This window comes from Suncus etruscus, chromosome 4 (assembly GCF_024139225.1).
Source record: "Suncus etruscus isolate mSunEtr1 chromosome 4, mSunEtr1.pri.cur, whole genome shotgun sequence".
NCBI lineage: Eukaryota > Metazoa > Chordata > Mammalia > Eulipotyphla > Soricidae > Suncus > Suncus etruscus.
In genome coordinates this window covers 102,405,515-102,475,019 of record NC_064851.1, presented here as the reverse complement: position 1 = coordinate 102,475,019, position 69,505 = coordinate 102,405,515, and the positions used below count along the sequence as shown (strand labels likewise).

Genomic DNA, 69,505 nt, shown 5'->3' with positions numbered 1-69,505 from the left:
AAGCAACCCCTGAGCACCACCGGGTGTGACCCCAAATCCAAAAAAATAAATAAATAAAAACCCTCCTGTGACTGTGGACCCTTTTCTGCTCTCTTGCATTCCCTGCCTGTCCTTCATTGTGCAGACTGTCGCTTCTCTGAACATTTACTGTGCAAGCATCTTCCATCCTGTGCAGCACCCCCAAAATCCAGGAGTACCGAGCTAAGGAACAGCAGCGGCGGACCTGAATTCTGTTCATACATCCGAGATTTTTCCAAAGAACACTGGGCAGAGGGTTGGGTCACTGGGCTCCACTCCGGTGACCTCCTGGGCCAGCAGGTGCCACAGAGCATCAAACGCAGGAAGCACATGGGCGGAAGTGTTCCAATCAGCTAAGACATGCAGTCACATAGGCCAGAACTGGATCATGTCTCGAGATCTGATCCATCGCCAGAATGTGATCATTTTGTGAGACCTGGTTGGAACAAGTGGTGAGGGCTTCAGCAGCCATGGAGTCATGCAGTGACTTAAGTTTCTGGGATGCCATGCTGCCTCTCAAAGCTAGGCTGCTCCCTGTACCACAGCTGCCGGGTGTTCCTGCATGGTACTCGGGCCATACTCTCCCTGCCCTGTGTCCCCAGGCTGCCCAGCCCTGCACCTCGTAAGTGCAGTGTCAAGGCCCAAGGAACAGTTTCTGCTTCTGCTGTGTCCCCCAGCCCTGTCCCCTGTAGTTACCAGAAGTCCTTTGGGTTGTGGTTTGGGACATTGAAGAAGTTGCTGGTGGTGGACTTCAGGGCCATGTTCTTTGCCCAGCTCTGGACTTGAAGTCTAGAGAGATCCAGAGCCAGTATTTTGCTTCAGGCCTCTGTTCCCCCCACCTATAAGGCCACTCCTTTGTCCCTGGCTTTTAGCGCTGCTCCTTACCTGGAGCCAAGGGCTGAAGCATGTGCTTTGCAGGCAGGGCTTGGGGTTCATTGTCCAGCACAGCACCTCTGGGTGTGGCCCAATAGTTACAACAAGAAGTTTTCTTTCTCATTTATAGCCTCTGCATGCCTTCCCACCTTTGTCCCTAGCTATCTAGTTGTATCGCTTTGGGCAAGGAGTGAGTTGGTTTGGGGACAACACCCGATGGTGCTCTGGGGCTGGGAGCTGCATGTGCTGGATTGCCAGGGATTTGAACCAGGTCTACAGTATGCAAGGTAAATAAATGCCTTAACTCTTGCACCATCTCTCTGGCAGCCATGCTTTTAAATGGGTTGGAACAGATGCTGATTTTGGGTGATGCACAGTTATCACCAACTACATAATCCCCTACTAACTCATAAGAATGAGTTTGCGTGTCCTGGTTCAAGGCCCATCAATGGTGAGGGCCGCTCCCTTCCCTGTCTGAGCTGGACTGTCCCTGTCCCTAGGTGCCTTCTGGGCAGAAATCAACAAATGGCCAACTAGAAAAGCAGCAGTGGGGTTCCCTGTTTCATCCCCATCATTGCAGTGCAGACTATGGAAAGAATTCAATATATCAGCAGATAGGAGACCAAAAGGAAGTGGCATGAAATTTTCTTACACACTAAAGAAAAGAACCAGCAGAATGTATGAAGTTCTGTCAACTTGGAGCTCTATATATTTTCAGAAAAATATTCATCAGGGATTAGGGTAAATTAAGTCATTCTCAGATGAAAGAAAATAAAAATTATTTAGGGCTGAAGACTTACATTAAATTATGGCTTAAGAAAGTGCTTTACAGCAGTAGGGCATTTTCCTTATGCAAGCAGCTCATTCAAACAAACTGTGGTTCAAAGCCTGGCATCCCATATGATCCGTTGTTCCTGCCAGGAGCAACTTCTGAGAGTAGAGCCAGGAGTAACCCCTGAGCACAGCTGGGTGTGAGCCCCCCCCCCCCATAAAAAGTGCTTTAGGGGCCTGACAATAGGGTAGGGCATTTGCCTTGCACACAATGACTCAGGATGGATGGTGGTTCAAATCCCTGCATCCCATATGGTCCCCCGAGCCTGCCAGGAGCAATTTCTGAGCACAGAGCCAGGAGTAACCTGAGCTCTGCTGGGTGTGACCCCCCCCAAAAAAAAACCCAAAAAACAAAATAACAACAAAGACAACAACAAGAAAGTGCTTTAAACAGAAAGAAGGGGCCAGTGAGGTGGCGCTAGAGGTAAGGCGTCTGCCTTGCAAGTGCTAGCCAAGGAAGGACCACGGTTTGATCCCCCGGTGTCCCATATGGTCCCCCCAAGCCAGGGGCAATTTCTGAGCACTTAGCCAGGAGTAACCCCTGAGCATCAAAAGGGTGTGGCCCCCAAAACCAAAAAAAAAAAAAAACAAAAACTAAAACAAAAACAAAGAAACAGAAAGAAAAAAATAAAATAAGGAATCAGCTGGTCCCCTAAGCACAACCAGTAGAGACCCCTGAGTATTGCTAGATGTGGCTGTGTCTCAAAAAAAAAACTGAAGAAACAACCAAAAAAAGCAATGAGGGGCCGGAGAGATAGCATGGAGGTAAGGCGTTTGCCTTTCATGCAGGAGGTCATCCATTCGAATCCCGGAGCCCCATATGGTCCCCTGTGGAGCAATTTCTGAGCCTGGAGCCAGGAATAACCCCTGAGCACTGCCGGGTGTGACCCAAAAACCACACACACACACACACACACACACACACACACACACACACACACACACACAAAAGCAATGAATCAAGGAACATCAGGAAGAAAGACAGCATGAGTAGGAAAAAGGATAATAAATTAGATTTCCTTCTCCTTTGAGTTTTTTAAGTTATACTTGACAGTTGAAAGAACAGTCAACATTGGGATAGTTTTGAGTGCAAGTAGAGGAAATATTTAGGTTAGTCATACTTAAGGAAGAGAGAGTAGAGTGTAACATAAAGGGAAGTCAGATTTCTACACTTCACTCAAATTGATAAAATACTGATACCATAGACAGTGATAAGTTATGTATATATATGGTAATACTTTTGTATCACTAAAAAAAAAAAGTACAGGTATACAATCAAAAGTATTAGAAACACTTCCACTAATGGGGTTATAATCAACACTCCACCCAACAGTAGAACACATTTCTTGGGACCAGAGCGATAGATAGCACAGTGAGTAGGGCGTCAGTCAGCACAGCGGGTAGGGTATTTGCCTTGCATGTAGCCAAACTGGGTTCAATACCCAGCATCCCATATGGTTCCCTGAGTCTTCAGGAGTGATTTCTGAGCACCGAGCCAGGAGTAACCCATGAGCATTGCCCGGTGTGACTTCAAAACAGCAAAAAATGAATACATTTTTTTTCTCTTCAAGTGTTTGTGAAATCAATATAGAGACTATATTCTGGGTCACAAAACAAGCTTCAACAAATACAAAAGAAAAATCTTTTCTATCTCTGACCATAATGAAACCAAACAAGAAATCAATGGCAAGAAAAAAATAACTAGAATATCTCTATATACTTAGAAACTAAACAACACACTTGTAAATAACCCCTGGCTTAACGAGAACATGTTCCTTAAGGAACATTTTCAAATATATTGAATTGAACTAAAATGAAAATACGATATAAAAATTTAGAGCGACATGGCCTTGCGAGATAATGCAGTAGTTAAGGTACTCACCAACCACCCTAAATTCAATCCCTAGAGCCACCACATGATCTCCTGAGCTCACCAGGAGTGATCCCTAAGCACAGAAGAAAGAGTAAGCTGGGCCCGGAGAGATAGCACAGCGGCGTTTGCCTTGCAAGCAGCCGATCCAGGACCAAAGGTGGTTGGTTCGAATCCCGGTGTCCCATATGGTCCCCCGTGCCTGCCAGGAGCTATTTCTGAGCAGACAGCCAGGAGTAACCCCTGAGCACCGCCAGGTGTGGCCCAAAAACAAAAAAAAAAAAAAAAAGAAAGAGTAAGCTCTGAGCATCTTCAGATGTTGCCCCAAAACAACAAAGAATATCAGAGGGGCATAGTTAAAGTAGTGTTAGAAAGAAACTTTTGGGGAGGGATGAGGGTTGGTTTGGGAGCCACACCTATTCCCTGGCATCCCATATGGTCCCCTGAGTCTGCCAGGAGTGATTTCTGAGCACCAAGCCAGGAGAAACTCCTGAGCACTGCTGGATGTGACCCCAAAAACAACAAAAATAAATATCTTTCCCTCTTAAAGTGTTTGTGAAATCAATATAGAGACTGTATCCTAGGTCATAAGGGGCCGAAGAGATAGCATGGAGGTAAGGCATTGGCCTTGCATGCCGAAGGTCGGTGGTTCGAATCCCTGCATCCCATATGGTCCTCTGAGCCTATCAGGAGCAATTTCTGAGCATAGATCCAGGAGTAATCCCCGAGCACTGCCCGATGTGACCAAAAACAAAAACATAAGACAAGCCATAAGACAATAATTTCATTAAGAGCAGAGTTCAAAGACTGAGCACCTCAAAGAACGAAAACAATAAAAGCAAAATACATCCAAAGAAAGAAGGATAATAGATAATATGGAAGGAAATAGTTCTCCCAATTTATTTGTTTTTGGTTTTTTTGGGGGGGGTCACACCCAGCAGCTCTCAGGGGTTACTCCTGGCTCTATGCTCAGAAATCGCTCCTGGCAGGCTCGGGGGACCATAAGGGATGCTGGGATTTGAACCACTATCCTTCTGAATGCAAGGCAAATGCCTTACCTCCATGTTATCTCTCCAGCCCCGAAAATAGTTAATATAGGCAACTACCAGTTAAATTGAAAAACAATTGTATATAAAATCATAGGGGCTGGAGAGGTGGCGCTCGAGGTAAGGTGTCTGCCTTGCAAGCGCTAGCCAAAGAAGGACCGTGGTCCGATCCCCCAGCGTCCCATATGGTTCCCCCCAAGCCAGGAGCAATTTCTGAGTGCTTAGCCAGGAATAACCCCTGAGCATCTAATGGGTGTGCCCCCCCAAAAAAGAAAACAATTGTATGTAAAATCATTAAATGAAAGTTGATTTTTGTCAAGATCAGTAAAATTCACAAAACTAAAATTTAAAGAGATAAAATCATATTCTCTAAAATAATATAAAACAGGAGCGATTATTCCAGACCTCACAACCATAAAAGGTAATGAGACTGCTATGTTCAAATGTCCATAGCTTGGATGATATAAATCTACCATACTTATTTGATATAAAGCAAAGCATTTAGATAATCCTGTAACTTTTAGGAACATTCCTAGCAGGTATGGTGTTTGCCTTGCATGTGGCCAACGTGGGTTTAATCTTACAAGTCCTGTATAGTTGCCCTGAGCCTGCTAAAATTCCTGAGTGCAGAGCCTGAAGTATCCCTGAGCACTGCCGTGTGTGTGGCCTTCCAAAAAATTTTTTTTTCTAAAAACAAACCAAAAAAAAAAAACAAAAGAAAAGAAAAATCCAGGACCAGATGAGTCTCTGAAGAATTCTAGCAAATGTTATAAATATAGGCTGGGGTGGAAAACACCAATTCTTTTTTTTTTTTTTTTTTTTTTTTTTTTTGGTTTTTGGGCCACACCCGGTGATGTTCAGGGGTTACTCCTGACTGTCTGCTCAGAAATAGCTCCTGGCAGGCACAGGGGACCATATGGGACACCGGGATTCGAAGCAACCACCTTTGGTCCTGGATCAGCTGCTTGCAAGGCAAACGCCTCTGTGCTATCTCTTCGGGCCAGAAAACACCAATTCTATATAATCTCATCAAGACCAAAGTAATACAGGGAACATTCCCCACAGTATTTTTGACACTATTATTTCCCTAGTTCCAAAACTTGACTAGAAAATACATCAAATAAAGAATCTAGGGAAATATCTCAAAGGACTGGAGTGCATGTTTTTTCATTTGGGAATCCTGGATTCAAGCCCCAGTAGAACATGGTCCCCCAAACTACACCAATGTGAACCCCTAAAACAAATACACAAAAAGAACTCTGTGACCAGTAACCTTTATTTATACAGATACAATGTCCTGAACAGAATATCAGCTAATAAAATACAGCATTATGTGAAAAGAACTTAACACCCTGACTGGTGGGATTTATTCCAGAATACAAAGCTGGTTTAGTATCTAAGCTTCCATCTAACCCACCACATTGTAGGCTAAAGAGAAATGATATGAATTGAGATGATATTAGTAGGATAAAGAGAAGTGATATGAACTACCTCAAAGCGGAACACAGTTTAACCAGGAATGTGGTTTAAGTGGTAGAGCACAAGGTTAGCATGTGCAAAGGCCCTGAGTATGATCCCTGACATGGCAAAGACCCATAAATACTGATGGGTGTGGCCCTGGGGGCTCCCAGGTACTGCCAGACCCCTACATCTTCAGGAGTGGCCATTCACAATGGACAAAAGAAAAGCCAATACATTTCACTTCATCAAAATTGAGAACTTTGCCTTAGTGAAAATGTTTGTAAATCACATATCTGACAAAGGACACAGTGCCAAGTATCACACAGTGTGACCTAAAAACAAGCAAACAAAAAATTAAATGTGAAAAAGATATGAATAAACATTTAACTTGAGAAAGACAAATTAAATATTATGATACAAAATGATTGTTATCATGAAATCAGAGAGATAGTCCAGAGGGCAGAGTACTTGCCTTGCATGTGCCCAACCTGGGTTCCATTTCCAGAATCCCATATGGTTCTCCAAGTATCACCAGGAGTGATTCCTGAGATCAGAGCCAGAAGTCAGCCTGAGCATCACTGGGTGTGGCCCCCCAGTTCCAATATACTTTGGACAGTGCCTCCCAAACTCAGAGGCAAAACTGCCCGTGTGACTCAACAGCCCCTTTCAAGGCCTGGAGAATTGTGGGAGAGGCAATGCAGGTGGGGACCATCCACATATGGGATACGACTCAGCCTTCAGAGAGACAGTCCCCTAAACACTGCTGCAGTGGCCCTGGAATCTTGTACCATAGGGTCCGAGAAGCATCCCATCCTCAAGACCTTGCATTTATTGGACCACCAGCTGGACTACTGAGAATCATTGAAAGGAGACTCCAGCACCTCACACACAGCCTCTCTTGAGAGGTCAGTTTTTGGAGGGTCATTTATTTATTTGTTTGTTTGTTTATTTGTTTGTTTGTTTGTTGGTGTTTGGCCACACCTGGTGGCACCCAGGGGTTATTCCTGGCTCTGTGCTCAGAAATCACTTCTGGCAAGCTCAGGAGACCTAATGAGCTACCGGGGATCGAACCCGGGCCTGTCTCAGGTTGGCCGCATGCAAGGCAAATGCGCTATTGTTGTGCCATTGCTCCAGCCCCTGGGGGTTCAATTTTGATTCTGTTTGTTTTGGAGTCACACTCAGTGGTGGTCAGGGCTTCCTCCTGGCAACCTTGGGGCAGGGTCTATGGGATGCCGGGGATCAAACCCTGGTTGGCTGCATGCAAGGCAAGTACACTCCCTGCTGTGCTATGGCTCTGACCTTTTAAAAGGTCAGTCAAGAGAAGGAAATACTGGGGCTGGAGAGATAGCATGGAGGTAAGACGTTTGCCTTTCATGCAGGAGGTCATCGGTTCAAATCCCAGCATCCCATATGGTCCCCCGTGCCTGCCAGGAGCAATTTCTGAGCCTGGAGCCAGGAATAACCCCTGAGCACTGCCGGGTGTGACCCAAAAACCACAAAAAAAAAAAAAAAAAAAAAAAAAAAAAAAAAAGAGAAGGAAATACTGACATTCTGGGCTTTAACAAGAATGAGGCTTGAGGATGTGACACAAAGCAGAAGCTGTCAGGGAAAAAAGATGCTGTGTGTGAACCTGTACCTCTCCCTATCTGTAGGGGAGTCATGGGGGTTCCCTATATGCTGTGTATGAACCAGGACCTTTGCTGGTCTGTAGTGGGGTTCTTGGGGGTTCCTGGGAGCCAGGAATCAGTGGTATATCTCCTTTGGTTTGGACAAATCACCAGTCTTAGGGACAGGCTGCTGACCCTGGTCACAACCCTATGAGTATGCACCTCCTATATGACTGTCAGAAAGTGAAGATGATGAGAAGGGGAGACACTGGCCTGTGTGAACCCCAATCCTGCTGGCACCACAGAACATCCCCTGATCACAGAATCAGGTGTGGTCCCTACCCCCACCCAATATAACATAATAAAAATAGAGTCAGAGAATCAGCTCAGGGACTAAGGCGCTGGCCATTCTTGCATTCACCCTGCTTCAGTTCCCTGAGCACAGAGCCAGGAGCAACCCTAGCACATCCTGAGTATGGGCCCAAACAGCCAGGATTAAAGACTGGTGGGTCTGCTGTAAATTTTTCACCCCAATCTTTCTAGCTGGTGAGAGGAAGCCGAAAGAGGAGCAGAGTAGTCAGAAGGTGGCTCTGAGCTGGCCTAGCCCTCACTCTTCAGGAATTTTAATGATCTAACACCACAGGGAGTTTTACACGAAAACCTTCCTGGGGCATACTTCTACAAGTCATTTGGCAGCAAGAGAATCTCAAGGCAGATAACAAGAATAGACACTTGATCCATCACACCACAAATATTCTTAAGTAAAAGTACCCGAGATGAATCTCTTCATTGTCCCGTAGGTTGGCCTGGTTTCCTGGCGCTTGTCTCTGTTTCGGTCCTTCTCTGCCACATGTTTGCAGTCTGGCTGTTGCAGCTCCAGACCTATGTTTGGAAATCAATATATTGTTCTGGGGCTGGAGTGATAGTTCCAACTGTAGGGAGTTTGCCTTGTGTGCAGCCAACCCCTGATCAACCTGGTTTCAATTCCCTGTGCCCATATGGTCCCCTGAGCCTGCCAGGAGCTATTTCTGAGCGCAGAGCCAGGAGTAACTCCTGAACGCCACTGGGTATGGCCCAAAAACAAACAAACAAACAAACAAACAAAAGTATTGTTCTCTCCTGCAGAGAAATATCGCCACCGCCTAGGCTGCGGTATCCTGCTCAACTCCCTTTCCAGGAAGGCTGTTCAGAGCAGCCTCTCCAAGGTCCTGGGCCCTCCTCATGCCTGCTGTTGCTCTGGAACTGGATATAGTGGGGGGCAGTGGCCAGTGGAGCCGTGGGTCCAAGTTACTCCCACTATCAAGAGCTCTCAAGGACAGGGCAAATGAGTCTGTCCTTTGGCTTTTTTATTACCCACTTAGGAACCAGTTGATCTGGAATCCAAGATGGCCTCCAGCCCTTCCTGGCCCTGATAGCTCTAAGCAGCTTCCTGGCCTCTGAGCTCACCAGGAGCCCAGCACCCCTGCTCTGAAAGTCCACTTCCCCTCTCCCAGGGAGCCTCAGCACCCTAGGAAACAGACAAGCTGGGGTGCCTCCTAGGATACTTCCTGTCCCACTCAGGGCCTTGCAGAAGCTTTTCTAGAACCTCACAAACATGAGTTTCCCAAAAACATCCAACCAGGGCTTTATTCCCTAGCTGAGTTTCCTTCCACTAGTGCACATACCAAAAAAAAAAAAAAAAAAAAAAAAAAAAGCGCCGGCTGAATTAATGAACCACTTCTCTTATCTGGTTTTCCTGTTATCTAATTCCGAGGGGAAAGCTGGGAGCTCAGAGGGAGCCGGAGACACAGCCGGCCCTCCCACCCGCCCTGAGCAGCCCCAAGTCCTGGGGAGTCTGCAGGAGCCTGGGAACTCAGGACACTGCACCCCCAAAGTAGGTAAGTTTCTGAGGTCCCTGTGACTCTCAGGGCAGGGTGACTCTCAGGGAAGGGGTGTTCAGGGAGGGCTGCAGAGAGCAGCAGGGGGAGGGCTGGTGCAGCTGGTGCTGTTGGTTGTGTCTGACTCCAGAGATGCAGAACCTCCCTGGCCTTGGGGACTGGCTGGGAAGGGTGGCCAGCCAGATGCAAGTCCTCTGTCCTTCCAAGTCTCAGCCCCCTTCTCTCTCTCTCTCTCTCTCTCTCTCTCTCTCTCTCTCTCTCTCTCTCTCTCTCCTCTTTGTTTCTCCTCCTTTCTCTGTCTGTCTGTGTCTCTGTCTCTCTCTCGCTCTCTCTCATGTTTCCCTTTCTCTGTTTCTGTGTCTGTCTCTGTCTCTCGCTCTCTTGTCTGTTTCTCTCCCTTTCTCTGTCTCTCTCACTCTCTCTCTCTCTCTCTCTCTCTCTCTCTCTCTCTCTCTCTCTCTCTCTCTCCTTCTGCCTCCCTCTTTCTTCTTAGATTGGTGGCATTTCCATTTCTCTATTTCCTGGGCCAGCTTCCTAACAGGTTAAATGGAAGGCGGTGGTGAATCTGGAAAATATGGCCTCTATAAAAGTCAAACCCATCTCACCAGGTGCTCGAGCTCCCCTGCCTGTTTCTCTCAGCCCAGCTGAGGCTTTCCCGGGGGGGGGGGGGAATGGAGGGTATCCCCGCCACTCATACCCCTTCCTGAGAGCCCCTTGGAAAGTACTGGGCCCTTCCTGAACCATGAGGGACTTCAGCTTTCCTAGGAGAGTCTCGGACACTTCCAATGACTAGGCCTCTGAGCCTTTGGGAGAGGGTATATCTTTGCCACTTCAGAGGCCGAGGGTCAGCTTGGCCTTCCAGGTACTGGGCACCATCTTCTGTTTCTTTGGGAACCTACCCTATGATAGGAAAGAAGGGTGGGAGCCATCAAGGATGGCCCCAGTGACCCTATGCATGGCCCCCCACTTGTGTGGAGACTGTGATGCCCACATGTCAGAGGCCCCTTTGCTTATGCCGCCTCACTGGTGAGCCAAACACAATCTTAGAGAACAGATAGGTGGGAGGGCCCAGAGGAGAGAGAGCCCCAGACTCAGGGGGAGCATAGCTTCAGAGACTGAACCCCCAAGTGGGCCACTTTAGAGGCTTCTAGAATCCACAGCTTTGTGCTTAGTGAACAGGCCTCTGCACTGCTCAGATACTGGCTGTGCAGAGTGGGGGGGGGGGGGCAGAAAATCTGCCTCTTTCCCTGCCCCTCTCCACCAAACAAAGTGACCTTCAGGCCTGCTCACCTTCCCTCGCCTTCCCTCAGGCAAACTTGCTGCTTGTTTTGGGTGTTTTGTGTATGTGTGTGTACCAATGTGCCCTTCAGTAGTTGCCTTGTGTGTGTGTGTGTGTGTGTGTGTGTGTGTGTGTGTGTGTATATACCCATGTGCTCCCAGCAGTTGTTTTTGGGTCAGGTGTACCGGGGACATGTGGTCAGTTCAAGAGACACATACATTGCTGTGCAAGACTCCTAGACCCCCAGTACAGGACCCAAACCTTGTTGGGCTTTCTCATTAGTAACTGGCAGAAGAGACCTGACTTCTCTCTTCTTTGGAGGAATAGCTGCAGAGGAAAAGTGAAAAGTCCCACTCTGAACTTAAAAAATAAAGAACATGTATTGACTTCTTTTTCCCCTTGGCTTTTGGATCACACCTGGTGTGCACAGGGATTACTCTTGACTTTATGCTGAGGGGATTATTCCTGGTCAGGCCGGGGGTGGGGTGGGTGGGTGGGATCAAATGGGGCGCTAGGGATAGGACCCAGCTTGGCTGCATTCAAGTCAAGCAACTTTCATTGCCTTAATGTGGTCGTGTGGTACTCACTGACCTTCCTTGCTGTTTGTGTCTGAGTGAGTTTGCTGTCCTGAGCTGGTCTGTGGTGGGTGTGTTGGTGCACTAGTCCTTTTTTTTTTTTTTTTTTTTGGTTTTTGGGCCACATCCGGCGGTGCTCAGGGGTTACTCCTGGCTGTGTGCTCAGAAATAGCTCCTGGCAGGCACGGGGGACCATTTGGGACTCCGGGATTCGAACCAACCACCTTAGGTCCTGGATCGGCTGCTTGCAAGGCAAACGCCTCTGTGCTATCTCTCCAGCCCCGGTGCGCTGGTCCTTATCCCTATCCTGTTTCTCCTGACCAATAAAACACCAGTTTAAAATTATTTTCTAGGGGTCGAAGAGATAGCATGGAGGCAGGGCGTTTGCCTTGCAGGCAGAAGGACAGTGGTTGGAATCCCGGCACCCTATATGGTCCCCCGAGCCTGCCAGGAGTGATTTCTGAGCATAGAGCCAGGAGTAACCCCTGAGTGCTGCCGAGTGTGACCCAAAAACAAAACAAAACAAAACAAAACAAAAGATTTCTAATGCCTCTAATGCCTTACTCAGATTTACCAGCTTGATATTTACCAATCAGAATATAACCATCTGCATGTGCGTGGAGCAGAGATGCTTTGGGGATGGGGAGGATGAGGCAGAACTGTGGACTGGAGAGATTAGAGTGACTGATTTCCAGTTGTCTAAATACAGTGGAATTATCCAACAAGTAACTAGGTGTCCTTAGACACCCAAAAATGGTCAAGGGCCTTCTTTACCTCAGGAGTCAGAGAGTGAGCTTGGCCCTGTGCTCTGGGCCTTCAGGGAGGGGACAGAACGTTCCGGAAAAGCTTAAAGAGAACCTCTGCTGCGCCTGGGAGTGGGGGTGGGGCACCAGGACTCCTGAAGATCTAGGGTCCTTCAACCTAGGCTTGCTTGGTGGTGCTTGAGGTTGAGGACAACTTGCAGGAAGGCAGAGCTGGGGGGAAGATGCGGGGGAGGCAGATGTCGGTCCAAACCAGGTATTCCATCTTTCTCCTCAGGGAGGTACAAAGGGAATGTCTCCTTGTCCCCCCAAAGCCAGGTCAATATTACTGGGGAAGATTGAGCCCTCTGTATGTGGCCAGTCAGGACCACAGCAGGACCTGGGGACCAGGGGAGGGGGCAATCAGCCTGCTCATCGCCGCTCTGAGGCCCCTTTGTCTGGGAGAGGAACAACCAACCTCATTTCGTTTCCTCAGAGCTTTCTCTCTTACTTGTCGCATAGGGAGGACGGAGGATCCAGGGACACTGCGAAGGGAGACAGGGGTTCCCGGCCACCGTCCTCAGAAACACTCCCCTTCCCGGGCTCCAGGGAGAAGGAGCCCAGGCCAGGCTGGTACCAGGCTGGACTAGGTGGAAGCGCGTCTTTGCTGAGAGCTTTTAGACAGACACTCACCCCAGCCCTTCCCTGCGAGGCCCAGGCTCTCGGGGTCTGCGCACGACGCTGCCATTAGGCCCGTGTGGGCCCTATGGGACTACGGCGCGCGCGCGTGGGCTATGCCGGGACTGTGTGTCGCATCACGCGGGCATCGCGCCGCAGGCGTCCCTCTCCTTTCAGACCAGTGTCACCCATCGGCTAGGCTGCTCTGGGGCTTGGCACCCCGCTACGAAGAAGGGTCGTGGCGAACCCCTCATCCAGGACTCGGGCCGCAGCACCCATCAACGGCGTCGGCCTTCTCTGCATTGTGTCCCCTGCGCCCCTAAACAACACCCATTCCTGGCGCGCGTCCTTTCCCGTGTTAGGAAAACTGCACCATCGGCTGGGCGCGGTGGTGATAGGTACTCCCCAGGGGATTGGCGTCCGACTGGGGCATTGAACGGTCCCCTTGCGGCCCTCCTCTGCCTGCTGCCCACTGAACTCTCTTGGGGTTTCCTTTATTCGTTATTTTCTTTCTTTGACATCTTGGAGTCCCTGTTTCTGCCTTCCCCTGCCTCCCCTTTCCTCAGCTCGCGTCCCTGTCCTGCTCTCTCTAACCCAGGGCCAGGGTATTTAGTTCTTCCCTTCCCTTTCCCGAAGCCCTCACAGTTCTACCTGCAGCCTTTCTAACCCAGAAAGACATAGCAGAGTATCCTCCCAGCCCGGGCTCCTGAGTCTTCATAAGAAATTCGTTTTCTAGTATTTGCAATGCCTTTTACAGGCAAAACTCACTTTATAAAGCCTGTCTGTGGGGTGGCCCCGAAGTCTGGATTGTGGTTTTAATCTCTGCACATCAGCCGCCTGGTGATTGTTTTGGTTGTCCTTAAGGGATTGTTTCAGTTTACATTTCTAAATAAATATCGCACGGTGGGGGTAGGGGCATTTTCCGGCAACTAGAGGAAGTAAGAGATTTATTCCCTTGCTCTAAACGTGATGTGGATCCCCCGTCCGATTTTTTAAAACCTTTAGCTAACTGAGTCCTATAATTTGACTTTCTAGTAAACAAAGGTTTAAGAGGAAAATGGTTGGTGCCGATCAATAAATGTCATTATTCACAAGTTAAGATTGTATTTGCTTTTCAGTAGATCACTGACTTCTCATATGATCGTGGTAGATAATTTGTCTTTTTTTCTATTTTCTTACGGATATGGAACTGAGCTTTTTTTATGTAGAATTTGTAGACTTCTATATGAATTGAGTTTTATAAATTGTAGATTTTAGGTAGAAATATGTAGAATTTTCACAACATATTTGGGAAAATTGGGGGGTAGGGACTGGGTTCCAGGGCTTCACTCGTGTGAACCTGAGCCTGTGCTTTGCCATTCGATCTTTTTAATTTTCTAAAGAGTACTTACTGCTGGGTGCTTTCTTGTGGGTGCTTTCTGCTTTCACAAAATGACTAGAGACCAAATAATAGCTCAGAAAAAAGAAACAAATCTGGGGCCGTTGAGGTGTCGCTAGAGGTGAGGTGTCTGCCTTGCAAGCACTAGCCAAGGAAGGACTTCGGTTCGATCCCCCGGTGTCCCATATGGTCCCCCCCAAGCCAGGGGCAATTTCTGAGCGCTTTGCCAGGAGTAGCCCTTGAACATCAAACGGGTGTGGCCCAAAAAAACAAAAAACAACAACAACAAAAAAAAAAACATAAATCTTGGCGCTGGAATGATGGCACAATAGTAGGGTATTTGCCTTGCATGTGGCTGACCTGGAACCAACCAGGGTTTGATCCCCAACATGCCATAGGTTCCCGGAACCTGCCAGGAATGATTTCTGAGCACAGAGCCAGGAGTAACCCCTGAGCGCCACAAGGTTGGCCCAAAAAGGAAGGAAGGAAGGAAGGAAGGAAGGAAGGAAGGAAGGAAGGAAGGAAGGAAGGAAGGAAGGAAGGAAGGAAGGAAGGAAGGAAGGAAGGAAGGAAGGAAGGAAGGAAGGAAGGAAGGAAAGAAAGGAAAGAAAGAAAGAAAGAAAGAGAGAGAGAGAGAGAGAGAAAGAAAGAAAGAAAAGAAAGAAAGAAAGAAAGAAAGAAAGAAAGAAAGAAAGAAAGAAAGAAAGAAAGAAGAAAGAAAGAAAGAAAGAAAGAAAGAAAGAAAGAAAGAAAGAAAGAAAGAAAGAAAGAAAGAAAGAAAGAAAGAAAGAAAGAAAGAAAGAAAGAAAGAAAGAAAGAAAGAAAGAAAGAAAGAAAGAAAGAAAGAAAGAAAGAAAGAGGGGCCGGGCGGTGGCGCTAAAGGTAAGGTGCCTGCCTTGCCTGCGCTAGCCTAGGACGGACCATGGTTCGATCCCCCGGTGTCCCATATGGTCCCCCAAGCCAGGAGCGACTTCTGAGCGCATAGCCAGGAGTAACCCCTGAGCGTCACCGGGTGTGGCCCAAAAACCAAAAAAAAAAAAAAAAAAGAAAGAAAGAAAGAAAGAAAGAAAGAACATATAAATATAGCAGGTAGGGTGTCTGTCTGGGTTCAATCCCCAGAACCCCTCATATGGTCCTTCAAACCTACCAGAAGTGATCCCTGAGTGTAAACCCAGGAGTCACCCCTGAGCACTACTGGGTCTGCCCTCAAAACAAGGAAAGAACCATAGATCTTAAAAGAGGCTAAAAGGGCCCTTCTTTTAACAACATCCATCATTAATAGCTGGAAACTTGATCATGAGCAAGTTGAGGGTAGTCAGAGCCAAGGGTGCTTCCACTTTGAAGATTCTAGAACGAGATTTCCTCTGAGGGTGAGAGGGGAGGGGAGAGAGAGGAGGTCTTCAAGTGTTCCCCCTTCCCCTGCTTCTCTAAGGGTCCAGAGAGAGCAAAGGGAAAGTCCCTTGCCAGGCACTCAGCCTACCCAGACCCTTCCCTGAGTCTGGCACCTCATAGGGTCCCCTGAACACTGCCAGGAGTGCTCCCATACTTCCTTTTCAAAAAAAAAAAAGGGAGGGGGGAATCAGAATAAAAGGAACTGTCTTGGAACTCAAGCACTGTCTCCTGAGATTCTGCTGAGAACTCCCTCCCACACCTGATTAACTTGGTGCTTTGGAGTTGGGGGTGAGCTTTGGGTGTGGGACCAGTTCTGGAAGAGGTTCCAGGCGGGTGCACTAGGGAGTCCTAAAATTTCTGGGTGCAGCCTGGCCTCTGGGCTCCCCAGGCTGCCTTAGAAGGCTCGTGCTGCAGCTCGAACTTGCTTCAACCGCGATAACCAAGGGCTGCCTATCTAATCTGGACAGCAGCTTGGACAATCCATTAGATCCAGGCATTTAAGGGGGACAGGACTGGGCTGCCCCATCCACCCTCTAGGCTGGGAGTAGGGAGGGGTGCAGAGCTGCCCTTGTGGGGGTACTGAGGAGCATTTTCTGCACACCAGAAGCTGGGAGCTTCCCTTCTGGGCTGGACTGCAGTGAGGGAAGTGGCTTCCCCGCAGATCCAGTCCTGGCACTTTAGGTTAGGGAATCAATTTCTATTGAAAAGTTTAGTTCACTTTCCCTTGTCTCCTTTAGCCACTGCATCAGCCCGAGGGCCTGGAAGACCCTCCTTTGCCCAGTATTCCTAGGGACCCAGAACTTAAGTCCCCGATCCACCCATTCCTTCATTCATTCAGCAAACATTTACAAAGCTTTACTTCTGCCTGGGCCAGGCATTGTGCCTTGTACTGACAGGTTAAATTATTTGCCCAAGATGAGAACTCCACTGGCCTGGCGACCAGGGCGGACCCAAAACTAACGATTCCAGTCCCGTGATTGCTGCTCCCTTTCCCCCAAGACACACACTCCGGAGACGCAGGGAGTTGGAAGGGCCACAGAGGTTATCTGGTCCAGCTTTCCATTCAATGCAGGAATCCCTGCCCAGCAGGTGGGGACCAGACCCTTTCTCTTCTCTCCTTTCTCCCTGCAAGGACCTGAAATCAGCCCCAGCCCCCCCCCACCCCCACCCCCCAAGGACTGCAGAGATAGCTCAAAGGGCCCAGGCCAGCTTTGCTGCAAGGGCCAGATTGGATGTGTTGCACCTGATTCCAGGTTGCCAGGGGCTCTTGCCAAGCCCAGTAGCTCCCCAATTCCCACCAAGTTGGCTCAAAAACACACAAACAAGGACTGAAGCGATAGCACAGAGGGAGAGTATTTGCCTTGCATGTGATTGACCAGGGTTTGATCTCCGGCATCCCATAAGGTCCCAGAGCTTGCCAGGAGTGATTTCTGCACACAGAGCCAAAAGTAACTACTAAGCATTGCCAGGTGTGACTCTCCCAAAACACAACACACACACACACACACACACACACACACACACACAGACACACACACAAATCAAAAACAAAAAAATAAATAAACCCAATGGCCCCTCCAATGAGAAGACTTTTCTTGGAGTACAGCTATCTGCCCACACCCAGATACAGTGGCCCAGGGGTCCTGTAGGTCTTGGTGCTGCCTCCTTTTAGCCTGGAAGGGGGAGCATCCCAGTGCCAGGCACAGGCCAAAAGCTGGGAGGCAAATGAAAGTCCTGCTGCTTCCTCTACTGCACTGGGTAAGGTCTTGGAATCCAGGTAAAGAAGACTCACAACAGCAGGACCCCCCAAGCTGCCCCAACACCCACACATGATGAATTCGTTCACATGCATTTCTAGAATGTTCTAGATTCAGACATTGGCATGTTTTGGCAAAGAATTGAAGATGTGTCTGTTTCAAGGATAAAATTCCCCCCCTCCCAGGCCCAGGTATGGTATGGTTTAATTACTCTCATTGGCCATTCAGAGGCTGGGAAGTTCCAAAAGGCAGATTCTGCACAATCCCTTCATCACAAAGAACATTCTGGAAACTTTTGATCTGATAAGATACAAGTGCACATTGTCCCAAGTTGCTCTAGACAAGAGTTTAGGCTCCAGCTTTCAGTCCTGTCTTCACTACTAGCCAGCTCTTTTATCTGAGGCAAATTACTCAGCATTTCTGGGTTTCTTACTTTCCTGAGATCTGAATAAAAAACTTCAAGGACAGGCAACAAACACCTCATGAGGGGGTCCCTCATGAGGCCTGGGTGGGGGCCTTAATTTGCTGGTTTGGTTTCTTAGCTGCTGGTTTGAAACACATTAGAAATCTGAGTTGTGGGGCCGGAGAGATAGCATGGAGGTAAGGCATTTAACTTTCATGCAGAAGGACAGTGTTCAAATCCCGGCATCCCATATGGTCCCCTGTGCCTGCCAGCGGAGATTTCTGAGCATAGGGCCAGGAGTAACCCCTGAGCGCTGCTGGGTGTGACCCAAAAACCAAAAAAACAAAACAAAACAAAACAAAACAAAAAAAAAAACTGAGTTGTGTAATGAGGTGGAGGTCTACCCAAAAGAGCTGCAAAATGCTTTATTAAAATCATCTGGCCCCAGTTGAACACTGATGGAGGGAGCAGGGATTTTTAGGAGCAGTCTCACTAGAGAGCAGGTGATTAGTGTGAATACATGTATCTAAAATCTGATGTAGGCTCACAATTTTGTGTTTTATTTAGTCATAGAAATCTGCCCCAGATTTGAAATCATCAGAGGATGACAAGATGCTTCACTTACTAAAAAGGCATATAGTTTTTTGTTCCGTTTTGTTTGTTTTGGGTGCCACACCTGGAGATGCTCAGGGTTTACTTCTGGCTCTTCACTCAGGAATCTCTCGTGGTAATGCTCAGGGGATACCAAGGATTTAACCCAGGCGAGCTGAGTGCTGGGCAAGCAACCTACCCACTGTACTACCTCTCTGAACCATAAAACGTATGCATTTTTTGACAAGGCTATGACAAACGCTTATTTCTAGTAAAAATAGAAAATAACCTAAGTTCAGGGCCAGAGAGAGGTAATAGTACAGAGGGCAAGGAATTTGCTTTCTGGTGACCTACCACATAAAGTCCCCCCCCCCCCTGAGCACTGCCAAAAGTGATCTTTGAGCACAGATCCAGAAGTAATCCCAAGTCCCCAACATTTTTTTCCCAAAAAATTAAGAAAATAAACTTTGAACAATAATAGTTTGCTTAGATAAACTGTGTTGAATCCACAATATACATTTCAACTGCTTTCTTAAAACATTTAATAATACAGAAATTTCTGTTTGTATCTTTTTAATCTAAAAAGTAGATTGTAAATGTTAGAGTAATAGCACAGCAGTTAGGACGCGTCTCTTGCATGCAGATGACTAGGGCTCAATCCTCAGCATTCCATAGTATCACCAGGAATGGATCCCTGAGTGCAGAGTCAGGAGTTTGCAGTGACTGAGCATTGCTGGGTATAGCCAAAAAAAAAAAAAAGGCCAAAAAGTTGACTGCAAGTCCCTATAAAATGTGGACTTGAGGGGAAAGTGAGAAACTGTATATGCTCAATGGCTTTTCTATTTTTTTTTATTTTAATTTTTTTTTTTTTTTTTTTTTTTTTTTTTTTTTTGTTTTTGGGTCACACCTGGCGGTGCTCAAGGGTTACTCCTGGCTGTCTGCTCAGAAATAGCTCCTGGCAGGCACGGGGGACCATATGTGACACCGGGATTCAAACCAACCACCTTTGGTCCTGGATCGGCTGCTTGCAAGGCAAACGCCGCTGTGCTATCTCTCCGGCCAGCTCAATGGCTTTTCAATGGTTCCTTCCAGCTGCTGTGGTTAAGGATGGATTTTGTTGTTCAACTTTCACTTTCCACTCTCCCTTCCCAGCTATGAACTACAATGAGCTCCTGTTTCTGTTAAGTTAGAGGGGGGAAAAAATTGGAAGGGGTGGGAGGAGAGATGAAATCCAGGGAATGTCTTGAATCCTCCTTTTTTGACTGGATGTGCCACAACAGCAGAGCTCTCTTTAACGGTGGCTTCCGGTCCAAGAACTCAGGACTCCATGATTCAGGCCCTTGGTGGGAGTGAAGTTTCCACAAACAAGCTGCCCCATCTCACCAAATGTTCCCACATCCCACAGCACTCAGAAGTTCCCCGTAATCTTGAGTGTTTCAGAAACACAAAACAATAGTGGAGGTTCTTGTAACTTTTCCTCTTCTCCAAACTCCCTTTTCTGGTAGAGGGATATGATGGAATGTAAGGCCAGGTGCTGGTGCAGCTGCACACAGGAGCTGGAAGAGGAGGAGGATAAGGGAGGCAGGAGTTGGGGGAGAAGGGGGTTCTTTACAGGGACCAGAGAATTGGCAAGTGTGTTGGGAAGGAAGAACCTTGGGAAAGCAAGAAGGCTCCCAGCTGAGTACTCCAGCCACTAGGCCAGCTGAATCCAAGTTCTGGTTTTAGAACTGGAATTATAATAGAGAAGCAACTAGCAGTTTGCTAAGATGACAGTTACAGAGCCCCTCTGCCAGGTCTCCTGACCGCGAGTGAGGTGGAGTGGGCTGGCCAGTGGCAACACAAAGCAACAGAAAACGTTTTAAAACCCCAACAGAAAATCAGGAAAACTTCAAAAGGTCCCTCCCAAGACTTGGGTTGAATGCAACATTTAAAGTAACATGAGTTAGAGACCAATTAGTTATATTGTTATTAGCTGGGCAGGCATTTAGCAAACCCTTTGTGGTCTCTGGGTGTGAAGGGCATGTGGATTTGAACACCTCAACTCTCTGGAATTCTTCTTTATTTTATTTCAGTTTATTTTGGTGTGGGGGCCATACCCAACAGTGCTCAAGAGTGACTTCCATGCTCTGTGCTCAGGGACCCTCCTGCTGTTACCTGGGGGAACCATGTGGTGCCAGTGATAGAACCTGAATCCCCTGAGTGCAAACCCTGTGCTGCATTCCTGGGCCCTGTCCTGGCCCAAAGCTCCCTTCCTAACCTTGAGAGGCCACCTCGATTTCGGTTGGTTGGCTGGTTCATGTAAGAAATGTGAGTGGAGGGCCCGGAGAGATAGCACAGCGGCGTTTGCCTTGCAAGCAGCCGATCCAGGACCAAAGGTGGTTGGTTCAAATCCCGGTGTCCCATAAGGTCCCCCGTGCCTGCCAGGAGCTATTTCTGAGCAGACAGCCAGGAGTAACCCCTGAGCATCGCCGGGTGTGGCCCAAAAAAAAAAAAAAAAAAAAAAAAAGAATGTGAGTGGAATTTGGGTCCCTTCATCTCTACCCTCCTTCACCTGTGAGGCAAGCGGGATTTGGGCCATGGGCACATTTCCGCCATGAGTTTCTGCTGCAGGTATTGCTGCATAGTACACTAGGGGTTCTCCTATGAAGAGCGGCTCACCAGGCATGTCCCACATACTTCGGCTGCCTCAGTCATCTACAGACAAGCTCAGCAGCAAACTCAAAGCCTTGTCCAGACCCAAGTACCCCAGGCACTGCTGGGACACCCCAAAGCAGAGTGTGGGAGAAAGAACAGGGCCCGGGAAAGGAGAAAGACTGTATCTGATGCCTACCCACAAAATGCTGGGCTGCCTTCTCCAAAAAAACGCTTCTAGGCATCTGGGCAACTCACTCATTTGTGCAGTCGCAGGTCCTATTTTGGCTCATTCCCAGGGTGGTCAGCAAGAATGTCGCATCCCTTTAGAGAGGAGAAAACAGATTCAGAGCGGTGGATGTTAGCAAAAATGTTGTGTCCAATTGTGGACGAGGAATAGACTGGGAGATAGACCCTAACAAAGAACAGCAGAAATCAAAATGCCCTTCACTGAACCTGCCCAAGCTCTGTGCCCTTCCGGGAGAGATCTGCCCACAAGTTGGCACCTATGGGGTTACCAGCTTGAACCAGGCCCTCTTCATCAGATCCCTTGAGAAACATCAAGGGCAAAGTGTAGGGTTCTAGAAGCTGTCTAGCTCCCCCCACAGTCCCTCTGCATGGTTCATTCTGTCAGTGGGGCCCGGGAGAGGGGGTGGCCAAGGGATTTGCCAAAGGTCACCTCATGAGTTAGTGGAAAATGACCAATGTCATTTTTAAAAATTAGCGAAAGAACTGCCTACCAAGCCCATTTTTATGGCGTATTTTCAGCAGGTTAATAAGTATACCAGGCACAGCTTTCGACCCAACGGAGCAAATGCTGACACTAGTTTATAGATTGGGCAGATAAGTAGCAATAAGGAATTATTCATCTCTCATTTATCATCCAGCCTCTCCAAGGGGCACGTTATAAAGGGAAGCAAATAGCCGTTTAAGAGCCCACACATGTGAGATGGAGACAGCGAAAATAAAGTGGTTTACAGAGCCAGATGTTTATAGTGCCAAGGACAAGCTCTGCTCTAGAGGTGTAGGAGGAAGGAAGTGGTTAGGAAGTCCTTGCAGCTGCCCAAGAGCCCTCTCTGCTTCCAGGTTTTTACTCACCCCTGCACACTCCTGAGCATGCATGGAGCACCTATCATGTGCAGTGAAGGGAGCACCTGATGTGCACAATGACGATCAGGCTGGGAGAAGGTCTATGAACAAATCATGGGAGCAGAGCAGAGAAACACATGCAGGATGTGCTACACAGGGTCTGACCTGCACAGCCACAGGGCTAGAGAGAAGGTGGAAGAAAAGGGTACCTGGGTACCTGATAGATCAACAAGGAGTGCTCTTAGTCCCCCACAACCTGAAAGGAGTTGGGAGCTCTCAGGTAGGGAAAAGAGAGTGAATCAAAGACCCCAGTATGAATGGACTCCATTTGTCTGTTTCTTAAATGCAAACCCAGTGAGGCAGAGCTGGGACCCTAGGAACTCAGTGGTGATTCTCAGCCCCAGGAAGTGAGCTTTCTTTTTTTTTTTTTTTTTTTTTTTTTTTTGTGGTTTTTGGGTCACACCCGGCAGTGCTCAGGGGTTACTCCTGGCTCCATGCTCAGAAATTGCTCCTGGCAGGCACGGGGGACCATATGGGACGCTGGGATTTGAACCGATGACCTCTTGCATGAAAGGCAAATGCCTTACCTCCATGCTATCTCTCCAGCCCCAGGAAGTGAGCTTTCATGTGTGATTCAGAAGAGTCCTTGGGTTCTTTCTTTGTGCTGTGTTTGGTCTCTCCCAGTGTGCCATGGTGGACTGGAGGCTCAGGTCAAGTACAGTGTCGATAACAAAGCTGCTCTATCTGCAGGAGGTTGCTGTTTTCTGGCTCCCCCAAACTAAGAACTTTTTTTTTTTTTTTGGTTTTGGAGCCACATTCATGACGCTCAGGGGTTACTCCTGGCTATGCACTCAGAAATCGCTCTTGGCCCCGGAGGATCATATGGGACACTTGGAGATCAAACCGAAGTCCGTCCTGGGTCAGCCACCCTACCACTGTGTCACCGCTCTGGCCCCATGAACTAAGAACTCTTGAGGCTCCTCCTGAGCCTTTTCTATAGGAAGGAGAAGGTAGAAGGTACATAGGTTTAGGGCCACACCCAGCAGTGCTCAGAGATCACTCCTAGCAGGGCAGGGGGGGTTACCACATGGAGTGCTGGGGACTGAACCCAGGTCAGCAGCATAAAAGGCAAGTGTTCTTACCTGGTGGACTAATCTCTCATGGAAGATGTTTATACAAAGCCCTTGTCTTCATAGATGAGGAAACAATCCAAGAAATCCAATTCAGAAAGCGAATTGTGGGATTTCTGTGGCATGATGGTGAGTGTGTGTGTGTGTATGTGTGAGTGTATGTGTATTCACACGTGCATGCGCATAAGGCAGAAGCATGCCCTGGTATCCCTATGAAACAGAAGGATTAGCACAAGTATCCCATCTAGAACCTTGCATAGTGTGAGGCTGGAACAGTGATGCGTCTCCCCTTTCCTCAGATGGTGGAAAATCCTTCCTGAAATATTCAGTGAGACCAAGTGCCCGCTCCATTTGGGCCTGGTTCAGCTTCAACTGCAGGGCACCGAGGCCCCTCATTTGGAATAGAGTCTAAGAACCAGTCTTAGACTCCTTGGACCATGACACGTCTGCCAGCAAACCTCCCCCCTTCCCCAAATTGGGGCTGAGCCAGGCTCAGTCTCCACCTTCCTGCCAGCTCAGCCAGCTCCCAGACTCCCTGGCTGCCTTATCACCAGTCCTCCCCCGTGATTGCATCAGCTGAGGAGAGCTCAGCCTTGGGGTCCAGATTTATGGAGGGAGCAATCACTGCCTTCGAGGGGTGTTGAGATGCCAGAGCAGGAGTCTTGCTTCCGGTTTTGCCGCTCAGTAAATAGCCACACTGCACAGGGCAAGGTGGATCCAATCACGTCTATATTTCATAGCAATGCAGGGTTCCTGGGGAGCCCAGCATGTGTGCCAGGTCACATCAGTGTCAGTGTTCTCAAAGGCTGGCCCGTGGCCTGTCAGTGGCTTGGAGAAATATGAAGTCCTTGGCCACAACCATGGCCATACCCTGGCAAGGACACTCAGGCCTCTGCACAAAGCCGTGGTCACTGTAGCCTGTGTGTAAACCTGCCAAGTCCCTGCCCCTGAAGTACCTGTCAGCGACTTCACAGTGGGTCAGGACAAATGAGAGGCATCAGGGTTCTAAACGCTGGCTAACCACCTGCAGAGACAAACAAATGTGCGCCCATGTTTGATCTACAGGAAAAACTTGGCATTTCTGCCTCAGAAGATGGGAGTTGGGGTGGGGGGTTCCACCAAGACTGACACAGGGAAGGAAGGATTGAGTGGATAAGCAGAAATGGAAAACCAGTTAATAGTTGTTCAGGAGCATTGGGAAAGAACCTGCCCCTGGGATAAGACCAGACCTCTTCCCCATCCTCACAGTGGCAGGCAGGCCAAAGAACAGCAGGACACAGTGGGGTGTTTAGGTTTTTGAGCACTTTCCTGGGAGGCCACCTTACCCTCATCTTAAACTGGCAGGTCAGTTGACAGCTCTGTGCTTTAGAGGTCAGGGGGAGAATTCGGGGGGATGGAGCAGGTGCCTGGCACCGCAGGAGGAGTGTTGAGTCTGATCTTGAGTATAGCCTGCAGGGTTGTTACCTCCACCTCTGAGGAGGGTCGTCCACAAGGCAGTGCCCTGCTGGGAGTGGGGAACCTGGGTGAGGAGTTAAGGCAGGCCCTGATGATGGGAGCCATTCCCTGTCCACTGATTAGGAAATAAAAGGAGTTGCCTCACTGAGAGGACATCCAAGTGCTGTTGGGTCCCACAGAGCCCCTGAACACCTCCCCCACCCCACCCCGCATTGTCTGAGGCCACAGAATGGCTGGGCGACCAGAGTCACAGGCACAGCTCCAGCAGGAGGGGTCTGGTGGGAGGGGTGCTGGCACTTGGGGGTGGGAGGGATGTTGAGTCCTAGGATGCCAGGGTCCTAGGGCAGAAGCATGGGAAGAGCCCATGGCGGGTTCCCCCAGCTTAGCTTCCTCCTGCCTGGACCCTGGACTTCTCAACCAATGTCGGGATCCCTCCTGCGCTCTCTGGACTGTACACCAGTGAAGATACCCTGAGCTCTTGAGTCCAGTGGGACACCCACCTGTGCAAAACTCAAACAGATGCCATCTTGGAACACATTGCGGTGACTTTCTAATTTCTGGGTCAGGGAGGACTCCTGTCCTTGTCCTCCTGTCGCTGCCCTTCTAGGTGGCCTTGCATCCTCAGAACCACAGAGGCCCAGGACAACCTGCCCTTGCACGGGAACCATGGGAACCGGGCTGCAGGAGGTCACAGCGGTGTGAGCCCCAAGGTCGGCCTGGTCTTGGGGGTCCAGCGTCCCTTCTTGGCCCAGGGGTGGGATGGGGCGGGGAGCAGGGCAGTCGGGGAGGAAGCGGGGCGCCAAGCAGGGGAGGCGCTTCACCCGGCGGAGCCGGAGCCGGTCGGGGCGCGGCGCGGGGTGGGGGTGGCCGGCCGGGGGCTGACCCCGAGCGCCGCGGAGTCTGCGCCGCCCGCCTGCCGCCCTGCGCCCGCCTCCCGCCGCCCGGGTTACGCGGCGGCTGTCAGTGCGCACCCCATCAATAAGGCCTGACAGGTCGCCGGCTCCGCAGCCATCCATCACCCTCCGGGCACCCCGCGGGCCGGCCGGGCGCACGTCCCGGGCCCCGGGCAGGCCCGCGTTTCCCGCCTGCGCCCGCCGAGCTACACGCGAGGCCAGGAGGCAGCTTCTCTGCCCATTACACGCGGGCCTGGGATCCACTTGGTCCCGGAGCTCCTGCTGGCTCCACTACGCAGTGCTCAGGGGACTCTGCGGGACTCAGAGAACTGTTTCTCTGGGACAGTGATCAAGTGACACTTGGGGGCTCCCACGTGCCTGGTGGTGCTAGAGCCCTGAGCTTGTCCAAACTGGGTCTTCTTGGTTAGTGTTTAAAGAGCCCCTGAGAGTGGGGACAACTGAGGTGAGGGCCTGGACTAACCTGAGCTTCCTACCCCAACCCCAAAACAATCTGCAATCTAGAGGGCAGATATAACCCATCGCGGAGGGCCTGTGCCCATGACCCCCATTCCTGTGGGCCCAGCTCATCCACAAGAAAAGGCTTCAAAAGGGAGGTCCCCTCCACATGAGGGCCTGGAGGTGCCTGTTTGCAGAGCTACTGGACTCTGTGTGTGTGTGTGTGTGTGTGTGTGTGTGTGTGTGTGTGGATTCTGCTTGGATTTCCTCTGAGCTCCTGACATTCTGCTGTCCCCCCATCCACACCTGAATAGCTCAGGGGTTTCATCCTTTGCAACACTGCCTGGATAGTGCTACTCAGGTACAAGCACTGAAACTCAGAAACCTTCTTCCCAGACCAGGCACACTGGGGCCATTGGTCTGTGGCTGTCACAGGCATCTGGGGCCTTCAGTCCTCCAGTATCACCACACTCCCCCATTCCTGGCCTTCCTTCTCTCTTTCCGTGAATACCTCTTCGTCTTTCCAAGAGTTAGGATTCTTCACAACTTAAGTAAAGGATGAAGGAGCTTTGTGCCAGCAGAAAACACAATAGCTGAGCTTTATCCTTGCTGGCTGAGTAGATGCAACTGTCTTGTTAGCGGCTTTTTTTTTTTTTTCAATCCAAGTGACAAGGGTGAGATTAAATCCAACGACTTCAGGTTGCATCTCCCTCCGCTCTCACTGTGGTTTGGCTGGAGTTTGAAACAAGGACACTGTCAACAATTCTGGGAAGGGGCAGAAACCACACACACATAGAGGCACATGTGTGACATATGTACACACATTAATTCCACTCGTTGGGCAAAGGCAGCCTGGGGGTCTGAGCTTCTTTGTAACACCCACCAGACTGACTGTTTTGACACAAAAAGGGGGTTCATCTTCAGTCATTGGGGAGGTCCCCCAACACCCAGGCAGCCCTTGACCCTCTTGAAGGGATGACCCATCCCTGAAGAGCCAGGTAGGTTAAGCCGGCTCTAGCCATGCCCCATCCTGTGCATCCATTGGTGAGCCTTCCTTCCGTGGTGCTGAGAAGCTCAGCTCCTGCCCAGTGTTGGAAGGACGAGCTTGGCTGTGCTTACTTTCCCATCTGGAAATGCAGGTCTGGCTCTCAGGGGCAAACTCCCTCTTTAGCCAACCCTTGGCATTGTCCTCTAGCCTCAGAAATGCAGCTGAAGGAAGCAGGATTGGCCGATCTGCGGGACTCTACCTCGATGGCCCTGGTCTCTCAGGACTGAGAACAAGATCTTGCCCTTCCCAGAGCCACGTGAGACCCTACCTGACCATTTGTCGTGTAGGTGTCATCTGGCCCATGGAGCTGTGTCCAGGAGGCCTCTGGGGCTGTTCCAGTAGCCACACTAGGGGAGTCTAGGACTCTCCCCCACACCCTCAGTTACTGGTCCTCTTGGTTTATAAATCAAGAGTCTGAAGTCTTTGAGGTGGGAGTCAAACATGTACCAGGGTGTAGAATCCCTCTAAACAGAGTGTGTAGGAAAGGAGCTTGTGAAAGGGGGAGGGAGGGAGGGGGAGAGAGAGAGAGAGAGAGAGAGAGAGAGAGAGAGAGAGAGAGAGAGAGAGAGAGAGAGAGAGAGAGAGAGAGAGAGGAAGAAGAGGGAGAGAAAAAGGGAGAGAGAAGGAAGAGAGGGAGGGAGAGGAGGAATGAAATCTGGGAATTGGGAAGTGGCAGATCCGGATTCATGGACGGGTCTCTGGGCCTTCTCCCCTTCTCCTTCTCTGACCCCATCCACCCTGCCTAGAGAGTGGGGTACCAGTCTCCACTGGGCATCTTCTGAGACCTCCTGGAGGGGCAGCTTCTGGGTAAATGGGGTGGTGTGAGGGGAGGATGAGCCAGCTGCACCCCATCAGTGAATCGTGCCAGCTCCTTCCACCCCTCTGCGTCTCACCCCCCTTCTCCTTGGTTCTTTGCCCTTGGCACCGTTTTAGCCCCTCTGCTAGAGATGGCCGGGAGAAGGGGCACTTGGTTATTAATGTGGTTATCTGGGAGTATTTGGGGCCACATCCGGCAGTCCTCTTGGCTTACTCCTGGCATTGCACTCAGGAATCACTCCTGGCGATGCTTGGGGACCCCTAGGGGATACAGGGAATCAAGTCAGGTGCCAGGGGAAGTGGGGAGACTCAAAGGGAAAGCATCCTCGTTTCCTGTTAGACGCTGGTGTGGGTGTGGGGGACTGGAATACCCGGGCTCAGGTGCTCTCCAGGCCAATGGCGGAATCTCCGGGTTCAGAGTCCTGGAGGGCTGGGCTTGGGGCTCCCCTTCCCCGCCCCAGCTCCTGCTTTGTGTTTACAAGTAGCGCTTCTTTCAAAGCGATGGGCACCTAGCCCGGGGTCCCGGTGGGTGGGAGGAAGATGCCCGCTCACAGCCCCCGCCAGCCCGCGCCCCCTCGGCCCTACAGACACTGTTTTCGCACTTTGCTTGGCGCTTCCTCGACACTTTCCTGTCTCTCGCCGCCGCGCCAGGTCCCGGCGCCGGCCTGGGCGTCTTCCCTGCTCCGGGTCACCTCGGGCCGGCCGACGGCCGGGGAAGAGGAGCGGGGGAGGGGCGGCCTGGGCGGAAACGCGATGTCAATCCAGCCATTCTAGGCTGAGCTTGCGAATTGGGTTGCGGCTCACTCACCTGGGACCCCCCAAACCTACACAGTCCTCTGCCCCCCTTAGAGGTTAACCCCATCTCTGCCAAGGGAGGACCAGGCCTGTTCGCCCTCCCCTTCCATCTCTCCAGCGACGGTTTCTTCCCACCCTTATCTTCCCAGGCTGGAACCCAGGTTGGGGACTGTGCAGAGGGTGCACAATACACGGAAAACCAACGAAGGGGCAGACTTGTGGACAAGTGGACTTGTCACCTTTCCTTTTACCTGAGGCCCTCCCCTAACCTCGCCCCTAGCCGTTCTTGACATCCCCTCATCAGTCCATCTAACCTCCACTCTCCCTGTGCTTTCTATCTGGTTTCCTTTTATGAGGTCCCTGTGAGACTCCTAGTTTGCTTGATGCGGAGTGTCGTGGTCCTTGGCTCATCTGAGCTCTCCAATCGTGACGGTGCTTCAGAAACACCTGGGGTCAGGGACTCTGCTCTTTCTCTGGCCAAGATTTTTCTCTTTATAATATCTTTATTAAAGCACCATAATTACAAACATGTTATGTTTTTATGTATATAATTATGTAATTAGGTTTCAGTTATAAAAAAGAACACCCCCTTTCACCAGTGCAACCTTCCCACCACCAAAGCCCCCCACCTCTCTCTTCCCCAACCCCCTGCCAAGATTTGGACAGCATTCGTTGGTGGTCCTGGTGGAGCTGAATTGCCTGACATGGTCGCCTTGGAGGGGACTCTTCCCACCTGGGACTCCTGGCAGCCCTTCCAATCTGTGATCTGTGATCACCCGAGAAACAAGCCCGAGTACATCGACCTGCAGCTTCCTGGGAAGGAGAGGGAGCCACTCACAGCCCTTGGGCACGGTCGCCCTGTGGGGTTCTTGCCCACAGCTAAGTTTCTGACCTCCAAAGCCCTTGAAGGTGGAGGGAGGCCCCCATGTGACAGGTCACACCCAGGTCACCAAGCTGGAACCAGCTCTGACTGTCAGAATTCAGGGCTGCTTGTGGCCCAGTGGTGCAGAGCCCAGTGTAGGGGCTGTCAAATCCTTTGGGGGATCCCCCACCCGGAGGGTGCAGCTCTCAGCCAGACTGAGTAGTGCCCCCCCACCTCAGATAATCTCTGATGCCATCCGGAGCGTGCCCCAAACGCCTGGCTCCATTTCGTTTTTCTTCCCTTCCTACCAGCTCTGCCCCAGGCTAGACGACGAGCAGTTAGATGAGTCCTGGAGTCTAATTTTCTGAAGGACGCAGGGAAACACTTGGAAAGGGAACTGAAGATCTGTGTTTGTTCTAATCTAGAAAGTCCAGAAACTGAACCGGGCTGGGAAAAGAACTCCTGGACAAGGGACTCCCAGTGGGGAGGCTGATTACATTGCTAACGGTGCCATCTGGCAAAGCGGCCGCCCTCGAGGTTCTCTTCCCAGGGCGAGGGCCGGAACCGCTGGCCACTTCTGCCCAGAGGCCCAGAGGGTCTGGGAGTGCGTGGCAAACTGAAAGGAGCGCTCCAGAGATGCCCAGAGGCCGTGGTGGACAGGCGGAGCTCAGAGCCTTTCTCCGCAGCGCGGAAGAAGCGGCTCCCGATGCTCCGCCGAGGGCCCAGGGTCGGGGACGCTTCCCGGGCAGGGCTCCGCTCCTGTGGGGACGGATCTGGGTGCCGCCCGCGCCTACCAATCCTTGGCGGGGCAGCGAAGGGCCCGACGGCCGGAGCTGAATTCCTTTGCTCCTCGTTTTCCTGGGGCGGGACGCCTCGGCTGCGCGCTCCCTCGTTCCAGGGCGCTACGATTCCCCGGGGCCTGAGCGCGGGAACTGGGCTGGGGAGGTGCGGGCTGGAGTCGCCAGGTGGATGGCGCGGGGAAGGCGTAGGCGGCGGGGCCGGTCGGTTTTCGTTCAGGGCGGGTTCCTGCACCGTCGGATCTGGGGCCCTGGCGTTCGTCAGAGACACAGAGTGAGTGGGAGAGGGGAGAGAGTGAGTGAGAGAAGAGAGTGTGAGAGAGAAGAGAAAAGAGAGACGAAAGAGGGGGGGAGAGAGAGGGAAAAGAGAGAGAGGCGTCTACGCGGACGTGAATTCGTGTCGGGTCTGACCAGTCTCTTCCCGCTCCGGCGCGCTGCAGGGCTCTCTGGTTTCCGACGGGACTGTGCGGCCAGCCTAAGTCTTTTAGGTCTTCTTGTGTTTCGGGACGCCCTGTCGCACCCAGCGTCTCTCTCACTAGCCTCAATTAAAGCGAATGTGAAGGGGGTGACTTTAAAGTAAGACCTTTGTCGGGGACCCATCAGAAGAAGTACCAGCCTGGGGGGAGAGAAGGAACCCGAAAGTATCACTGAGAATTCGTTGGTCCCGATTGTGAGAGTTCCTTGGGAACTAGGGTGCACTCGAATCCGGGTCACACACACACGGACTATATCATCTACCTTGGCTCCAAGCTCCACCTTACTTCTGCAGGCACCGGTCTGTTCTGGGATCGCGCAGAGAGATTTCTCTTCGTATCTCTTCTAATTATTTTGGGGTGAGGTGGGACAGCCACACTTGGCAGTGTTCAGGGGGCCTCTCCTGGCTCTGGTGCTCAGGGTTCGAGCCTGGTGGTGCACAGGAGACAGAAGTCATTGTCCTTGCATAGCAAGTGTAGAGAGATTTATTTATTTGTTTGTTTGTTTATTGGTTTTTGGGTCACACCCAGCGGTGCCCAGGGATTACTCTTGGCAGGCTCAGGGGACCATATGGGATACCAGGAATCGAGCCTGAGTTCGTCCAGGATTGGCCGCGTGCAAGGCAAATGCCTTACCACTGTGCTATTGCCCCGCTTATTTTTTTAAGCAAAGAATAGTTCCAAGTAATTGCCTTTTTTTAATTGTCAGAAATCTTCCAACACGAATCCTTTTTAGATATTAGGCTGCTAGGGAGAAATAAAAGGGGGAAAGACTTTCACAGTGTTAAAAACAATCTCCCCATGGGCATAGAAGAAAAAAGAAAAGAAAGAAAAAAAGAAAGGATTTAAGGGTTTGGGCAGAGTGGTGCTGGGCCAGCCTCTCAGGAGGGCCAAGGGACTTCTCCGAAAAGCATCCAAGTGTTTGAATCACTAGACGCTCCCCAGCTCCTGCTGTGGACTCCTGAGCGGGAGAGATGCCTGAAAACCTCGATAAACCTTTTCCCAAGCCTGAGCCTAGAGGCCTTGAAATGTTCTGGGCTCCTGGCAACGCTCGGCAGCCCGGCTCCAACCTCCCTCTGCAGGGAGGGCCAGGGCTAGGAGGAGGCTGGGGTAGGAAGGAGAATGGAAGCCAGGGAAAGCAGAACCCCCCCAAGAAGAGACAGCCACTCCGGACCTTCCTGAAACTGTATGGAAGTTGGGGTTCTGGAGCTTTTTCTGGAAAAAGTTGCGGGGAAACCCACAAAAGTCTGTATCCCTAGGGCTTTTTCTTGGAGAAACGATAGATTCTTCCTCAAGAGCAGCGCTGTGGGGCTGAGGGAACAGAGCCTAGTGCAGAACTAGCCTTGGGTGGGTAGACGACCAAGAACCCTAGGTTCCAGCAAGGACTTAGAAAAAATAGGTGGGGACATGGTCTCACTATGGGTGCAGGATTAGGGTCTGCCACTGCCCACACATACACTTCCCATGGGAAGGGGACGCCCACCCGCACTTTTGGAGAAAGTCCCCAAGTGACCTTGGCCTTGGGGAAGGACGCTCAGCTGGCCGGTTTGCCAGAAGCAAAATTTCAAGGCTTGTTGTTAAAAAAAAAAAAATCCACTGCCGCCCACCCAAAGTCAGCCTTTTTGGGCCGTGGAGAGTCACCTCGGAGAGGAAGCGTGTCCAAGACCACCCCTTCGCAGGAACCCCAAATGCTCACGGAGGAGAGAGAGGCCGAGAGGCTTCCTGCCCGCCTTGTCCGGGTTTTCCAGACTCCGGAAGAGCATAAAGCCGGGCTATGGGCCTTGCTAGCGTTTCCTGGGTCTTTTTCCCCAAAGCGCTGGGAAGGGGTGAGGGTGGGGTCGCTTCTAAGAACACCGGGGTCGGCCCTTTCCCCTCTGCGAGGTACCGGAGACTCCCCGTCCTAGAACTCTAGCAGAACCGTCCTCCTCCCCCACGCAGCCTCCAGGTTTGGCGTATTCTGCGAGGATCAGACCCGCACACGCGCTGGGAAAACCGGCGAGGGGAAATCCGCGCTCGCCATCCTCAGCTTGGGGGTCTTAAAAGGGGCGTCGGGTCACTAGGCGGGAGCGTGTCCAGGCCTGGGACCCAGCTCTCAGTGGGCGCCAGGGCGCTCCGGATCTCCACCGCAGCGGCCCCCACCCTTCCCGGGGGCTTGTCCCGAGTTTCCCCACGCCCCAGCTGGCCTGGTCCCTTGGCTGGTGTATGGGTGTGGGGGGTGATGTCCTTCCCCAGCGCTCTGCGTGTTGGTCTCCTCCGTATAGTTCCAAGCGGCCCTCAAATTGAGCGGAACCCAAGGCCATTTCCCAGTCGGGGAAGCCCCTCCAGGAGAGCCGCCGGGTGGGTGATCTGCGCGCCCCGCCGCCCTCTGCGCCCAGCGCGGAGAACCGGGAGGGAAGGATGCGCGGCGGGGCCAGGTGCGGTGGGACGGGGGGCGTGGACCCCAGAGCGTGAGAGCCGCGGCCGCCAGTTATCTAGGGGCTGAAGGCTGAGGTAATCGATGGGTTATTTTTCCGCAGCAATAGGGCCCTGTGATTGCTCTATTAACCTTTAGACCAGTCGGAGGGACTCGAGCCCGCGGGCCCGTCACTCTGGGGCCTCCAGCACTGACGCCGACTACAAACTGGGCCCAGACTCCAAACTCCCTGCCCCTACTCTCGGGACCGAGAGAAGGCCCCGGCCTGGCCTGGGCGCACTCCTAGCCCCTTGGATCGTAGCGCTTTCGGAAAAACGAGTGCAAGTTCTGCCTAAGTTCCTAAGCCAAGGGGCTGCAGCCCCCCGATCGGGGCTGTCCCAGAGCCCCTCGCGAAGCTGTTCTTTCCATGCGCCTTGGTGAGGGTGGCCAGTTCAGGGTTGGTGGAGTGGGTTGGCACCTGCACGCCCCCCCAGTCCCTCAGTCACTATCACCAACCCTGGAGACGTGCAGCCAGCCGGGCACCCCAGGCCTCTCCCTGGCCACACGCGCCCCAAGGGTCGTGCCCTCGGGGGGGGTCACCTTTACTCTCAGCCCCGCCCCTGCCCCCCAACTCCCCCATCCCCGAGCCCGGGGCCGCGACTGTTCGGGAGCGCGCGCGGAGAAGGGAGCCGCAGACCCTGCCCAGCCCAGCCCAGCCTGGGCGAACGCGCGAGCACGCGAGCAGTTTCAGCGCTGCGCTCTGCGCTGGACTTTGCCTGCGGCCGAGGCTCGGCAGCGCCCCGCGGCTCCGCGCCCCGCAGAGGTGCAGGCCCCGAGGCGCGCCCCCGCCCCGCCGCGGCACGTGACCCCCACCAGCCACTCAGCGGCCTCGAGTCGGGGCGCCGGGGCGCGGGGACCGGCGCGGCGAGCCGGGGACTTGGACGCGCCCGGCACTGGGGCCGATTGCGCCCGCCGCTGCCGAAGCTCGGGTCGGCCCGGGGAGCGCGCGCCGGCGCGCAGGACGTCCGAGGCCCGCAGGTACCGCCGGGAACGGGCTGCCGGGAGAGAATGGGTGGTGGGTAGTGGGTGGGTGAGTGGACACTGGCCTCCCGGGGTTTGTCCGCGCTCTCAGGACGGGACGAGAACTGAGGGAGTCTCCAAGCCCGATCTGGTCTTTTGGTGCCGACTCGACCGCTTGTGGCCCAGTTCTCCGCACCGGCAAAGCCGGAGGTGTCCGCGTGGCTGAGTGTCCTCGGTAGAGTTTGTGTTTCGCTCACTTCGGGGCCGCCGGAAGGCCCCGCGACAGGGCCGGGGCCAGGGAAGGTGCTCGGGACTTGCCGTGTGTCCTCGCGAGTCCGCCTCACGTCCCCCCGGAATCGCTCTCCGGACATCGAGAGCCCGGTCCCGGAGAGTGGCCACTTGGCTAGGTGTTTTGGGGGGTGGTCAGCTGGATGCAGACGGAGGAGTTCGGGTGCTGACTCGCCCCCCCTTTCCCGGCTAGGGTTGGAGGTGGACACTGAGGCACACTAGGGGAGTAGCCAAGGTCCTTGGACGGGAAGGATTGGGGGCCTCTGGACAGCAGGTCCTCGGCCTCTGAGGAACTCGGTATGACCTGGGGTAAAGTGGTCATGCCACTTCACACACACACACACACACACACACACACACACACACACACACACACACACACACACACGTCTTCGGGGTCCCCCGACGGTCCGCGCGTGGATAGCAGGCCCAAAGCAGAGACCCGCGCGGACATCGATCCGTGGACACGGACTTTCGTGTGCTGTGGGCCCCGCGCTCGGGAAAACTTTACGAAAAGGGGTTGCTGACTAAATTCAGCACAGGGCGGCCTTGCTGCTTTCTCCGGGAATCTAGGGCGGATTGTAGGAGGGAGAAGGAAGTGGGGTGCAGGCCTGTGTTCCCCGCTAAGAGCCCAGGCCAGGCCTTTTCGGGGGGGGGGCCCTTATGGGGAGTTGGCAGGGCAGACAGCGAATAGCTGTTTTGCACCCCCCCCCACCTTCATTCTTCCTTGGAAGAGGTTTTGGTTCCCCGTTTAAAAAGGCAGAGAAAATAGAAAGGACGAATGTTTGATTTGTAGTATTTGCTTTTTTCATTGTTGAGTTTAAGGCTTGTTTTTTGCTTTGTGTCTTGGGCCTGTCTGGGAGGTGTGCTGATGGGTGGAGGGGGTCGCTCCTGGCTGTCTTTCCTGGGGCTCCAGTCCTTGGTACTCTCCCACTACTGCATTTTGAAGCCTGTGTCTCTTTCTGCGCGTGTATTGAGAGATACTGGGAATGGCATTGCAGGGCCACAAATCTTCCTTCCTTCCTGACGTAATGAAACAAGTTAACTATATTTTTGCTCTCAAAATTAAATATGGAGCAACGTGGGCCTCTGTATTTAATATTTTGAAACCCCAACTTCCCTATCAGTTATCAATTCAGTGGGCCTTCACTTTCAGTGGGGGGAAACCCAATCACAGATCCCAGATCAAGATTTTGTTGTTTCTATTTTAAATTCATTTTCTAACCAAACTTTTTTTTTTTTTTTGTCTTTTGGGTAACTCCCCGGTGGCGCTCAGGGGTTATTCCTGGTTCTGCCTCAGAAATTGCTCCTGGCAGGCTCAGGGTGGGGGTGGGGGAGACCATATGGGAAGCCAGTAGTAATTGAAACGGGGTCTGACCTGAGTTGGCGCGTTCTAGGCAAATGCCCTACCACTGTGCTATCGCTCGGGGCCCCCTAACCAAACATCTTACTGGAAAGAAATGCCCACCAAGCCAATACTTTACTGAACATTTTAAAAAGCAAATAATAAACCGTTTAGGACTTTATAATATAACCCATATGTCATCATAATATAGTGCTATTAGTTTCACAATTTAATTGGTATTATTGCAAAATTAATTTAAAAACATTATAGTATGGATTTGAATCCCACTTCTAGAATTTACTAAAATAGATATTGCCATTTGTTTCAGTGCAACTGAGGCACTTTCTTGTGGTACATTACAAATATATAATAGTAGTTGTGTCGATTTTTTATTTGCACTTGTTAGAACAGTTTTATAAGATCCAGCAGCAAATACCACATAGAGATTAACTCCTTCCTCATAATGACAACCGAGTAGAGTCCTTGAACATTTGTTTTTGCAAATAAGACAGACTTAGGGCTGAAAAAATGCCTCTGAAGTCACTTGGTAAGTGGCAGTGGCTGGATTTAGTGGAATCCAGATAACATTTTTGACGTGACTTTGGCAGTGAAATGGGACCGGCCCTTTAGCACTCTGCTGCCTCTGCTAACGGGGAAAGTGGGGGCCTGCCTCAAACCCTGGAAGCCTCCAGAGTCCATCCTGGTGTCCTCCAAGTCCTCCCATTATACTTGACGTTAGGTAGTTTTCTAGCTTTTTTTTTTTTAAGAGGAGGGGCTGTGGGCTTGGGGACATGCAGGTGTGTGAGGTCCCAGGCTCTGGTTTAACCGGAGGAAATGTCAGGAGCAGCAGAACGGTCCTGGGGGACTGAGCAATGCTGGGAGTTCTCTCCCTTTAGGCCTGGGGCCTTCGGTAGATGCGAGAGCTGGGATAACCCAGGCACTTTTCTGCAGTGGCCTCCCCCATATAGCTCACTGGGCTGGTATCCACCTGCAAAAATTTAATAACACAAACTACTTGTAAGAAACATTAATTTGGGGCCGGAGCAATGATAGGTATTGGGGGACGCTTGTCCAGCGAGCTGGATCCCTGGCGCCCCATAAGAATCTGCCAGGAGTGATTCCTGAGCACAGAGTCAAGAGTGAGAGCTCTGAGCACCACCGAGTATGGCCCAAAAACAAAAAGAAGAAACATTTCGTACCACATTCTATCAGCTCTGACACAATCTCTCAGGTCTGTTGGGTCCTTTTTTAGGAGTCTTGACAGACAGCCTGATCATGTCTAAACCGCCACAATGTTATCGCTTATTTATTGGTCGTTTAGTTCGTGTTTTTTTCTTTTTCTTTTTTTTTAAAAGAAGGGTCTTGACTGCTGCTATTTCAAACACTTGTCTTTGTCTTCTACTAGTAAACTGAAAATCTTCCCAAGCTTGGAACGTGGCTACGGGTGAGAACTGGCAAGGTGAGATTTGGAGGTGTGCAGACAGGGACTCCCTTAAAACCTCAGGTTCTTGGACTTAGAAAATATGACGACAGCCCTGTGTGCTCTTAAAATTACCTCAAAATTAAAGTCCGTTCTGACAAACAAAACAAAACTCCTGACTGACAATTGTCTGCTCACTAAGGCCATTTCCACCCTAGAGCCGGAAACTTCATTTTTCCCTGGAGGAACGAAGACGCCTGAGCTGGTGATACGCGCGCCCGCGGGCATCGAGCCCTGAGAGCTTCGCTGGCTTTTTTTTTTTTTTTCTTTCTTTTTGTTTCTGGGCCGCACAGGAAGGATCCCGGCGAGTGCTATCCCTGCCGTATGATCTTTACGTCCCAAAAGGGCCTTAGTTGTCTTCGGCAGCTTGGAAGCCACGTCCCAGGCCGAGTCGAGCCATGACCTCCCTTCTGTGTTTCCACCTCTAGGACCGCGCTGCCCCGAGGAGCCGCGGCCCGAACCCTCCGTTTGGTTTGTGGGGTCTGCGCCAGACCATCTCCGAACGCAGCAGCACTCCAGGTCGCGGGGGCCCCGAAGAGTGTGCGCCCATCCGACCAAGACGGTGTTAAGCCCCGAGTCCCGCCACCGACGCAGACTCTTCCTTCCACCTCCGGGAGCGTTCCAACCCAGATTCCGAGCACCGCGCAGAGTCCAGCGCCCCTCGCTGGCAGGAGCCTAGTGTCCGGCCCCGTGTGCTGCCGCTCCAGGCGCCCCCACCCGCACCTGGGCAGCGGGCAGCCCGGACCCCGAGGGGCGCGCCCGGGGCGATGTACCAGAGCCTGGCCATGGCCGCTAACCACGGCCCCCCTCCGGGCGCCTACGAGGCGGGCGGCGCGAGCGCCTTCATGCACGGCGCGGGCAGCGCGTCCTCGCCCGTCTACGTGCCCACGCCGCGGGTTCCTTCGTCCGTGCTCGGCCTCCCCTACCTCCCCGGCGGCGGCGCGGCGGCCGGACCCACGGCAGGCGGCGGAGCGGGGGCGGCTTCGTCGGGGGCCGGGCCCGGGACCCAGCAGGGCAGCCCCGGCTGGAGCCAGGCGGGGGCCGAGGGCACCGCCTATACCCCTCCGCCCGTGTCACCGCGCTTCTCCTTCCCGGGCACCACGGGGTCTTTGGCTGCGGCCGCTGCCGCCGCCGCTGCCCGGGAAGCCGCGGCCTACAGCGGCGGGGGCGCGGCGGCCGGCGCGGGGCTGGCGGGCCGCGAGCAGTATGGGCGTGCGGGCTTCGGCGGCTCCTACTCCAGCCCGTACCCCGCGTACATGGCCGATGTGGGAGCGTCCTGGGCGGCCGCCGCCGCCGCCTCCGCTGGCCCCTTCGACAGTCCGGTGCTTCACAGCCTGCCCGGCCGGGCCAACCCCGCCGGCCGACACCCCAATCTCGGTGAGTATTCGGAGCGCCTGGAAAGGCTCTTGTGTGTTGGAAAGAGTGTGTTCCCGGAGTCGCTGAGCGAGGGCATCCCTGCCCACTCCGTCCTCCGGAAAGGGTGGCTGGCTGCGGGCATCCACTCCCCAGGCCCTGAGCCCCAGGCCGGGCCGAACGCGCTGGCGGTCCTGCCGCCTCCCAAGGAGGCCATGCTGGGAGCTGACTGGTACCTGGTCTCAAGGCCCAAGTCTGGACCATTTGGTGGCCCTGTTAGATCAACCCCTGGGGTTGTCAGAGTGTTCCCCGACGACGGGTCCTCCACACCAGCCGCATGGAAGGAGTCTGGGCTGGGGGCGGCCAGCCCCAAAGGTAGGTCCCTGCGACCAGGTTTGGGTCTTCTCCGGGGACCTCCATGATTGCTCCCCACCCGACCCTGCGTGGTGCGAGGCTCAAATCTAGAATCTAGGTTGGGCGTGAGCGACACTGCCCAAGCCCTGACCACCTACTAAGTGCAAAATCCTTTTCTTCTCACTTGTTAGCGGGAAGCTTGACCCTCGGGCATCCCAGTCCCAGTCTTGGGCTCTAGCTTTGGAAGCTTTGAACTGATCTTCACGGGCGGGCGGGCGACCCGGGGTGGGGGATGGGAGGTCCTCGCCAAATACACATTCTCGGTGAACTGATTAGCCGTGGAGGTGGCGCCGTGGGGGCCACCGGGGCTCGTGGGGGAGCCAGACGGCACCCTGGGGAGGGGAGCGGTGGCCTGCCGGAGCCTCTAGGGCTGCGCGTGGAGATAGCGGAGGGGCCATCCCTACACAATGGAGCGCGGTGGGCTCCAGCATTCTTTGGGCTTCCAGCGCCCTTGGCTCCCTCTCCTAGCTGAGGCTTACAGAGGGAGGGAGGGGCAACCTCTACTTCTAACTGGGGGTGGGGAGGTGGGTGGAGGCTGCCCCATCCCTGGGATCCAGGAGTAAGAAGGGAGTGAGAAGCTACCCTTTGATTAGGGATGGGGGTGGGGAGAGACTCCCAAGCCAGAGAGAGACCCACTGCCTGACAAAGGGGAGAGAGGACACCACATTACACCCTTGGGGGTATCTTTCCTGCCACCTTCTAGTTGGGTATCACTCCTGCCAAGTGTGGATGATCCCCCTCCACAATGCAATGTGGCCCCGGCCAGACCAGTCTCCAACATCTGCTATAGCTAGGGATTCCCATGACCTGAACAAAAGCATATGTGAGGAAACCTTGAGGGAATTGAAAGCTTTAGGTGAAGGTTTCCTTCCATCCCGCACTGAACCCTTAGGGGCTGGGTGGGGTGCAAGTTCAGGCTGACCCCTGGGTCCTGGTGTCCCATGTTGTCTGGGCATGACTTGCTCTCAGGCCTCTGTCCCTGTGGAAGGGAGACATCTCTGCTGTCTTCGGCCCTACATCACTGTGTGAGCTATGACTGTTCTACAAAGTTACCATACAGTAAGGGGTTGAGGTGATTTGGTTCTTGAAGAACCTTCGGGATAGGCTGGAGCCAGAGCACAACACAGTGTTTTTCAACGTTTTTGTGCAAAGGCACACTTTTTTCATGAAAAAAAAAATCACGAGGCACAACATCATTAGAAAATGTTTAAAAATTTAACTGTGCCTATATTGACTACATAAAGTAATTCTCTTGAGTAGGAATCAAAGAAACACAAAGAAATTATTTTATGATTATTTTATTATGATCTAATGCTTGATGTATTTGTGAGCCGAAACCACATGTTATGGATGAAATTGGATTTTTTTTCCCCACACCAGACAATATCTCATGGCACACTGGCGTGCTGTGGCACAGTGACTGCCATAGAGGGCGGGACCTGGCCTTGCATGAGGCCAACCCAGGTTCAGTCCACAAATCTCCTAGGGTCCCCAGAGGCCCAGAAGTTATCCCTGAACTCTGAGCCAGGAGTTAGCCCTGAGTTGCCCTGGGTGTGACCCAAAAGCAAAAACAAAAGAAAAAGAACCTTAAGGAAGGCTTCCCCTAAGTCCTGAGGGCTACATTTGACCTGGGAGGGTTGTGATCAAGCATTTGCCAGGAATTGTTGTTGTGTTTAAATGTGTGTAAATCGAAGTCTTTTTCTGCTCTCATTTACTGACATTTTCATACTGGTGTCAACCAGCATCCCTATGACTCCCTTTGTGCTTCCTAGATAACCCAGGGGGCCTCAAGTCAAAATCTTGTAAATAGGGGCCATGGTGTGAGGTGAGGGAGCCAAATAAGTAGGTTAGGTATCCAGAGGAAGGAAACAGATTGGAAGGGGCCACATTTGGGGGTAAGGTAGAGAAATTCTGATTTTTTTTTTTTCTTTTAAGTATTTCAGGGCTGAAGTAATAGTCCTGCAGGTAGGGTGCCTGCCTCAGACAAGGCCAACCTGGGTTCAAACCCCAGCAGCTCATGGTCCCTCAGGCACTGCCAGGGGTGATTCCTGAATGCAGAGCCTGGAGTAACTCCTGAGCACCACCATATATGGTCCTCAAACAAAACAAAAACAAATGTGTTCCAATAGGCAAAACTTCTGGGCCTTAACTCCTATACTCAGAAACCATTTTCACTCCTGTGAGGAGCAAAGGTGTGGCTTCTCTTCTAGATCCTGCTAACAGCTTTCCTGACCATGTATGGGACAGCAGAGGTTGGGGATCTGGGCTGTGGGAATCAAGCAAAAGCAGAAACCCAGGAGAAAAGGATGGTGTGTGGCCGGAAGGTACCTGGCCTCCAGGAAATGTCCTCTGTTCCTACCCCCTACGCCCAAACTTGAATTCAATTCAAGTCCTTTCTGTGCTGTGTCCTGGGGTCCCTGTGCAAACCTCTGGGCAGGCCCTTTCGTGGAATGATGTGACCTTACCAAGGCAGGCTCAGTCTTACTCATATGTAAGTGCCTGGCACACGCAGAGCCCTTAGCAAATATTTGAGTCAAGTTCTAGCCAGAAAGGGGTGGGGGAGAGAAAGAAAAGAGAGAGGATACATGTGGACAAATCCCCCATTATGCCACTGTGGATGCTGAGCAAATGGACAGGCTTTTTTCTTTCAGAACTGCCCTCCTGGCCCAAATGCAATTTGCTTGTCTCAGTAGCACCTGACTACTCCGTGTTGGTTCTGCCATCTGCCTGGAGGCAAGGACAAGGGTAACAGAAGAGCAGGAGCCCTGAGTCGCACAGCTGCCCGTGTGTCAGAACACAGAGCTCAGCAGGAACAGCTTTGTCCAGCACACCAGCATGCCTGGGACTGTGCTCTGAACGTGGGAATCTTTATTATTATTTATTTATTTATTTATTTATTTTTATAGGTTTTGGCCACACTCTGCACTCAGAATATTACTCCTGGCAGCTGAGGATGCCAGGGATCAAACCTGGGTTGGCCCTGTGCAAGGCAAACGCACTCCCTGCTGTGCTATGTCTCCATCCCCTTCTTAAGAGTCAGACTGTGTTCTGTGCTCAGGGTTAGTTACTGACTGGTCAGGGGCCACCATGGGCAGTGCTTACGGAGAATAGGACTTGCTTACTTGCCAACCCTTCTTTATGGTCCCTCTCAGGCTGGTTTGGGTACCAATTAGTGTGTGCAGTTAAGGCTGAAAAAGTGGACCGATGTGGAAATGCTTGATGAATGGGCACTGAAAGCCATAGGTTGGTTGTGGTAGATGCTTCTGGATGACAAATGATGATTTTCTTGTAGAATGATGTTTCTTTCTGGTAGCGGCACTTCTAACTCAGAAGCTTTTCGAGCTTCCATTAAGGAATAGCAAATGACTTGAAGGCCTCAGCATCATTCCCTGTACCTCTCCCCCCACCCCCATGCTTCCCATGAAGTGTGCTGGGGGATTCCAGGAGCCTCAGAGTGGGAACTGGTAATGCAGAAACTCGGGATGGGGGGACTGGCTGCTCTCAGCAGGTCTTGGGAGGACTGGTTGTATCCTAAGGCCACTGCAGGACTTGGTGAACTCAGCTCCAAAGCAGCTTGGCTGAGAACAATTGTCAGTCTTTGAGAAAAGCCACCCACCCACGTTATTTGACTTTCCGGTCACCGCCTCAACCCCGTGGGCCAGTCTGCCTGGGCTGGACTGTGTGCTTGGGTGACAACCAATGACATGGGAAGGTATGTGCCACTGGTCAGAGGCGTGTCCCTGCTTCTTGTCAGCTCTGTCACCTGTCTAATTGTGTCCCATTGAAAGGTCAGGCCCATTTAGCAGAGAACTTTTTTGTTTGTCTGTTTTTGGGTCACACCAGTATTGCCCAGGGCTTACTCCTGGTAGCCAGGGATCACCCCATCGAGGCTTGAGGGACCATATAGGGTACCAAGATGGAGCCAAGGTCAGCTGTTGGCAAGACAAGTGCCCTCCCAGCTGTGGTATTTCTCCAGCCCCTCATTAGCCTCTTACGAAGCACTTGGTGAACTATACTCAGGAGAGTTCCAGAGAGTTCCCATTCTCCTGTTTTTTTTTTTGTTTGTTTGTGTGTTTACTTAACTGAAAAGGAAACAACAAACCTGCCCTAAAGTAAGGGGAAAACGGACTCTTAGGGCCTGCGTGCAAGGATGTGATGGTCCCACCTTGAGCCTCGGGCATAGGCCTCTCCATTTAAAAGTTCCTCTGCTGCACAGGACCCAGAAATTGGACTTCCAGAAATTGGTCACTTTTGCTTGCTTTCGGTGCTTGCAGCACTGTTTGTGGTACAGGTTGGGCAGACCCTAAAGGCTGGGATGCTCAGAGTGTTGAGTAGCTGCGAAATTTAGAAGCACTTGCTTTATTAGCAGGATGAAGAGCTAGTCAGGGTGTTTACAGATCCTGCCTCTATATTTAAGCAAAAGGAAAAAAAAAGGAGTTTTTCTATATTTGAAAATACGTGATTTATCTCTGGAAATACTCAACCTTGCTTGCCTGCAGGCCTGTAACTTGGCTTGGTGAGGATAGCTTGGGAGAAAGACTCATTGTGTAGGTTTGGGAACATCTAGGGTTGTTGGATTTGTTTTGGGGCCATACCTGCTGGTGTTCAGTGCAGATTTCTAGTAAGATGAGGGGACCAAATGTGGTGCTGGGGACTGAACTCAGGTCAGCTAAGAGCAGTGTTCTGGGGCCAGAGCAATAGTACAGTAGGAAGGGTGCTTGCCTTTTACACGGCCAACCCACGTTCGATCTTCAGCATCCTATAAGGTCCTTGAGCCTGCCAGGAGCAATTTCTGAGTGCAGAACCAGGAGTAATCCATGAGCACTGCTGGGTGTGACAACAAAACAAAATGTCATCCTCTTTTGAGCAGTGGGGCATACCTGCAGGGCTCAAGGTTAGCTTAGCTCTGTTGTGTGTGGTAGTATAGCTCTCTGAATCCATCTACCCTTTTCCTCAGGGTTTTTGGAAACCACTGGAACCATTGTTTGAGGAATTTGTGTAATGCCTTAAATATGAAATAACATTTAGGGTCAGAATGATAGTCCAGCAAAGAGGGTTTGCTTGCCTTGCACATAGTTGACCCTAGTTCAGCCCCCAGCATCCCATATCATATGATACCCCGAGCCTGCCAGGTGATTCCTGAGTGCAGAGCCAGAAGTAACCCTGGAGTGCCACAGATAGATAATTTGATAGCTATATAGGTAAAATAACTAATATCAAATGATCCAGGCATCTACAATGACATGAAAGTTTAAAATTTTCCAAAACCAGTTTAAGTATTCCCACTTACAGAATATTTTACGTATGTGCATTAGAAAGACACTGAAGCATTTTCAAGTGTTCTTAGCTCTCCAAACTGAAGCACACTCCTCACCCGTGGTCACTGCCCACCCTGCATGGCTTCTCCTGTGGACCAATGTGGGCCTCTGCCCTGGTTCATCTGGAACTCCCCTTCCCCTTTTCTAGCCTAGTGATGCTCTGTGCAGGTTGGGTCCTGTCAGCTGCTTCTCTCTTTCTCTTTTTTTTAAGGGCCACACCAGGTTGATGCTCAGGGTTTGCTCCTGGCTATGTGCTCAGAAATAGCTCCTGGCTTGGGGAACCATATGGGACTCTGGGGGATTGAACCATGATTCCTCCGTAACCATGATTCCTGTACAAGGCAGGTGCCTTACCGCTTGTGCCACTGCTCTCTTTTTTGTTGTTTTTTGTGTTTGGGCCACACCCAGCAGAGCTCAGGGCTCACTCCTGGTGGGTGCTCAGCTCAGGGATGCTGAGGATCAAGCCTAGGTCAGCTGTGCAATGTAAAGAACTTCCCTGTTGCACTGTTGCTCTGGCCCTTTTTTTCACTTCTTGCTTTGTGCAAATAGAACCCTTTTCATTTTGATTTCTGTGAACAAGTATGTGACCAGTTTGGAATGAAGCTCTGAAGGTTCTGGTCCTCTTTGGCAGTGTCTCCAGGAGGCACTTGCCTGCTGGCCTCTGCACTCTTTTGGGGGCACACAGACCCCCATGGGAAGCTCCATGTCTCAGGAAACCTGGGACTAGAATCAGAAATCTCTGGGCCACCAGCTACTCTTCCCTTCCTAGAGCAGCAGATCAGGTGTTAGAAACCAGGTGACCTTCTGCAGGGCAAGGTCAGTCTGCAAAGGGCAATGCTGCTGGTGCTGTTTGCATAAGGAAGAGGTACTAGGCCTGGGAGGATTGGCCTGGGGCTGTGGGACCAGAAGGCTCTTCTGCCTGCTGGATTATCTGGTCTACACAGCATGGGGCACCTGATATATGTATAGGGGTATAGAGACTCTCCAGCCTCAGTGCCAGGGATCAGTACACTAAGAGTTGCAAACATTTTAGGAGATGATTTGGAGCTTGTTTTCTAAAGGAGACAGAAAAGACTAGTGGAGGGACCTAGCAGAGGGCACATGGGCTGTGGCACTTGTCTTGCATGTGGCCAATCCTGGTTTCATCCCCAGCACTACATGGTTCCCCTGGGCACTGCCAGGGGTGACCCAACAGACCCATCCTTCCACCAGGAAAACAAGTGTTAGAGTAGAAAAATAACTACTGTTCCACTTGATTTACATAGTTCAAGAAGCGCATAAGCTGGCGATGTTAACCTCTGGTGATCAGCTACTAGCAACCCACACTGGGCTGCTGAGTCCTGTTGCTGTGTGTGTTGCCTGTACTGGAGGGGGACTGGGGGACAAGAGGGATTGGCTGTGATGCTCCACAAGGCCAAGTGATGGTCCTGAAACTTGGCTCCAGCCCCTGGGACTACGCTGGCCATCGCTGACAGCCCCCTGGTGAGGGTCCTCATACTCCCGAGCCTGGTATGCTGCTAGTTGTGGGACCTGAGTCCCCCTCAGGGAGTTCTTAGGCCAGCTTTGCCCTGGCCTCTCCTCAAATGGCTTCTTTTCTGTGCCCTCTGCAGGTCTTGCTCCTTTGATACCATCTGGCTCTCAGTGGGGGACAAGACCCTGTTCTCTTTCCCCCAAAATTATTTTTTAACATTTTATTTATTTATTTTAAATATGGAACGCTTCACGAATTTGCGTATCATCCTAATGCAGGGGCCATGCTAATCTTTATATCATTCCAGTTTTAGTATATGTGCTGCCGAAGCGAGCATATGTTTCATTTATTTGGTTTTTGGGCCACACCCAGCTGTGCTCAGGAGTTACTCCTAGCTCTGCACTCAGAAATCACTCCTGGCAGGCTGGTGGACCGTATGGGGTGCTGGGGATCGAACCCAGGTTGGCAGCGTGCAAGTAAAGCACAGCTTTACTGCTATGCTATTATCACTCTGACCTCCTTTTTCCGGAAAATTCTGAGGGGCCCTGTGATTGGGGCAGCCAAGGAGGGAAACAGAGCTCAGTACTGTTGCTTATTTATGGGGCCGGAGTCGGAGTGGTGGTGCTAGAGGTAAGGCATCTGCCTTGCAAGCGCTAGCCTAAGACAGACCAAGTTTTGATCCCCTCGTGTCCCATATGGTCTCCGAAGCCAGGAGCGATTTCTGAGCGTATAGCCAGGAGTAGCCCCTGAGCGTCAAATGGGTGTGGGCCAAAAAAAAAAAACACAAACAAACAAACCCAAAACCTGGTGTTATTTATTTACTCGTTTATTTTTTTAGGCCATACCCAGTTGTGCTTCAGGGCTTGGTCCTGGCTCTGCCCTGGGGATCACTCCTGGCAGCACTCAGGGCACCCTTCTAGGGTGCTGGGGTTTGAACCCAGGACTATGCACCTCCTGGTGAGAGGTAGCTTCCCACTGGACCATCTCTCTCCCACCCCTCCAGGGACCATTTTTCCCCTTAGAAGGATTATAGTCTGCTTTGGTGCTGAAAATCAAGCCCAACTGAGCTTTGGGCCTTCTGTTCCAAAGGAGTGGTCAGTCCTCCTCTAGTGGTCTGAGGAGTGGTTTCATTTTAATAGGGATGAGAATAGAGCAGAGAGAAAGGTGTCAAACATGGCCACCTGGGCGGTGACTTTGGGAGGCCTCAGGACTCGGGACTCAGAACCCAGCAAGGGGAAATGGGTTTTCTGGCCCAGAAGTAGACTTGATTTTTTTTTTTTTTGGAGGTTTTATTTTTTTGTTGTTGTTTTTGTTTTTGTTTGTTTTTGTTTGCTTTGTATTTTGTTTTGCCACACCTAGTGGCGCTCAGGGTTACTCCAGACTCTAAGCCCAGAACTCACTCCTGGAAGTTTCAGGTAACGACATGGGATGCTGGGAATGGAGCCTGGGTCAGCCACATACAAGGCAAGCAGCATACCCGCTGCACTATTGCTCCAGCCCTGGACTTCATGTGTTTATTTGTGTTTTTGACACTGTGCTTTCCCCAGTCCCAGGACAGGGTCAGACAGATGAGCTTGCTCTTGGCCAGACTGTGAGCAGAGTCCAGGTACTTCCAGGTATTGCTGAGTGGCTAGTTCCCACAGACTGGAACTGAAAATGAAAACTCCAAATGTTGTGGGGAGATTTTTTTGTTTTGTTTTGTTTTTGGACCACACCCAGCGGTCAGTGCTCAGGGGTTACTCCTGGCTCTGTGCTCAAGGTTCATTCTTTTTTTTTTTTTTTTTTTTTTTGTGGTTTTTGGGTCACTCCTGGCTCCATGTTCAGAAATTGTTTCAGGCAGGCATGGGGGACCATATGGGACTTGAACCGATGACCTTTTGCATGAAAGGCAAACACTTTACCTCCATACTATCTCTCCGGCCCCTCAGGGTTCATTCTTGTCAGTAGGTGGGGGACCCTATAAATGCTGGCTGGGGGTCAAACCTAGGTCAACTGCTTGCCAGGCAAGTGCCCTCTCCACTGTACTATCATTCCAGCCCCCATGGTAGGGAATTTTGAGAATGATTCAGTATTAAGCTTTGAGATGCCCCCAATCACAGGCCCACTTTAGGCTTCTAAAAACTGAATGAGGGGCCGGAGCAGTGGCGCAGCGGTAGGGCGTTTGCTTTGCACGCATTGACATAGGATGAACCTGGGTTTGATCCTTCGTGTTCCATATGGCCCCCCAAGCCATAAGAAATTTCTTTCTTTTCCTTCCTTCCTTCCTTCCTTCCTTCCTTCCTTCCTTCCTTCCTTCCTTCCTTCCTTCCTTCCTTCCTTCCTTCCTTCCTTCCTTCCTTCCTTCCTTCCTTCCTTCCTTCCTTCCTTCCTTCCTTCCTTCCTTCCTTCCTTCCTTCCTTTCTTTCTTTCTTTTTGGGTCACACCCGGCAGTGCTCAGGGGTTACTCCCTGGCTCTATGCTCAGAAATTGCTCCTAGCAGGCTCGGGGGACCTATGGGATGCTGGGATTCAAACCACCGTCTGCCTGCATGCAAGGCAAATGCCTTACCTCCATGCTATCTTTCTAGCCCCCATAAGCGATTTCTGAGCGCGTAGTCGGGAGTAACTCCTGAGTGTCACCGATTATGGCCCAAAAACCAATAAACAAACAAACAAACAAAAACTTGAATGAATATAGGGCACCAGAGAGACAGTACTGGGGTAGGGGATTCCCTGGGTGTCGCTGAGCCTGGCTCAGTCTCTGGCCTTTGGTCATCCAAGGCCCCCACCCAGAGACCACTAAGTGCAGAGCCGTAGGTAGCCCCAGAACACCCCAGAGTGCAGCACAGTCCCTCTGTACCATCACCTTCCAGAAAACAAACCGAATTCTGTCCTTGTTGAGGCCTCTCTTCAGTCTTGCCCATTTTCTAGCCCGTTGAAATCTTCATTTCTGTTTCTAGAAGCCCCGTCCGGCTTTATCACCGCCATTTAGAACTGATCAATAGCAACTGGTGAGCAGGTTAATTATAATCGCAGAATAAACGCTGCAGTCTCAAAGTTCACCACTTCGGCTGAGTCTCTCCAACCCTCGGGGTCCCTGCTGAGCCCCCTCAGTGACCCGAGGAGCAGGTGCGGGGTGTTCAGGCGTAGCAGACAATTGGGCTTGACTTGGGACAGCTCATTGGGTTTCTTATCGGAGACTTTTCCTATCTGACGATGTCTGTCCTTTCAGATAAAACAAGTTTAGTCAATTGAGTTGGGAAATGGCAAGTTACATTTTCTCCTGATAAAAGTTTTCTAGTTGTTGTTTTATCAGATTGGGTTGAAATTGTATGTGTTTCTGTCAAGGTCTGCAGTGACCTTTGGAGATATTTTATCAGGTATTAGGTGGGGAGGGGAGGGCTTTTTTTTTTTTCTTTCTTTGCCCTAGCAAAGAATGACCTTACTTCCAAGATCATAAATCAAACCAGGTAAAGAGAGGCAATAATATAAGTTATCCCTCAAAATTGAGGAGGCGGGGAAAACAAACAGCAAACCCGACCTTCCCCGAACCCCTCCGAGAACTTAACTTGACCTGAAATAAAGAATGTGGTTCTCACGCAGGACACGTTTGCTGGGGAAGTTCTGTTGACTTGGGAGAAAGAAAATGTTGGCCGGGCCACAAATAGCCCCAGAAAAGGTTTCCTTTGCAAATAATAGCAAAACTGTCAAGTCTCTTTCTTTTACTAAACTCTGTGGACACCTAATAGGAACCTTGAAGTGCTCATGTACTCCCTTGTACTTGTGCTCCACCATCTTGCTGTCCAAAGAGGGCAGGTGTGTGTGTGTGTGTGTGTGTGTGTGTGTGTGCGCGCGTGCGTGCGTGTGTGTTACTCTGAGTCACACTTGGTGATGCTAGGGCTTACTCCTGGCTCTGTGTTCAGGAATCACTTCTTGGTGGGCTTGGAGGACCAGATGGGATGCCGGTTTGGCTGCTTGTGAGGGCCAGTAGCCTTCCATTGCTCTGGCTCCAAGAGAACAATTTTAGATACCAACCCGTGAATGATTAGAGTCCCTGCATATGTGTGTGTCCGCGTGCGTGCGTGCACTTGCTTGCACGTGTGTTTAAGTGGTCATAAAAGTTACTGGTTAGTAATTTTAGTAATGAAGAAAGTTTTCAAAAGATTCATGAACCAGGGATCAGAAGAATACACAGTACAGAGGGTAAGGCACTTGCCTTGCACTGTCAACCTGGGTTCAATATTGAGGATCCGGAGCAATAGCACAGCAGGTAAAATGTTTGCCTTGTATGCAGTTGACCGGGGTTCTATTCCCAGCATATGGTATATGGTACCCTGAGTCCACCAGGAGTGATTATTGAGAGTAGGAAGGGCCAGGAGTAACCCCTGAGCAGTACCGGGTATAGCTCAAAAACAAAAGCAAAAGGACAGCCCCAGGATTAACCTGAAAACAGATAAAACGCAAAGAATGACTGTTAAGTATTCCTTAAATGGAGCACATAAGTAGCAAATCAAATGAAGTGTGAGAACAGTGTTTTCACTCAGAATTGTTTTGTGTCAACCTACTGGGTATATCTGTAAGTTTGTAACTTTCTGTATCCTTATTTGGGAGATTTCTTACTCCAGGTGTTCCTAAGCTTATCTGCTCTTTTATAACTCTCTATAAGTTTGTAACTTTTTGCATCCTTAGGGAATGGGGATTCAGTGCCCCAGGTGTTCTTGACCCTCTTAACTCTGAGCTGATCTGTAGGTTTGTAACTTTCCATGTCTTTTATTTTTCCAACCATGATGATAGAGGCCTCTCCACCTCTGTGCCATGGTGTGTGTTTCCAGTTGGGCCTCTGTGTTTGGTTCTGGTTTGGGGGGCCACACTCGGCGGTGCTCAGGGGTCACTTCTGGTTCTGTGCTCAGAAATCGCTCCTGGCAGGCTTGGGGGACCCTATGGGATGCTGGGGATACAACCTGAGTTGACGCGTGTAAGGCAAACTGTCTCCTAGCTGTATTATTGTTCCTGCTCTAGTTGTGCCCCTTTGAAGTGAAGGGACCTGCTACAGCATCAGTGAGGAAATGGGGAGTCTTCCCTGAGGCTCTCTGGGGTTCACCTGTCTTTTGTCACCCCAACTTTACCTTTGTAAGGGTCAGGAAACGAGGACTGGGCGCATTAGGTGTGCAGGCTCCTGCTCCTCATTTGTCCTCATGCCCATGTTAGCCATAGTAACTTGTGACCCACAGGGTCAGCTCTGTGTATGGTCCCTGAGCCAGGTTCAGCACACCTCCTCGTTCACAGCAATAGTCTGCCCCTACGCGGGTGGGTGCACCGTGCTTTCTGCTGTGGAATCAGACTGCAGCTCCCAGAAGCCGTGGGGCCTTGGGCTGAAGGCAGAAGTTGTCCCTCTCAGCTAGGCCCGGGAATCAGCATGTGTGAGCACGAGTATGCTTATGAAGGTGAGTGCACACACGTGCCCATGTGCAAGTGAGTGCTTGTATATGAGTATGAGTGAGTATAAATGAGAGAGAGAGAGAGAGAGAGAGAGAGAGAGAGAGAGAGAGAGAGAGAGAGAGAGAGAGAGAGAGAGAGAGAGAGAGAGAGAGAGAGTTGGCTCAATGGCTCTCACCTGTGTCCAGAAGGTCACACACTGCTCCCTTAGGAAAGGGACTGTTTTGGGGAGGTTGAGAAGCCCAGAGATCCCAGCATACAGGTTCAGTCTTGCTGAAGAAATGTGGGTTGGTGGGGCCGGAGCAAAAGCACAGTGGTAGGGCTTGCGTTGCCTGTGGCTGACCCAGGACAGACTTGGGTTCAATCCCTGGTATCCCTTATGATCCCCCAAGCCAGGAGTGATTTCTGGGCACATAGCTAGGAGTAACCTCTGAGCATCACCGGGTGTGCCCCCCCACCCCGCCCCCAAAAAAGAAATGTGGGTTGATGGCTTCTGACTTCTGTGGACTTTGCTGGGTTGGGGCCCAGCCCTGCTTCCTGTCTTTCCCAACTGGAGACCAAATTAGATGGGAGAACTGCTGACTGGTGGCTCCTTCTAAAAACTTCAGCCTCTGTACCCAAGACTGAGTGAGGATGGGAAGCTTGTAGGCTGGTTGGGGTGTAAAGAAAAGGCAAAATCCCAATTCCTTCTTCCCTAGAGCCCTTCCCCAGGAGGGGGCTTTCAGAGTCTCCCATTTCCTGAGGTCTCTATGGTCATTTTTAAGAGAAACTCCAGGCCCTGGGGTGAAGTGACAGTGTGTCTGTCCCTGGAGGCTTAAAGGTCAAGAGGACATCTTATTTTAGACAGTGGGATGCACCCCCTGTGGGGGGCTTTAGGGGCCAGACTCAGTGGTTCTCAGGGATTGGGCCTACTGGTGCTCTGGAGACCATTTATAGGTGCTGGGATCAGAACTGGCTTTACTGCTGCAGCCTCATGTAAAGCGGGTCTTGCCTAAGAGGCCTTTTTATTCATCCAAAGCACCCAGTTCTTTTTCCCCTTGTTTCACTCAGTGTTTTATTTGCTTAAATAAATCCTTTAAACATATTACCTTGAGATACACAATTACAAAGTTGTTCATGATTGTTTTAGTCATACAGTGTCATACACTTCACCAGTATGCATTTCCTGCTACCAGTTTCCCTCCTGTCTCCCCCCTGCCTGCCATTATGGCAGACATTTTCCTTTCCCTCCCTCCCTCCCTCCCTCCCTCCCTCCCTCTTTCCCTCCCTCCCTCCCTCCCTCCCTCCCTCTCTCTCTCTCTCTCCCTCTTTCTCTCCCTCTCCCTTGATCACTCTCTTTCTCCTTTTCCTTTTAGACACTGGTTTGCACTATTGTTACTGAAGAGTATTATGCATGTTACAAAAGGGTCATTTTAAAGTAAAATTCTTGGTCGTTTACACAAGTTTCCCACAGTGTGGAAGTGAGCTCGTCCATAGAAGTAGAACTATCCACACCCCACCTCTTGCTGACACAAGTCTTACCCATCTGTATTTTGCCCGTATTCATATGGCCACGTCCTCAGTTACCTCAGGGTCATTTATTTGATCTGGATATGTTGGGCCAGAGTCTAGCTCCTGGGGATAATAAACAAATGAACAAAGAAAAGCTGGAAGGACACTTAGAAGATCGCCCCCAGCATCCATTTCTCCACTTCCACCATCACTTGCTCCGACTTTGCATTGTCCTTCCCAGCATGCCCTGGCCAATAGTGTCTCCCTCTGACATGTCATGTGTGTGGTCTGTTTCCCGTGAGAATCTGCAAAGGGAAACATGCAGGGTCCCATCCATGCATCTGTGAGCTAGGAACCTCTGGTCTCTAGGAGGTAACACTGTCACAGGGAAGGGAGGAAACAGTTCGTGTGTGTGTGTGTGTGTGTGTGTGTGTGTGTGTGTGTGTGTGTGTGAGTGTGAGTGTGTGTGTGTGAGAGAGACAGACAGAAGTAATAAAACAGGTTTATTTGGAGATACTGAGGGAAGGGGAGAGAGGGTATAAGAAAGAGACAGACAGGTAGACAGAAACTTGCTTGAGAGAATGCAGCTTTTCCAAAGGATGGTGGTTAGAAGATCCTCCTACACATTCATGCAGGAAGGCAGGAAAGTCAGATGCCAAGCCTCAGGAGGGGAGATGCGGACACCAGGGATCTGGAGGCAGTTGTGTCCATAACCTCTCAGGTGTCTTCTCAGTGCTTGGAATCAGGCACCACTTCCTGAAAACTGTCTGTAGTTACTAATAAAAGGATACTCCCTTCTGTCTTCTTCAGATTTGTGTGGCCCCAGCGCTTGTGAGACCCCCTTCCCCATCTGCCCTCAGGAATGTCTTCATTGGATCTGACCTTTCTGTTTCCTACCCCTGAGGCTGGCATGTGAATGGGGTGGCTGAACTTCAGCACCCACCTGAATCCCTTTTCTCGTGCTCTTGTGGCCTGTTCCCTGGGTGTGTGGTTGGCGTCCTTGGGCAGCAGTTAGGGGTGGCCTGAATCTTGGGCAGAGCATCTTGGGGCTCTGAATGGTGGACATGGTAGTCTGTGTGTGGGTGGCATGTAAGTGGGGCAGGCAACCCAGTGGTTGACCCAGACCTGGAAACACATACATGATGAGCCAGCAGGAGGGAGGAAGGGCACAGAGAGGGGACTTTGCTGCTTGTCCTCCCTGCAGCTGCTGTCCTGAAGCTGCAGTCGGTATGGGGTCAGGGGCATGGATGGAACATTGCCTGTGTGTGGGTCACTCCCTGTGATGCTCAGGGTAGAATTCCGCGGGGCCTCCCTTGGCACCATCTCTGGGCCCTGGGGTTCACCAAGAGAGTCCCAGTAGTGGGAGGATGCACAGCTTCTAGAGTTGGGGAGGAACCAGCCGTAGACCAGAAAGGCAGGAGAGAGGCCCCAAAGCCCCCCACACCTCCATTCCGGGCACCATTTTGGACCTGAGGCATGAGGGAGTACCTGCAGGGGGGACCAAGAACCACTGAAGCCCTATGGGCTCTGGTACCCTGTGTAGCCCAGAGTTGCTGGAAGGTTGAAAGGGGGTGAGAACTGGGGTGGTTGAGGCCTTCAGAGCTTTGCCCTGGAAACACCCGCAGGGCAGGGCTGCTCCTTGGTGTTGAGTAGTGCAAAGTGCTCCTGAGGATCATGCTTTTGGGTCTCAGTCCCTGGGGCAGAGGAAGAGTGGGGGCAGGGGAAGTCTGGGAGGGGTGGGGCTTTGTTCGCAGAGGGAGGGAACTATCCACTTCCTGCCCTCGGAGCCTTTTCTGGGGGCAGAGCTGTGTGACCTGGGTCAGGACATCTGCTCTGGGAAGGACCAAGTCTCACCTCACTTTTTCATGGGATTATGATGAGTCACAGTAAACAGCGCCCGGAAGTGTTCCCCTTGTCTTGAGTGAGCCTCCTGGGAGGCAGGCGAGTGTGGTTCCGGGACAGCCCAGCTGGGGGCGCCAGTCACCTCAGAATATGCCCTCAGTCCAGCCCTTGGGTCTCAGAGATGCAACTTTGCCTGGCTTGGAGATGCCTTGAAGGTAAGGTGGAGCTATCTGGTCCCTGTGGATGTTTGTTTTTGTTTTTGTTTTTTGGAGGTGGTGGTTGGGCCACACCTACTCCTGGCTCTGCATTCAAATTGCTCCTGGGAGGCTCAGGGAATCCCATGGGATACTGGAGATCAAACCCGGGTCATTCCTGGGTAGGCAGCATCCAAGGCAAATGCCCTATCCACTGTGCTTTCTCTCTGTGCCCCGCCCCCCCTTGACCTTTTAAACTGCTAGCATATGCTCATCCTGCAGTGCTCTTGGGCTGGCTCAGTCTGGGATCTGTGCCCTATTGGCTATGTACACCAGGATGGCACGTGAGGACCCGCTCCCATGGGATCTGGTGGAAATAGCGCCTCCCCCCACGAGAAGTGGTGAATGTGCTGGACAGTCTGAGGCCTGTGCTTGGGAGTGGGTGCATGATATAGTTGCATGTTCCGCATCCTTGATCAAGGCTAGAACTTGATCTAGGAAAAATGGGGGAAACTGGGGACCAGAGCAGTAGCACAGTGGGGAAGGCACTTTCACATTGAACCCTTTCACATTAGTTCAATCCCCAACATCCCATAGGGTCCCCTGAACCTGCCAGGAGTGATTTCTGAGTGCAGAGCCAGGAGTAACCCCGCAGAACCCCCGCAGGAGTAACCACTGAGTACTACCAGGTGTGAACCAAATGTCAAAAAAAAAAAAAAAAAAAAAGGAGGGATAAGGTGGGGCCATTTATTAACTCGATCCTGAATCCGGAGTAGCAACACGATTAAAAACCCAGAAACTTAATAGGCAAAAGTGAAGACTTTTCAGAATACATTTGTTATGCCATATTTTATGCAATTTAAGACATGCAATAATATTCTGTGCTATTATGGAGGAAAGGCATATCTCCCAGTGCAGTGGGCTTCTGGCTCTGAAACTCAGGGATCTATCCTCACAGTGCTTAGGGGACTCTTTGTCCCCTAAGGATAGAACTGGGATAGAACTGGGTGCCCTACATATAAGTACCATCTCTCTGGCCCTGTACCACCTCTCCGGCCCACTTTTATTTTCCCTAAATCAATTTATGAAATAAATCCCATTTTATTTATTTATTTTGGTTTTTGGGTCACATCCAGTGACTCTCAGGGGTTACTCCTGGCTATGTGCTCAGAAATTGCTTCTGGCTTGGGAGACCATATAGTACTCTGGGGAATAGAACCTCAGTCTGTCTTGGGTCAACCATGTGCAAGGCAAACCACTGACTGCTCACTATCGCTCCAGCCCCAATAAATCCTGTTTTTTTTTTTTTTGTTTGTTTTTTTGTTTTTGTTTTTGGGGCCACACCCATTTGATGCTCAGGAGTTACTCCTGGCTAAGCGCTCAGAAATTGCCCCTGGCTTGGGGGGACCATATGGGATCGAACCGAGGTCCTTCCTTGGCTAGTGCTTGCAAGGCATATACCTTACCTCTAGCACCACCTCACCGGACCCAATACATCCTATTTTAAAACAAGTCTATAAACATGATTTGTGGTTTGAAGGTACTTGTATAAATTGGGGCCAGAGAGCTAGCATGTAGGTAGGATGATTGCCTTACATGCAGGACAGTGGTTCAAATCCTGACATCCTATATGGTCCCCCGAGCCTGCCAGGAGCGATTTCTTAGTGTAGGGCCAGGAGTAACCTCGAGCGCTGCTGGGTGTGACCCAAAAACCAAAAACCAAAAAAAAAAAAAAAATGAGGGTACTTTTATAAATGAAAAACACCACTTACCTAAGATGTTTAAAAGTACTGTTTTACCAAAAAAAAAAAAAAAAAGTACTGTTTTACATTTGCTGCAGTGAAAATGAGTCACAGACGGGAGGCTTAAGTATGGAGAAATGACCAAATAGACTGTGGAGAATAAAAGGTGGTATTATTCTGGCACTTGCCTATAATTTCTACATTTCTTTTTTTTTGGGGGGGGGGTTCACATCCAGTGATGCTCAGGGATAACTCCTGGCTCTTCACTCAGAAATCACTCCTAGCAGGCATGGGGGGGGGGGACCATATGGGATGCTGAGAATCAAAGGGGTCCATCCTGGTTTGGCCACATGTAAGGCAAACGGCCTACTGCTGTGCTATCACTCAGGCCCAATTTCTACATTTCTAAAAATCAAGCCTTCTCTGTGATAAAGCAGGGGCATATCTGGAAAAATGTAACAACTGTTAGTCCCATTCCTCTGGGGATGGCTAATGGTCAGGTTGGAGATTTTTTCCCAAGGGGCCTCCTGCACCATGAGAAATTGTGTGCCAACACGACTCCTATGATTTAAACATAGATTTTGGTGTGTGTCCCCAAAAAGACACCGTTTCCTGTTGCTGGTTGTATGGTCACGCTGCCAGCATAGGTCTAAGCATTGAAATGAATGATGGGGCCTGGAGAGATAGCACAGTGGCGTTTGCCTTGCAAGCAGCCGATCTAGGACCTAAGGTGGTTGGTTCGAATCCCGGTGTCCCATATGGTCCCCCGTGCCTGCCGGGAGCTATTTCTGAGCAGACGGCCAGGAGTAACCCCTGAGCACCGCTGGTGTGGCCCAAAAACCAAAAAAAAAAAAAAGAATGATGTGGTCCCCCTGCAGCACACATGGTCAGTCCAGATCAGGGAACTAAGATCCAGCCTTGGTGGACACGGGACAGCCGTGGTGACCAGCTCCAGAGTGGCTATGCTGCCATCAGTGACAGGTGATAGATGGTGATAGGTTGCCTCCCTGTGTTCTCTTCTCTTCTGTGGGACTTGGGTCCCAACCCTATAGCATGCTCCAGGATAGTCATCCCTGTGAGTCCCTGTCCCATGGTGGCGTTGCTGCACCCTCTAGTGGGCGGAGGACCATTTTTTGAGGCGAGGTGGGAACATTTCCTGGGTGGGTATAGGGAGACAGTGCTGGGCAGGGATCATGTCTCCTTTTTGCCTTGAGTGGGTCTGTGTTCTCGGTGCTCACACTGTCTGCTGCCCCCCCCCCCCCCCCGGCATGATTCTTCACTTGAAGTTGTCTAAGGAGAAAGCAGGAGCAGATAGGAGATGCCAGGACAGCTTAATCTGCCCTGAGGAGTCACTCCCAAGTACCACTGCAGGGAACTGGTCTGTGTGGCTCCTCCATGCCCCTCTCCCTCCATCAGACATAAATTTCCTCACAGTGCTCTCTGTAGGGTCATAGTCATATTACATCTTCATCAATCTTTCCAGCCGCCTGGCCGCTGCCATTCCTGCCCGTGACAGGAAGTTATTTCTTCCCTGCTGGCCCCTGTGCTGGAAGGAAAAGCCTTTTCCCTGCAGACTCATTGTCACAGTCCCCAGGGAGTGCTGGCACGGGCAGCACTTGGTCAGTGCTTCCTTCCGGTCCCTCAGGGCAACATCCGAGGCCAGCCTATCTCCTGGGATGGCGCCTGGGCCCCTGAGAGGGGCTGGAGCTTGAGCGAGCAAGTGAGGGTTGAGCCCCTCCTGTGGCCAGGAGCCCCCAGCATGATGCAGGAGGCCCCTGACTGCAGGATCTGGGGGCACGGTAGAAGATGAACAGTTATAGATCAGGAGGGGGGTCAGGAAGAATGGAGAGATCCGGGCCTCCTGGACACATGGGACATCTAGCCACAGATCTTTGGTCTGTGGCAGATGTCAGGCATCTTGAAGCCCCCAGGACAGTTCCCTGGAAGCATGGGTGTCTGGCTAGCCCACCCAGAGCCCTCAGTTCCTGGAAGTTAATGCTCCACTTTGGCTGAGCTTGTCTGTGGACAGTGCGGGCTGGCGGGCCAGGTCTCTGGAGACAACATATAGGCCATTCACTTTGGTGCTTTATGGGGCCAGGCTGGCCTGTGGGGTGGGAGGAGAGTTGGGGCTGTCCTGAGATTGCCCCACAGGAAGGGGCAGCTGATTGCAGGCAGAGAAGCTCTTGTGTGCGTCTGTGTAGGGAATGAGCATCCTGGTGAGTGACTATCTCCAGGCTCAGCTCAGAGGCAAGGGGCTTGCACTTTCTTTTATGTTGTTGATGGGTGTTTGTTTGTAACCATTTCATTAGGGAGTGTTTATATTCTGCAAACTGAGTGATCATTCAATGTACAGAGCAGAGCTGGGCATGCTTTTCATGGTTGGTTCTAGGACATTTTCTCATTACTTCAGAAAGAACCCTGGGGTCCCCTTCACACCTGTTCTGCTCACACCATCTGCTCAAACTTCGGGCTGAGCCGGACTGTGGCTCATATGTCCCAGCTCTGTGTGTCCCCGTTACTATGTTCGTTGGTGCCTGGGTCATGTGATCTACCCTAGCCCCTTTCTGCCTGTTCCTGGTCGTTGAGCACAGACTCAGACACTCAATCATGAGAGACTTACCTGCTTATATACATGGTTCACTTCTGACCATTGGTACCTGTCTCCCATCTGGACTGCTCTTTGTTGCCTAAATCATGTATTACCCACACCTGTCACCCATGTAGCCATCGCCTCCGTCCTGCCCATGCGAGTAATGCATGATTTAGGCGACACATGGCCCTGCAGTGCCTGGTTCTCAGCCTCCAGTTTAGGGAAGTGAAGAATGAGTGAATGAATGTGATCATTTACAGCCCAAGCTGAGTGTCTGGGTCTGTGCTCAACCCCAGGACTTTCATGAAGGTTGGAGAAACACACACACACACACATGCACACCCCATCCCTGAGCACTCAGTCCAGAGAGGCCTCGAGTGAGGGAGCAAGGTCTGCTGGCTGCCCCCAAATGAAAAACAAAAGCACATCCTGATGGAATAACCAAACATCATGATTTACAACCTGTTGGGGAGGGGTGGCTCAAGGATCTGGAGCCTGGGTTTGAGGCTCAGCCCTGCCTGCACACACAGCCCAGAATGATCAGAAAGGACCACAGAACACTGTCAGGAACAACCCCTTAATACCACTTGATGTGTCCCCGAAAACCATGGGGAGTTTCTGCAGGAGCTAGAGCTCGAAGGGGCTGCCCATCATGGGTCTGAGATGACTCAGGCTCTGGGCCACAAGCCCTTGCCAGCATCAGCCATCTTGGCGGGCCATACTTGTGGAGTGTTTCTGTCCATCAACTTGGAGGTGTGGGTTTCTTGTAGAAGGGGGGTTCTGAGCAGAGTCTGAGGGGCCGTGGTGGGGACAGAGGCCGACAGCTCACAGGGAACTGAGACCTTCACTGGCTATCCAGACCCATCCCTCGTGTCCCTTTCTACTGGGTCTCACTTACCCTCCATACTCCCACTGGCCAGCCTTGCTGCCCTCAGACCCCTCAGCCAGATCTGAGGAGCCTGTGGTGGGGACAGACTTGCTGTTAAGCCCCCCATGAGCCACCCCGGCTTTTCTTAGCTGTTTTGTGCAGAGCCTCAGAGTGTGAGACAGGCGCTTGTGCAGCAGAAGTGGGTGAGGGGAGAGTGGGGGGGGGCAGAGGAGAGAAGAGGGGGGAGTCGCTCCTTCTTGGGGTGCTCTGTGAGGCAGGCATGTTCCTGTCTGGCAGAAGAGAAGGTGCTCTGGGGTGCGGTGAGTAGAGTGTCCCTGAATCACAACTGTTCATGAAATCTCGGGCTATGTTTCAGTGTTTCTCGTTCTGTCCTGGAATCTGCCAGCACCTTCCAGAATGAGGCAGATCTGGCTGGTATGGTGCACTGGTTTGGAATCTCAAGGCTGAGGGATGCGGCGTGGTGCCTGCCTGGGGCGGTGGTGCCCCCTAGTGTCCGCTGCTGCAGTGTACACACCGCATGTCCAGTTCTCACGGGAAGGGCTGGGCTGGCCAGGCATCAGGGAGTGGGAGCAACCTTTGCTTTGTGGCTTGAGAAGCAGGTGACCTCGCTGAGGGCCAGCACGGGCATTCTCTGCATGGAGCCATGTGAACCTGCTGGTGCCCATTGCCCATCTCCAGCGCATGTTCCCCAAGGGCAGAGCTCGCCCCCCCCCCCCAGTGCACAGGTCGAGTGCCCCAAGCTCAGGGCTCCAAGCCCATACTCCATGTCCCCAAGAGTCACCCTCCCTGCACTAGAGAAACAGCCAGCTAAGCCCCTGGACTGATGTTGGGCATGAGGTGGGCATCTGTCACTTGTAGAACAGGTGCTGGTGGGAGGAGGTCAAGTGTGCTTGGAGGAGGAGACACAGTGGGTGTGTGAGAGAAACTCAGAAAGGAAGTGCCTAGATTGGGGGAACAGTAACAAGGGTCTGATGAGCACAGACATCATGGGGTGATGTGAAGGCACCTGAGAGTGGCCCACACTTAGGGAACCACTACTGACTCCTCCCAGCCCTCACTTTTCTTCCCATGCTACAATAATATGGAAGGACTGGCACTCAGGTTGGTACAGTGTGTGTGGGCTCAGAAAGTGCTGAGACAGCAGGATTTTAGGGCCTTTTGGAGAGTTTCTGCAGGACCTAGAGCTGGATGGGGCTGCCCATCATGGGTCTGAGATGGCTCAAGCTCTGGGGCACAAGCTTTTGCCAGCATCAGCCATCTGGGCGGGCCACGCTTGTGGAGTGTTTCTGCCCATTAGTAGTTGTTGTCTCCCCCAAGTAGTGACCACGTATCCACCCAAGGGGGGGATATTTTCACCTGAGAGTAGATGGGTGTGGGGCACTGCCCCCCAAGGCTGTCGGTCTCGGAACCACCCAATGATCTGTCTTTCCTTCTCTCCTAGACATGTTTGATGACTTCTCAGAAGGCAGAGAGTGTGTCAACTGTGGTGCCATGTCCACCCCACTGTGGCGGCGGGACGGGACTGGCCACTACCTATGCAACGCCTGCGGCCTCTACCACAAGATGAATGGGATCAACCGGCCGCTTATCAAACCTCAGCGCCGCCTGGTGAGAAGCAGCCCACCACCCTGGCCACACCCTGGTCATGCCTCATTGTCTCCTGTACACGGCCCTCCAGTCTCCCCACATAGTGGTCATGGCAGTCCCTCGACCATCCCCTCCACACATTGACTACATCCTATGCCCTGGCCACCCCCCCCCCCACCATGCTGTAGCTATGTCCTCAACACTGGCCATGATCCTTCATTCTCTACTTAGTCCCACCCTGGCTACACTCTACTGTGCCCACTCCAGCCTGGTCCCCACCAGGCCTACCACACACACATACCCTACATAACGCATCCCCCACCCCCAACCTGGGTTTGACTTTCAGACTTCACTCAGTTGGGGTAATTCTCTGGGCCCTCCTCCCACCTGCAGTGTCATACTGGACCCTAAGGAGACGTGGGTCCAGCCAGCCAGGGCAGAGGGGGGAGCTCTGCCCACAAAGCTCAGGGTCCTTCCAGGACACACTATCTTACCCAGCATCACTGGGGGCAGCAGGGCCGGCCCCACTCACTGGGCCTAGCATGGTGGCTTTGGGTCTCACCTTCTCGTTCAGGAGCACCCAAACCATGTAGATTTGGGCATTCCCCTGAGCCTCTCCAGCTTCTGTGTTGGGGGAATCCCAAGGCCTCCCTCAGCTTTGGGGTGACACAGAGGGTCCTCAGATCAGACCCTGAACTGGGTGTCACCCATAGGGTGCCATGTGGGCCCCAGACCCCAAATGACTGGTGGCCTCCCAGGACTGGTGCAGGGTACTCTGCGGCACCCCCTACTGACTGCTTATCCCTCTTTCTCTCCCTCCTTCCACTGCAGTCAGCTTCCCGCCGCGTGGGCCTCTCCTGCGCCAACTGCCAAACCACAACCACCACCCTGTGGCGCCGGAATGCTGAGGGCGAGCCCGTGTGCAACGCTTGTGGCCTCTACATGAAGCTCCATGGTGTGAGTGACCTCCTCACGCCCCCATGTGTCCTCCACACAGGACCCTACTTGTTTGTGAAGGACCTTAGGGGCTCAGCTGGGTAGCTATGTTGCCCACAGGGCAGACTTCTGAGGTCCTGGAGCATTGTGACCCTCTGTGGGGTTATGTCTGGCAGGTCTGGGGGAACCTAAGAGGCTCCAGGGATCAAAGCCAGGTCTTGTGCATGTAAGGCAAGCACTTTATCTGCCCTACTACTGTTCTGGCTCCAGCAGAACTTTCCAGGCTCCTCAGTCAGACATCGCTTGCATTAAAGCAGAATTTAACCTGAATGTAGAAGTCAGGGCTCAGAAGGAAAACCCCAGATGTGCGTATACTAGGGAGGGACTGGCCTGCCCATGGCCCAGAGAGTAGATGCTAAAGTCGTGACAGTTTTATCCAGAACAATCTCTCTCAGTGTGTGTATTAATAAGTCACATGTACAATATGGTGCATAGTATTGGGGGAATCCTTCAGTTCCTCGGCCCTAGTGCACAGTCTACACCCCAGGTTCTGGTCACATTGTTTCTGCAGCAAATAGGACCCCAAACCCATTCACTGTGGTCCCCTAGGTCCCCCGGCCTCTGGCCATGCGGAAGGAAGGGATCCAGACCAGGAAACGGAAGCCCAAGAACCTCAATAAGTCCAAGACGCCAGCAGGTACAGCAAGGAAGGGCCTGGGTGAATGGGTCCCCGCTGCTGGTGCACCCCAGTTTCTGTTCTCACGATTGCCCCCACCCACAGGTCCAGCTGGCGCTGAGAGCCTGCCCCCGGCTAGCTCAGCTCCCAGCAGCTCGGGCAACGTGGCTGCTAGCAACAGTGAGGAGATGCGACCCATCAAGACCGAGCCAGGTCTGGTGGCGCACGCGCACTACGGGCCAGGTGGCTCCATGGCCCAGGTACGCAGGGGGAGGGGGCAGTGGCAGGTGGATGGACTAGGCAGGACCTGGGGGTCACACTTGGGCCTCTCTGGATGCACACAGGAGGGTAGCATCAGGGTCCGCCTCCAGCTCGGGCATCCCCCTCTGCTTTGCCTTCCAGGCCTTCTCAGTCAGCGCCATGCCTGCCCACGGGCCCCCCCTGCACCCTGTACTCTCGGCCCTGAAGCTATCCCCACAAGGCTACACGTCCTCGGCCGGCCAGTCCCCGCAGGCCAGCTCCAAGCAGGACCCTTGGAACAGCCTGGCTCTGGCCGACAGCCACGGGGACATCATTACTGCTTGAGGTCATCCCACTGCAGCGACTCCAAAACTGGGAAGAAACTTGAAGCCACTTGGGCGGGGGCATCTTCGCAGATGGCACCCCGAAGTCCGCCTTGGAGGGATGTCAGAGGCTTTGGCCTGGTTTCCTGACCCCCCAAGCGTCCTTCTTGAGCCTCTCCCCGCCCCCCAACACTCCCCCCACCTCCGGACTCAGCACACCCTGCGGCCCCCTGAGCCTGGACTGCAGATGTGGGATGCGGCCTGTCACTGAATGCTTCAGACAGATTGTGGGGACTGGGCCAGCCACCTCCTGTCCCCCCCCCCCACACACCTTGCCCCATTCCTCCTCCTGAGAGCAGATGACACCTCATTGCCCACCACCAGTGCCCTGCACAGGCCCGTTTCACAGTATCTGCACAACTTCAGGGCTTCGGGACTGAGCTGGTGCCTCTGGATTCTGCCCCCTCCCCCGGACCCTGGGATGTACTTTCAAGTCACAAGTCAGGCTCCGTGGAGATCCTCTCTCCAGGATGGGGAAAGCTGGGGGTGTGTAATATGAATTTAGACAGTCACCCTTACGGAACTCCACTGACTGACCAAACTGAGGATGAGTTCGGGGAGCCTCCATTGAGGACTGTTATTGAGGAATTGAGGAATGTTCTGGGATGCTCTGCTATGTTCTGGAATGGGCTTCTCCTCTGCACATGTCTCTGCTCCAGCCAGGGCTTCACGGCCTTCTCTCCCTGTTCCACCACCAGCCAAGTGGGCATAGACCATGACAAACCCCCCCCCCCCCCAATGCTGCTATTGCAGCACATCTTGCACCAAGATTCTGTTTTGATCTTTTGATCGCTGCCAATGTGGTTTCTGCCACGGAGGCTGCCCTGTATTCCTCCCTCGCCCACAAACCTGCTAACATTGTCTTAAGGTGAATTGGTTGTACAATCAGTATTTAACTAATAAATTTATCTGTACTCTGTCTGCTCTTGTTCTGCCACAGGGTTACACTCTGGGGTCACTCTGGGCCCCTGCCCACAGCCCTGACCCTTTCTTAGCTCAGGCCTCCCGCCGAGCGAGTGTGGGGCATATAGGCATTATCCTGGATCCCCAGCTTTGACCCTTTAGCCAGGATGCTGAACTCTGACCAGAGCTTGTGGGATGCCAGCCTGTGAGTTCCAGAGAGCAGCCACCCCATTCATGAGATGCCCTCTGGAAGCTCCTCACAGTGCTGATTGGGCTTCTGGGAAAACTGGGGCACCAGGGGTCTCAAACTCACGGCCCTCCGTACAACATTTTGTGGCCCTGCCCTAGAGGAATCTTTTGTTTTGTTTTAGTTGTTTGGGTCACACCCCCTAATGTTTAAGGCTTACTACTGACTTTGCACTCAAGGATCACCCTGACTTTGCCTCCTGCGGCTCCCAGGTAAATTGAGTTTGAGACTCCTGGTAGAGCCTTTCCATGAACACTGCTCCCTCTCCCAACTTCTAGGACTCCACTTTTGGGAAGGTAACTACCGAGTTCCCAAGAGCAGGCATTTGGGGTGGTTTGGTTTGGGGACCTTGGTACCAAAATCCTTTTTTTGTTTTGGGGCCACACCTATTCTCAGGGCTTGCTTCTGTATCTGCATTCAGGAATAATCACTTCTTTTTTTGTGGTTTTTGGGTCACACCTGGCAGTGCTCAGGGGTTTTTCCTGGCTCTGTGCTCAGAAACTGCTTCTGGCAGGCACAGGGGACCATATGGGACGCCGGGATTCGAACCGATGACCTGCATGAAAGGTAAACGCCTTACCTCCATGCCATCTCTCCGGCCCCCGAATAATCACTTCTAAGGGTACTCAGGAGACCACATGGGGAGCCGGGGGTTGTATCTGGGTCAGCCATATGCATGGCAAGTGACATCCCCACTGTACTACCTCTCCAGCCCCCAAGTTACTTTATGACACTACAAACACTTAAGGCTTGTTTGTACTTGGAACCCCAATATGCCATCACCCTGTCTTGCAAGTGTGGGATACTCCCTCACTGTAAACTAAGCCCTCCAAGCTGCTCAGACCTCAGCAGCGACTTCCATCTGGTGTCCTACGTCTATCACTGAGCCCCAATGGTGCATATGTGGCTGCCAGAGCTGGGAAGTGGGTGAAGGTGCAGAGAGGTGAGCACCCCCTGGAGAAGCTTCTCGCCTGGCCCAGTTCCGGGATGGCTCTGCCCCAGAGCTGCATAATATGCACCCATGGAGAAAGGTATTGGGGCACCACTTGAGCTCTGCCAGGCATTGACCCTCAGCATTCATGTGTGCTCCGTGTACAGCCTGTTCTGGTAGGGTTGGGGAAATGCTCAGACCTTTCCCCAGAGACACAAAAGCCACATCAGGAGCTATAGAGTCAGGACAGCAAGAGGGAGCTTGCTTTGAATGTGGCTGATTGGAATTTGATCCCCAAGCAACCCAGTTTTACCCTCATTTTTACAGGGTAGTTCCTGAGAAAGTCAGAAGTCAGCCCTGAGCACTGAAGGGTGTGACTACAAAAATAAGTAAACTGGGGCCGGAGAGATAGCATGGAGGTAAGGCGTTTGCCTTTCATGCAGAAGGTCATTGGTTTGAATCCCGGCATCCCATATGGTCCCCTGTGCCTGCCAGGAGCGATTTCTGAGCATAGAGCCAGGAGAAACTCCTGAATGCTGCTGGGAGTGACCCCCCCCCCAAAAAAAAAAAAAAAAAACACCAAAAATAAAATAAAACAAGTAAACCATGCTGGCCTCTCAGCAAGGCACCTAGGGTTTGAGACACATGCCTCTCACCTTTCCAGGAGATTCCAGACTCTAGAAGCAGCATCAGCTCAGACACCCCAACCATCACATGTTTCTGGTCCAGGCCACACACAACTATGGGCCTCGATTACAGCCAGAGATTCCTCCCAGCACTTTCTCTCTGGGGCATACTGGCCTGAGTGTAAAGGAAACCAAAAGGGTTGCAACATTTGGCACACACACACACCCTCCCCCATAGAGAATGGCCTGGATGAGTGGAGAGAACCCTGAAAGCTAGGGCTGAGAAGCCTGGGGACATTCATGGGTCCCTTGGGTCCCTGGATTACAGTGACCATGCCTGTTGTGCAAGGGTACCAGCATTCTCCCCGCTGCCTCCAGAATTTCCCATCCTGGTTGTCGAGGTCTTGCGCTGTCCACAATTAAGTAAGTATGTGCTGTTTAAAAGGGAGCAATGCCGCCAGCGGTTACATGTCCACATCCAATACCCAGTTACTGCCTCCAGCAAAACCAGCAAACAGAAACAGCAATAGTGAGGATTGGTAAATATTTAGCAAAACGGTATTATAAAATCCAGGTACTCACAAAGTTGTTTACTTGATTTGGGGCCACACCTGTGGTGCTCAAGGCTTCTCCTGGCAGTGCTTGGGGGAACATGTGGAGAACTCTGGTCAGTACACAAGATCTGGTGTTAACTGCCTTGTTACAGCACTTCATTAGTTGTGAGATCACCCCACGCACAATATTTCTAATCCCAAGTGGACAAGTCCGAAGAAACAAGGTAGATATGAAGAAATAACAAACCAAGCCAGTCAGAAAGAAATGTAGAGTTAGTGACTTCCCTAGCTGCTTCATTGTGGTGTCTGTGAGCACCCAACTAAAACTTTATTATCCCAGAGTGATCCAGGTGGTATTTTACATATCAAGAGTATGGGTGGAGGCCAAAAGATGGGAACACCTTTGTTTTGGGTTAATAGCTGGATGTCATCTTAACTCTGGGACTGAGCCGCCCCAAACTTTACTCTAGAAAGGGGAATCTGGGGCCTGGAGTGATAGAACAACAGCGATAGGGCGTTTACCTTGCACACAGCTAACCTGGGATAGACCCAGGTTCAATCCCTGGCATCCCTTATGGTCCCCCGAGCCTGCTAGGAGAGATTTCTGAGCGCAGAGGCAGAAGCGACCCCTGAGCACTGCCAGGGTGTGGCCCAGAAACCAAAACAACAATAACAAAATAAAACCAAACAGTGTGTGCTGTAATTTGGAAAGAATAGGTATAGACTCACTGGCAGTGGTCCTCAAACTATGGCCCGACGGCCACATATTGTATTTGTATCTGTTTTGTTTCTTCATTGCAAAATAAGATATACGCAGTGTGCATAAGAATTCGTTCATAAGCTTTGTTTTTACTATAGTCAGGCCCTCCAATGGTCTGAGGGACAGTGAACTAGCCCCCTGTTTAAAAAGTTTGAGGACCCCTGGCAGAGGCTTAGGGAAAGCAGGGTGTGTGCTTAATGTGATTAGCTACACATAGGATGCTGGGTTCATTACTCGGCCCCTGGACACATTCCAGCCTGGTGCGGCCAGTGACCACTTAATTTTATTAATTTAGTTTTGGATTTTGGGTCACACCCGGCAGCGCTCAGGGGTTACTCCTGGTGGTGGGGTCGGAGAGATAGCACAGCGGTAAGGCATTTGCCTTGCATGAGGCGGACCTGGGATGGACCCAGTTTGATTCCTGGCATCCCATATGGTCCCTTGAGCTTGCCAGGAGCGATTTCTGAGCACAGAGCCAGGAGTAACCCCTGATTATCACCAGGTGTGGCCCCAAAACCAATCAATCAACTGCTTAAAAAAATCACTTCTGGGGCTGGAGAGATAGCGTGGAGGTAGGGCATTTGCCTTGCATGCAGGACAGTGATTTTTAATCCCCGCATTCCATATGGTCCCTTGTGCCTGCCAGGAGTGATATCTGAGCGTAGGAGCCAGGGGTAACCCCTGAGTGCTGCCGGGTGTGACCCAAACCACGCCCCCCCCCCCCAAATCGCTTCTGGCAGGCTTAGGGGACCATGTGAGATGCCAGGGATCAAATTGGGCCAGTCCCGTGCAAGGCAAGCGCCTATGGTTCCGGCCCCACCGTCCACTTTAGACACACCCTTAAGCCTACAGTGAAACCCCCCCAGAAGAGAACACACCGCGGCCCCACCCGCAGTCATCCAGAGGAGCTGCAGCTGTGCTGCTTCCTCCCTGGGTCTGTGCACTCCAGATTGGCCTTCCTGCTCGAGGCCCACAGCAAGTACACAGCTGAGCAGGTTTAGGAGTTTAGCCGTGGCTGTTCTGGGGTCACGTGAATGGGGGGGGGGGAACAGGCTCGAGATCAGTTGTTTTGCTTAGACCAGTGTTTCTCAATTATTTCCTGTCATGCCCCCCTAGGAAGAAGAAAACATTACCCCCCCCCCCGCACGACTGTAAATAGTATCTTTATTAAAAAAAAAAAACTTTAACCTGCAAAGCAAAAATATATAAAATAATTTGAGCGGACTTTTTTTTTTTTTTTTTTTTTTTTTTTTGGTTTTTGGGCCACACCCGGCGGTGCTCAGGGCTTACTCCTGGCTGTCTGCTCAGAAATAGCTCCTGGCAGGCACGGGGGACCATATGGGACACCGGGATTCGAACCAACCACCTTTGGTCCTGGATCGGCTGCTTGCAAGGCAAACGCCGCTGAGCTATCTCTCCGGGCCCCTTGAGCGGACTTTTTAATCAGAGGTGATGTGTGGATTAATGGCTACCATGAGCACGTTTTGCAATGCGTAGCTTTTCGAAGCGGGGTTTGAAGCAGGACACAGCAACTCTCAGCTCCAGAGACATCCAGAGACATAAACACGGGCCTAGCTTGTTATGACAGTGTTTGCCGA

The 69,505-nt window shown here is 51.7% G+C and overlaps 2 protein-coding genes and 1 non-coding gene across 4 annotated transcripts; 2 read left to right on the top strand and 1 right to left on the bottom strand.

The window, feature by feature from the left end:
• Positions 1 to 33,218: 33,218 nt before the first annotated feature.
• On the top strand, positions 33,219 to 37,915 carry EZHIP (EZH inhibitory protein). The gene is made up of 5 exons (XM_049772627.1): positions 33,219 to 33,268; positions 33,378 to 33,531; positions 33,716 to 34,303; positions 34,420 to 34,614; positions 37,775 to 37,915. The coding sequence occupies exons 1-5, from the start codon at positions 33,219 to 33,221 to the stop codon at positions 37,913 to 37,915; spliced, it is 1,128 nt and encodes a 375-aa protein (XP_049628584.1).
• A 165-nt stretch (positions 37,916 to 38,080) lies between these two features.
• Positions 38,081 to 64,023, top strand: GATA4 (GATA binding protein 4). Of its 2 annotated transcripts, XM_049771124.1 has the most exons (7): positions 38,081 to 38,723; positions 40,957 to 40,959; positions 61,506 to 61,672; positions 62,483 to 62,608; positions 63,197 to 63,284; positions 63,369 to 63,523; positions 63,666 to 64,023. In XM_049771124.1, exons 1-7 carry the CDS (start codon positions 38,114 to 38,116, stop codon positions 63,846 to 63,848), a joined length of 1,332 nt encoding a protein of 443 aa, XP_049627081.1. In that variant the 5' UTR covers positions 38,081 to 38,113; the 3' UTR covers positions 63,849 to 64,023. The 2 variants fall into 2 exon arrangements, with proteins under 2 accessions (XP_049627081.1, XP_049627080.1); XM_049771123.1 differs by lacking the exon at positions 40,957 to 40,959.
• LOC126007529 (U6 spliceosomal RNA) lies at positions 46,136 to 46,239 on the bottom strand. Its single transcript, XR_007495085.1, has one exon. It is a non-coding gene; the product is annotated as a U6 spliceosomal RNA (small nuclear RNA).
• Positions 64,024 to 69,505: the final 5,482 nt, after the last annotated feature.

Excerpts from the sequence above, each read along its gene's own strand:
- EZHIP (XM_049772627.1), top strand. The coding sequence starts at position 33,219 with ATGCGCGGCGGGGCCAGGTGCGGTGGGACGGGGGGCGTGGACCCCAGA. Across the intron at positions 33,532-33,715 it reads CACTCCTAGCCCCTTGGATC|TCACTATCACCAACCCTGGA; the intron begins GTAGCGCTTTCG and ends CCAGTCCCTCAG. Across the intron at positions 34,615-37,774 it reads CTCCGGACATCGAGAGCCCG|GACCGCGCTGCCCCGAGGAG; the intron begins GTCCCGGAGAGT and ends TTCCACCTCTAG.
- GATA4 (XM_049771124.1), top strand. The coding sequence starts at position 38,114 with ATGTACCAGAGCCTGGCCATGGCCGCTAACCACGGCCCCCCTCCGGGC. Across the intron at positions 61,673-62,482 it reads TCAAACCTCAGCGCCGCCTG|TCAGCTTCCCGCCGCGTGGG; the intron begins GTGAGAAGCAGC and ends CTTCCACTGCAG. Across the intron at positions 63,524-63,665 it reads CAGGTGGCTCCATGGCCCAG|GCCTTCTCAGTCAGCGCCAT; the intron begins GTACGCAGGGGG and ends TTTGCCTTCCAG.